Genomic DNA, 72,089 nt, shown 5'->3' on the forward strand with positions numbered 1-72,089 from the left:
GAAAATAAAACAAATTTGTTTGATATTACTATGTACAAATATATGTAGGGGTTTTTTTTCAAAAGGAATGCCATATAGCTTTCTTTTTTTTTTTTTTTTTTTTGGCTGCGTTGGGTCTTCATTGCTGCGTGCTGGCTTTCTATAGTTGCGGCGAGCAGGGGCTACTCTTTTTTGTGGTGTGTGGGCTTCTCATTGCGGTGGCTTCTCTTGTTGTGGAGCACGGGCTCTAGGCGCACAGGCTTCAGTAGTTGCAGCACATGGGCCCTAGAGCACAGGCTCAGTAGTTGTGGCGCATGGGCTTAGTTGCTCCGCGGCACGTGGGATCTTCCCAGACCAGGGATTGAACCCGTGTCCCCTGTATTGGCAGGCGGATTCTTAACCACTGTGCCACCAGGGAAGTCCCCATATAGCTCTCAAATTCATGGATAACTGCCCCCAAGTGATACTTATCATGAACATAAATAAAATGGAAAAGACCAATTTGGTATGTAAATAACCCAAGGGCAGGTAAATGAAAAGTGAACAATTTATCTCACATCCAAATGTGTTGTCTGGACAATGCCAAACATATGCACATTTAAAATATTCAACATATGTAGAAAGTTGGGGTTATCCAGTTAAAATATCAGGATTGACTGATTTCCTTTTCTTGTGAGTAATCAACTGGCCCTAGACATAATCAATGAACAATTTACAGAGAAACAAAAATCATTCTTTTCAACCATATTCAAACTCCTGAGAGCTATCTCTGGGTGAACAGTGTTGGAAAAAGCATCAGACAGGCTAGGAAGCCCAAGTTCTGGTCCCACATTTCCCGAGTATTAATGTGAACTTTAAGTAAAATACTTTCTTCTCTATGTATCAGCTTCTCCACGTGTACATGCTTTTCATGAATGTGATCTTGCTGAAACCTCAATCGAATATGTCACTACTCTGCTCAAAACCCTCCAGTGGATTTCAGTCTTTGCAGTAACTTTTGAGGCTGTGAATCTGGATTTCTGTCTCTTCTCTGACCTCCACCCTGATGGATTCTCACTCGCTCACCTTGTACCAGCCACACTGGCCTCCGACAGACCAAGCCCACTCCCTCCTTCTTTCGCCCAGTTATCTGTGTGGTTCGTTTCCTTCTTTCCTTAAGTCTTTACTTAAATGTGACATTCTCAATGAGGCAATACTGTCTCAATACTCCTTATACCCTTCTCTGCTCGATTTTTCTCCATGGCACTTAAAATCATCAAACATACTGTACACTTTCCTGGTTTGTTCTCTTGATTGTCTGTCTCTCCTCATAGTGCCACAAGAGCAGGGATTTTTGTCTGTTTTGTTCACTGTTGTATCTCTAGCACCTAGAATCATAGCTGAAACATAAAAGGCATTTAACAGATATTTGTTGAATGAATAAGTGAATTGATCATTTATTTCCTGAGCACGTGTAAATTGATATATATCATGCTGGCTGCAATCCTAACCCTTAGGAAGGTCAGAGTCTGCAGATGTGAGCCAACTCTTGCCAAAGAGCTTGCTTAGTTTAATGAGATACAAGGAGTATTGGTCACATGGAGGTTGCAGCATCAGACTTTTATAAAACTGGGGATGGTTTCACGGAGGAAGGGAATTTCAAGCTGAGATGTGTAGCATTCCATCAATTGAATGAAGCCAGAAATACTAAGGGGAGAAGGAAGTATAGGGGCACTTCTGACATTACAAAATCTTAAAAATGAAAAGAAATAGTGTATACGGAAGTGCTTTGCAAACTAATGCAATAATAGAGTGTATGTATTATCATTATCTACCTGTGTTAAGTGTTCTTTTCCCATTGGCATCATCTCACAGAACATTCCATGATAAAGCTTTATGGCAAAAGACAATCATATACATTTGAGTTTTACTGGAATAGATGATCAAAATTGAGATATTCAAATTGGTCAAAGAATATATGTCAAAGAATGTATGAAATGATTAGCATGCCTAAGCATTTTTAGACCTGTTTTTCAGTAATTAAAAGCTGTTATCTCTAATTTCTCAGGCTGAGTACAAATTAAGTAGGACACTCTGAAAAAAATTAGTCTTAAGCCAGGCTATATTTCTCAAGTGTACAAATTGTTAATTAGAATTGGGAAGTGAACAGAAGGGGCTTAAAATAAAGACATTCCATTTCAAATTAAAGCTGAATATGGACCATATTTGGCACTGGCATTAAAAAAAACTAAGAATTATTGGGCTGAAGTGGAAGTTGAGAATTTCTAAATATTTAAATAATTTTGATTTAAAATTATATTTAGTGATGGAAATGTGTATTTTGCCTTTTTATTTTAGCAGTCAATTTTTTAATATTTTAGAATAAAAATAACTTTTTAGAAAACATGAGAAATGGTTTATTTTTGTATTTTTACATTTATTTTAAATTACATTTTCTATACTAGACTCAAACTTTGCACACTTGAAATCAACTGCATTTCGTTTTTCAATCATTTATATCAGGGGTCGGCAGACTATGCCCTACAGACCAAATCTGCACCTATTTTTGTAGTCTGCATGCTAAGAATGTATTTACATTTTTAAATAGTTGGAAAAAATCAAAAGAACAGTAGTATTTGTGGCATATAATAATTATATGAAATTCTGACTTTAATGTCGATACATGAAGTTTTATTGGAACACAGTCACATTCATTTGCTAATGTGTTGCTTATGGCTGCTTTCACATAACAGCAGCAGAGCTGAGTAGTGGCAACAGAGACTATATGACCCACAATGCTGAAAATATTATTTGTCTTGTATGGAAAAAGTTTGCTGACTCCTGCTTTCAATCATTCCTTTCAGTAGAACACAAATTATGGGAAAACCTTGATTATAATAACATAGTATATCTTCAAGAAAAATAACTTATTTATATTTTAAATAAACAATTATCAATCATCTATTTTTATTTTCATTACTCTTCTAAATATCACTGGCCCATTAATAGAACTTATAAAAACCATAGCTTTTACATGTATATTTTGAATTTTTTTTTTTCAGTGTATGTTTGTCAGTGGTGGAGGAATGAACACATTTTATTTAACAGTTCATTTCCTTGGCTTCTAATTTTAAGTATTTATATATGTAGTAGGTGAGGCTCCATTTGTACTCTTGCCTCCTGCTCTACAATGTTAGGGAAGGTGAAAAACAGAGCAACCACTGAGAAACAGAAGGGGTACAGGTAGTGAGCAGGGTGATGGCCGAAAAACTTATTTGACAGAAAACACTTTTAAAAAATTGAACATATTAGAGTCAAAGAAGCATGCATATCTCTGAGCCCAGTGGGAATCTGTGGGCCCTAGGAAGAAGATTAACTCTAGGAAAAGCTTTTTCGTCCTAAGTAACTCCACACATCATGAAGGGGCAAACTGAAACACAGTAAGATTACTGGTCATACTGTTATTTATGATGAGACATGACTAACTGAATTAATCCACGCACCAAGGAATTATTAAGAATCCAGAGGTTATAGGAAGATTTAACTTCAAAATTTTTTATCATAATGACTTTATATGGAACTTTCAACCTTATGATATTAAAGATGCAATAATTAACGTTGCTTGTGCCTGAGACTCATTTGTCAGCAACATTTCTTGAGTATCTTTTGGGTTCCAGACACTGCACCAGGAGCAATGGCATAGAGCTATGTAGTCCGACATGGTGACCACTGGCCACATATTGGCTACTGAGCACTTCAGTAGTGGCTGGTCCAAACACAGTTGTGATGTTTGTTCTTTTTTAAAAAATTTTTTATTGGAATATAGTTGCTTTGCAATGTTGTGTTAGTTTCTGCTGTGCAGCAAAGTGAATCAGTTATAAGTATACATATAACCACTCTTTTTCAGATTTCCTGCCCATTTAGGTCATCACAGAGCACTGAGCAGAGTTCCCTGTGCTATACGGTAGGTTCTCATTAGTTATCTGTTTTATACATAGTAGTGTATATATGTCAAACCCAATCTCCCGGTTCATCCCATCCCCCTTCCCCACTTGGCAACCATAGGTTTGTTCTCTACATCTGTGACTCTATTTCTGCTTGCAACTAAGTTAATCTGTTCCATTTTCAAAAAATCTGCAAACAATAAATGCTGGAGAGGGTGTGGAGAAAAGGGAATCCTCCTACACTCTTGGTGGGAATGTAAATTTGTGCAGCCACTGTGGAGAACAGTATGGAGGTTCCTTAAAAAACTAAAAATAGAGCTACCATATGACCCAGCAATTGCACTCCTAGGCATATATCCAGAGAAAACCAGAATTCAAAAGGATGCATACATCCCGAGTTCATTGCAGCACTATTTACAATAGCCAGGACATGAAAGCAACCTAAATGTCCATCGACAGAGGAATAGATAAAGAAGATGTGGTACATATATACAATGGAATATTACTCAGCCATAAAAAGGAACAAAATAGTGCCATTTGCAGAGACATAGATGGACTTAGAGATTGTCATACAGAGTGAGGTAAGGCAGAAAGAGAAAAATATATCGTATAATATTGCTTATTTGTGATGTGTGTTCTAAGTGTAAAATACACACTGGATTTTGAAGATTTACAATGAAAAAAAAACAATGTAGAAGTTTTCATTCATAGTTCTTTATATTGGTTACATGTTGAAAAAATATTTTAGATCTATTGGGTTATATAAAATATTATTAAAATTACTTTTATTTTATTTTTCCCTTTTATAATGTGGCTACTAGAAAATTTTAAATTACATATGTGGCTCCCATGATATTTCCATTGGGCAGCACTGGAATGGAAGATAGAAGGAGTGCCCTCAGGAAGCTCACGTTTTAGGCAGACTAAGTAAACAAACAATGGCAGGTGACAGTTATAAACATGAGCTGCTCTGGTAGCATCCAGGCAAGTCACAGGGGTCTGCAGCAGGAGATAATTGCTGCACTGAATCTTCAAGTATAAGCAGGAGAGAAACTTCAGTCAGGAGAGAATATTCCAGGTAAAGAATATAGCATGTGCAAAGGCACATTCATTTGAAATAGTGTATCATGTTTGGGAAACTATTAATAATTTGGTATATTTAAAACTAGGGTGGGTTTGTGGGAGTGAGAGAAGAAAAGCTAGAGAGATAGACAGAGGCCATTGATGAAGAGTTTTGAAAGTAGCATTAAGGAATGTTTGGAGGAAATTTGGACCTGGCCTCACATCTAAAAATGTGCCATCTTCCAATAATGTTGAAAAAGCACTCGTAAACTTTGGAGTGAACCTTCTTCAAAATAGCCTAATGTGAATTCTAGAAATGAGATTGATTACTCCTTTGCTGTTGATCCGTGAATCAGCGAATGGATGGCTAGACAACCAGAAGAGCTGTGCCCATAGTATTGCTGTGGAGTATAAAATATAAACAATGCGTAGAAAGGTGCTGAAAAGTCAAAAGGCCCTATTAACTAACAGAGAAAATGGTTTTTTGGAGGACGCAAAAATTACTTGGACAAAGGCTACTTCCTTCAGTTGTAATTCACTAATTATTTATGCAAAAAGCAGGTAATATTTCACTGTCTAAGAGACATTGCAACTTTAGGTGATTTGTGTAGTCTTCATGAGAAAAACACAAATGACCATAACATCAAGGGCTTTGTAAGAAAATCACGTTTCAAAGCCAGTTCTGTACTGAGAGCCGATCATCCTGGCATAACTATGCTTGACTCCTAATGGAAGAGCCTTCTACCAACAGCTATGACCACCTGACTCCCCAAGAAAAGCTTCAGCTATACCCCTCATCCTGGAGCCAATTGATTCCTAAGTAGAAAACACTTTAAAGACCCGTAATTTAGCACATTATTTGACTAAATATCACGTCATACATGTTCTGAGCTTGGACACCAGGTCTGGTAAATAAGCTTTGGAAAAGCACTTACTTTGAACCTCAGCATCTCCTAAATGGGCACCTGCCATTTTCTTTCATCTTATCCGGGTGTTGTGCTTCATATTCTTGTCTGGACCTTCTTTCTCTCCATGCCTGTTCTACTCCAGTTACCTGTCCTACCTGTCTCCCTTGCTATGCTTGTCTATGTCTATGCCAGTGAACATGTCACAGTTCTTGGTCTTGTTCTACCCATGGGCCAGTGCCCAGCAGTAGATGGACCTGTACACCCTCTAGCTCTGCATCAATAGCCCCAATTTAGGCTCCATGTTGAAAATGCTCACTGAGAAGAGTACACTGTTTGAGAAGTCAGGAAAACACAGGCTTTTGAAAAGGCTGTTTTTGAGCCTTACTATTATAGTTTTTAGATGTGGTATCCGATTACTTTTATGAGCTTAGACTTATTCTTCCCTTAAACTTATTCTTCATGGCAAACTACTCCATTGTAATGCTAAAGTTGAATTTTCAAAGGTGGTTGAACTTTTCAATTTTCACTTTGTTCTTTTTCAATTCCTTAACTCTTTTGAACCAGAAACTAGACTCGATTGCTGGGGGTTGGATGCAAATTAATTGTTTAGCTAGATTGTGGAAAGTAGCATAAATAGTTCTGAAAGCCAAGCACTTTCATTGATACAAACAGCCCATTTTCTCTATACTCCTGCTTACTGGCCTGGTTTCCAACCAAGACAATCTGGACAATTTTAGCCTATCACCAAAGAGCCAAGTGTCTGATCCTGGTCCTCATTCACCAAAGAACAGTGTGGCTGAAGTACTTTCTTCCAAGTGCTTTCTTCATGGGCAGACCCTGGGTTTCACAGGTTTACCTTGGTCAAGGAGTGGGCGTGCTTACCGTTTTCTTTTGCAGATGATTTGTTGTATCTTATAGACCTATGCCCTATAAGCATGGGGAAAATAAAGTTAAATAGGAAGAATAGGCAATCATGAATCCATTGCTTTGTTCAGGCTTGGGCTGTCAGCTGCTGTCTCAGTCATCTATTTTTTGGTAGTCATTTGAGATGCTGAGTAACTCCAGGAAGTGACTGGTTTTTAAGTAATTGAAGGACAATACCTCTCCAGGGGATAAGGAGTCATTTACATTGGAGCGATTTTTATTTTTTCATCTGGAACTATGTAATGCAAAATTAATTTTGTGTTTTTAGCCTCTCATCATCCTGTGGTATTTAGACACTTTTGAAAAGTGTATTATTAACAAGTCTGCCTCCTACGAGAAATCTCACTGATTTAGAATTTATAAACCCAAGGAAGGGCCATATGAACCCGTAGACAGTGGAGGAGAGGAATGATAGGAGTAACCATGGCCGTCCAGACTCAAGGAAGATGAACATGCACTGCATCTTCTGTCCTCTTAATTGTCACTGTCTTCGGTCAGTTGGCTTCTGTCAGTTTGGTCAATTTTGCTCTGTCGGATGGGGTGGCCTGTGGAGCCAGAGTAGGGTTGGGTTTTAGGAATGATTAAGAGACTGGGAAAGCAGAATCAATGACTGTGACATTTTCCCTTTGAAAACAGGATCCATCCCTAACAATGAAAACTCTTCAAAGGCACAAGTATTTTCTTGGGTGATTTGAAGCTGAAAAAACTGCCTTTAGCAGTCCCACACAACTGCATTCTTATCGCCTAATTTATAGTATTTAGGGGAGCAGCACAGGCAGTATTTAAGATTAATCTCAGTGTTTGCGTGTCGTCAGTAATTCACTCTGTAGGGCTGGGGCTTGCTGAGTTTTGCCACACCAGGCAATCAGTTCCAGCCACAATAAGGTGGCAAGTAGGGGTATCTGGATAAAAACAATAATTCTTCCTGAAGGGAGGTTGTTGATTTTCAGGAAACCTTTCCTGGAGGTATAATATCAAACAGATCATTGACTCCTATGTTGGTTGTTTTTAACTTTCAGAATACTTAGGAATTGTTAGATCTTTTGACCAGTCTCACAGACAAACATTCTCTAAGGAGGAAGAGGTAGTGAATTTGCATCTTTCTGTTGTGTGATTGCCCTGATTGGTGTCAGGTCACGGGGGCTGGTGAGCGCAACCTTGTTTTTATGTCAGGCTTACGCTGTACTCTTTGAACTCCTGGTACAGCCCTCCCAGGAAACCTCTGAGCTCTCTCAGGGGGGAAAGCAGGTAATTGAAAGCAGCTCTGGAAGCTGGATCTGTTCACCATCTTCTGTTATTATCACCTAGACACAGCCTCTTATGAAGGTTTTGTATCTGAGAAGTCTGCCTCTAAATTCGCAGTGGCAATTAATAATGTCCACACCTAAATCAAAATTCCTACCGCAGCTCTTGCTAGTAATATGAGTCTTCCTGTTTCTTTCATAAATTAGTTGATAACTGTCTCTGCTTCTCTATTGAGTGAAAGGATTTTAATTACCCAAATGCACAGGAGCACAGAGCTTCATCTCACGGGTAGCAGACAATGGAGGCTTGTGATAAAAGCACATTAAACCTTCAATGAGGTTGTTTACACATTTGCAATGGTGGCTGTGGTCATCTCTGATAGCAGGGACAATAAACCAAAACCTTAGGATGTTTTTTTCATTAGCCAATGATTTTATAGCCTGTGGCGGCTTTTTAACTATGCATGCATAAAATGGAGTGATATAATTTGTAATTACTAGAAATAACTAGTTTTAATTCCCCCAACGGATATTTAGGGCTTTCATATGATTTGGAAGACTCAAGTTGACTTCAAAGTAGTGCATTGATAGTCCCCTATTAGTGCGTACAACCCACTGTGTACTTGGGGAACTTCTGTAAGCTTCTTTCTCGACCTTTACTGGGGGTTACATTAGTCCTGTTACTCAGAGTATGGCCACCATAGTGACAGTGCCTGGTATTCTGGGGAAAAGATGGGATGGGAAGAAGAAATGAAATATGAGAAGAAATGTGGGGAGAGAGTTCTTTTTGGGAAAGCAGGAGAGATCTGTTCTCATCCTAGCTGTACCGAGTACCAGGTGTGTGGACTTTGGCTGGTTTCCTAATCTCTCCCAGCACCAGTTTCCTCATCTGTAAAATGGGAGTTTTACAGATCTACCTTGTTCTGAGGACCAATGAGATGATGTCTATGACAGTGTTGTACACAGTTACTGGTTCAGTAAAAGGTGCTTAGTATATCTAGACACCTTTTGTTCACTCACCTGCAACCTGTGCCAGAGAGTGGTCTGATTTGTCCTTAACTCTTCCAAGAGAATGGTATGAAAAATCAGGAGTGCTTTGGCCCATTTGAAGTCCTCAAATGTCATCTTTTTATTTTCTAGCAGGGAATCACAAATGAAAATTTGCATTTCAGAACCCTAGTTTGATGTTTAAGATGTGGCTTTAATTTATAATTTGAATTCAAATCCCAATCTAATCAATCAATGTTAGAGAAAATATGGCAGAAAGGCAAAATTTAAAAACCATGCATATCTAGTTTGAAATGCTAAGTCAAGTTTCTTTGAGTGTCAGAAGGTTTCTGGAAATATTTGCAAAGTTCTTTCATTGAAAAAATGCTGTGACAGTTAGAGATAGGCAGTCCTAAAATCCCAAGAGGGTGGTTGACAGCACAAATCCCATTTGCAAGTGGGCCTTGGATAGAATAATCTTTCTCCCAGCTCTTGCGGTCTCATCATTATATCAGGAAACAGCTTCTGGTTGCTTTGTTTACCATCAGTTGTTGATGTGTTTAAGGCTGACACATTTTCATTTTGTGTATCTCTTTTCTCCAAGCAGCCAGAGATATATAGGCTGCCAAAACTCTAGATATGAGATGTCAGATACAACTTTCCTATGTCTTCTAATAAAATATAGAGAATCGATTCTGCTTTGAACCTGCCTTAGATGTCATTGTCATACTATTACTATTATTATTATATTAATATGTGGAACTTATTAATATAGTACTGACAAATTAAAATATAATAACTTTATATAACAATATATGATAACATACATTAATAATTTTATATTATATATTATGATAATACCTCTATTTGCTTAGCACCTGCCATGTGCCAGACTTTATATACATTGTTTTAAATCCTCACAATATCCAAGCAAGATGGAAATTATCCCCAGGTTACAGATAAGGAAAGTGAGTGAGGTTCAGAGAGGTTTAGCAACTTTTTCAGTGCCACATAGCTAGTAATTATCAAATCTAGGATTCAAATACAGTCTGGTCTGACTCCAAAACTCAGGCAGTTTTCACCAGATTCTGCTGCATCCCTCTCCTGGAAAGTGGACCACACACTAGTAAAAGATGTGTTATATATGGAACAGCACAGTCTACAGCAGTTCATAACTGCTCATAACTGCTCATAAGTGTTCGTAAGTGTCACTTTCACGTGGGCAAATTTTAGCAACCTCATGAACTACATTTACAAGGAGATGCTTAATTTACTATGGGTTGTTTATGAGTGCTCTTGAGCGAGGTGAATCATTTAGGGCAGTTTATTTTCACTGTTACACAAGGGGTGGATTAATAAAATACAAAAAGAAAAATTTCAAGCAAACAGCCAGCACAAGGTGAATACAGAGGATTATGAGTGCTAGAGAGCTTATCTCTGAACTTAGCCCTGATTCCTGTCTGTAACCCTGATACAGATATCAGGGGTCAACTTTTTAGTAAATATAAAGATTTTTGTTTTAGAAACTCTGAATTGAACTTTTTTACCATAGGTTTGCTTTTTTCCTAATTTTTTTAATCATATTTAATTTAGGCCTCCAAATTTAGAGTCATCCTTGACAGTTTTTCCATCCAGAAACCCTGCTGGCTCACCTTGAAGATATATTGAGAGCATGAACGTTTCTTACCGCTTTTGCAGTTATACCCATCATTTCTTGCCTAAATTTCTGTAATAACCTTCTAACTAGCCTTCTTGCTTCAACCCTATCCCCAGGGTCTGTTCTCAACATGAAAACCAGAATTATTCTTTTAAAACTTTAGTCAGCAAGCCATTCTTCTTCTCTAACCCTCCATGCTCCCCATCTCTCTCAGGGCAAAAGCCTACAGCGCTACAGGATTTTCCTCCTCTCATTGCCTCTCTGCCCTCATTTCCTATGATACTTCTTACTCCTCTACTTCAGTCACCTGGCCACCTTGCTGTTGTCTGGGGACCCAGGCATACTCCATCCTTGGGCCTTCACATTGATTGGTTGCTCCAACTGCCTGGATGGAAGACTCTTTCCTCAATATCTGCTTAGCCAATGGCCTTACCTCTTTAAAGTTTTTGATCAGATGTCACCTTCCCAGTGAGGCTAAACTTCCATTGTCTTTAACATTGAAACCTGCCAATTTACTCTGTTCTACTACTTTTTTTTACATAACAGTGTTATCAACTTATTTATTATGCCCATTGTCTGACTCCACCTGCTAGAATGCAGGCCACATGACAGCCATGAACTTCGTTTCCCTAACTGACCTATTTCAAGGAACTAAAAAAGTGGATGGGACATAATAGGTGTTCAATAAATGTTTGCATAGTGTTGAATAAATAAAAGTGGGTGCCAGCGTAATGAAAGAAAATAATAGTTCTACCTTATATTTCAATATTTGATAGATATTTTGTAAATGTAATGTATGTTCATGCATGTGGATAATTTCATATTAGACAAAGGTGGCATTTGACTAACATTTTGGACCAAAGTAGCACTAGAATCATTGCCTGGTCTCTGACACAAATGGCCATTCAAGGAATATAATAGACCTTTGGCTCTTTCTAGAATGCAGAGGACTGACCTGGCTCTACATCTGGAGGGCTTCCTGCTCTCCAAAGGTTAAATGATGTTCAAGAGCAACAGTGACTTTTGTGTTTGCTCCCAGTTCTACTTTTTGATGCCAGTGGTAAGAGTAACTCTTCAAAGCAACAGTAGCGTGAAATGACCAATACCAATATCAGTAGATATGATAAACACTCCTTAACAAAGAAATAGTCACACAGGCACACAGAAGAGGTACAGAAGTAGCAACAAAAGATTTAGTCACTGATCTATACTAGGATACCATCAATAAAAACAGTAATAAGAGGGTCACCATTTGTAGCTAACCAATTATAAAAGATAAAAGCAAGCAGCAGCAACAACAAACCCTAGTATGGACTTAACATATAATGCCTACAATCAGATTTGTTTTTATCTTTTTATATTATTAAGTTGAGCCAATCAATTTGACAAAATTGACCCAACAAACAGTCAGAAATTTGTGCCCATATTGACTATATTCTACCTGCTTCCAAAAGGGATTATAAACAAACACAAAAGGGGAGATTACTTTCAAAGATCCTGATTGATCAAACCAAAAATAATGAAAATCAAGGGAAAAAGTAAAAGATAAATAACAGAGGCTGGAAGATTATCATTTTTAAAAAGAATTAAGTGTAAGTGATTGAATTTTTAAAAAGCATAAAGTTAAATAACAAGGTGTATATAGGAATATACTTTTTAAAACAATATTGTAATAAATTTAACATAACATTTAGGTTATCAGAGTATGCTAGGCTATGTTGCAGTAAAAAATAATCTCAAAACATGAATGGCATAATACAGTATAAATGTATTTCTTGCTCATGCTATGCATCCAATATTGTTTGAGAGTTGCCTCTGCCTCTAATTGGTAAGTTTTAGGCCCAGGCTGACAGATTTCACCATAGTTTAAATCTTTTTTTTTTTTTTTTTTAACATCTTTATTGGAGTAGAATTGCTTTACAATGTTGTGTTAGTTTCTGCTGTATAACAAAGTGAATCATCTATACGTATACATATATCCCCATATTCCCTCTATCTTGCGTCTCTTATCCATAGCTTTCTTGGTTACTACAGCCTGGGAAAAAGAGCTGGAGGGTTGACCTCTAGCAATTAAATGCCTTGGCCTCGAAGTGACTCATATTACTTCTAGTCACCTCTTTTTTTTGGCAGGGGCGGGTATAATAAGTCATATAGCCACACCTACCTCCAAAGGAACAGGAAATTATAATCTGTGTATCAGAAATAGAGAAGAACTGGATATAGGTGAACATAAATAATAATATCACAACTTAGATCTAAGCTAGTTGGCAATGAAGGCAGAAAAATAAGGAAGTGTTTCAATAGCTCTGTTTGCCTAAGTAAAATTCACACCAGTTCATTAAGAGAAAAAAGCTTTAACCCACATCACTCTTTACTGTGTTAGATTTTGGCCCTTTTACCAAAAGATGCTCTGTGTTTTTTTATGGGCATCTCTTATAGCAATCTTTGACTAAAGTGCCAGGGGATTGTATCAATTTGTAGTTTTGTAAAGTCCATTTTATTGAGGAGACAGATAATTCAGATATAGAGAATTCTGGTAATCCATTCCGAAGGGTAACCAAGTAGAGAAAATCTAGAATAACTAACGTTGGGCATATCCTTCAAACTCTTTCTCTAGAACGTTAACTATCTACCTAGGATTTTGAATATTATTTAAATGTTTAAAATATTATTTCAGATTATTTAAAGTCCCTAAGCAGTATTTAATGATCAAGAAGGGATGTTCCACATTGGTAGGAAACACCTGCAATTCTACATACATGTAGCTTTGTTTTGAAAGTAAGTTTGTGCTATTCCTTTTTACATGCATATATGTACTCTTTGAGCAGAAATGGACTGAAAGCAAAGTACTAAAGTACAAAAGTGCAGTTTGACTATACCAAGTTCTCAGAGAATTGCTCTATTTTAGACTCCAGAATCCAGTATCATCGGGCATGGAAGAAGTAACTTTGACACAAAAGATCTTTGAGCATAAGAGTTAATCATCTACTTTTATCATAAAAATCCCTAAAATGATATATTTTGAGCAGGACTGGTTCTACCAGATAAATTAGTTGCAAAATGCAACCCTGAATAAAAAAAAAAAAAAAAAAAAAAAAGTTGAACAGAAATGTTCAGGATTATCTGACTAACAAGCATTTGCCAAAAATGAAAAGTCTAATTTAGCTTTTTTTAAGGAAGGGTATCTTTAGAGCATTCTTGACCAATGAATTTAGATGCTTCTTAAGGGTACTATCAAATGATCTGAATGATCCAATACATTGAGGGTTGGCAACTTTTTATGTAAACCTTCAGATAGAAAATATTTTAGGCTTTGCAAGCCATAAAGTCTTGGTTGTAACTATTCAACTCTGCCATTGTAGTGCAAAACAGTCACACACAATGTGTGAATAAATAGGCACATGTTAATATAAAACTATTTTTTTTCTTTTGGTTTCTCTTTTTTTTTTTTTTACATCTTTATTGGAGTATAATTGCTTTACAATGTCGTGTTAGTTTCTGTTGTATAACAAAGTGAATCAGCTATACATATACACACATCCCCACATCCCCTCTGTCTTGCGTCTCCCTCCCACCCTCCCTACCCCACCCCTCTAGGTGGTCACAAAGCACCAAGCTGATCTCCCTGTGCTATGCAGCTGCTTCTCACTAGCTATCTATTTTACGTTTGGTAGTGTATATATGTCAATGCTACTCTCTCACTTCGTCCCAGCTTAGCCTTCTCCCTCCCTCTGTCCTCAAGTCCATTCTCTATGTCTGTGTCTTTATTCCTGTCTTGCCTCTATGTTCCTCAAAACCTTTTTTTTTTTTTTTTTAGATTCCATATATATGTGTTAGCATATGGTATTTGTTTTTCTCTTTCTGACTTACTTCACTCTGTATGACAGACTCTAGGTCCATCCACCTCAAAACATGTGGTGAGAATGAATTGGCCCATGAGCTGAGTTGTACAGTTTGTCAATCCCTGCAATTCAGTCATTAGAGTAAGTGGTGCTTACTCTAAATAATACCAGGTGATATAAGTATAGATTTAAAGTGAGTGGACAGGAAAATCTATTATCTCAATAGTTGCCATTTCTTTTCACGAATAGAGCCATTACTGAAAAAGAAGAGCTATTAGATTCATATAAGAAATAGTTAAATTAATGGCAAAATATTAGAATCATTTCCACCAACACTGAAATAAAGAATATAAGAATGCCTTGCATCACCTCCAGTATTCAATGATGTTTTGAGAATCCTAGCCAATGGAATGAGAAAGCAAAAGAAATGTTTTATGGATATTGGAAAGAAGGAGACCAACCTATCATTATTTATAAGTAGTATGACACTTTACCTGGAATATTTAAGAGAATCAACTGAAAACTTTGTAGAATTAGATAATCAACCATAAGGTTAACGTAAAACAAACAAACAATTGCTTTGCTATATACCAGCAATAACAATTAGAAAATGTAATGGAAAAATATTTCGCTCACAAAAGATCAGAAACTAAAAATGCCAAGAAGCAAAGTTTACAGGACATGTGTAAAACCTAAATGATAAGACTGCAAAACTTTACTAAAAGGCATAAAATCATACCCAAATAAATTAAGTGGTGGTTAAGTTTCTGGATGAAAGACTCAATAACAAAATTTAAAATTTTCTCCAAGTATATTTATAAATTCAATGTAAATCCACTCCAAACCACTATAGGCCTTTTCCAGAACTGGACAAGGTGATTTTAAAATTCAGTGGGTTGGGGGATGGGGGGGCTTCCCTGGTGGCGGAGTGGTTAAAAATCCACCTGCCAATGTAGGGAACATGGGTTCGAGCCCTGGCCCAGGAAGATCCCACATGCCGCAGAGCAACTAAGCCCATGCACCACAGCTACTGAAGCCTGTGCTCTAGAGCCCGCGAGCCACAACTACTGAAGCCCATGCACCTATAGCCCATGCTCCGCAACAAGAGAAACCACCACAATGAGAAGCCCGCACACTGCAATGAAGGGTAGCCCCCACTCACCACAACTAGAGAAAGCCCGCACGTAGCAACAAAGACCCAACACAACCAAAAAAAAAAAAAAAAAAAAAATTCAGTGGGAAGATTAAATGCGAAAGAAGAATTAAGCAAAATGTGAAGAAAAAAAAGAACATTGAGGGGGACTTGCCTTTCCAAATATTAGACTCCTATGAAGCTACAGTAATTAAAACACTGTTGTATAGTTGCAAAAAATAAACAAATAGATCAGTGATACATATTATAGACTTCAAAGGTATACTCAAATAAAAAGATGTTTGTAATAAAAGTAGTATTTCAAATTGGTGAGGAACAGATAAACTATTTGATAAATTATCTTGATATTTGTTTATCCATCTGAAAACAAATAAATGCATATTCTTTCCTCACACCATATATAAAAGAAATTCCAGATGGACTAAAAATCTAAATATAAAAAAATTATAAAAGCATTAGAAAAATATTTTCGTAAGCTTTGGCTGAGAAATACATTTCATAGGAAATCATAAAACCCTGAGCCCAAGAAAGAAAATACTGAAATATTTGGCCTAAATGAATGTGTGCGCACACACACACACATTCACTTAGGTCGAATATCTCAGTATTTATATTGGACAAAGGTTTAATATCCCCAGTATAGAAAAAGGTCCTAAAATTAATTAGAATTTTAAACAATATTTTTAGAAGAAAATGAACAAAGTCTACATATGTATTGAGTGTTTTATTAAATGGCAAAGACTGTTTTAAGTTCTTTATTTGTTTAATCATCACAGCAGTTCTGATATATTTTCCCCCTCATTACTAATTATCATGGAAAAGGATGTTAAAACAAAAATTTTCCTCTACCAAATTGGAAAAAAATTCAAAGATATATAGTATTAAGTGTTAGCAATGTTTGGGAATGTGGTGACCCACCCCCATATACTTTTTATTGGAAATAATATTAGCACAACATTTTTGGAGGATAATTTGGCTATTTGATCACTCTTTAATGGTCATATCTTTTGACTTAGTAATTCAACTTATAGGGAACTCTCCACCATAAATACTAGTAAATATGTATTAAAATATATGCATAAGGATAATCAGTGAAGTATTGCTTCTTACAGGAAAAAAAGTTGGAACAATCTAAATGTTGCATTACTCAGGCAAACCAAGAGTAAGGCAGGGAAATATGATGACTCTCTCATCTTAAATTGCTTGGGAAAATTGTCCAAGAATTGGAAATGGGCAAAAGAGATTATTAGGTGTTCTTTCAATGGAGTGTAGATATCCAGTGAACTCTCCATGGGTTATCTGATTTCATAAGGTGTGTGCACCTTTATATTTCTATTGACTAGGCTATTCTGTAGCTCTGAAAGAGTAGAAGTTAAGTTGTAGAAGATAGATATTACTGCAAATGATTCTTGTCCATAAGAATGTAAATGAGTTATGTCCCATAGAAAAGCAATTGATTTCCACCCAATGGAAAAAAGATAACCTCAAACATTACATTTAATTGTCCCATGGAATATTAACCAGTTTTGCATCTATTAGCACATTCATTTCACCATTCCTGACTGCCTATTTATATAGTGTTTGTTCTTCAAGTTTGAACTGGTCTTAACACATTACTGTGATTTCCTTATTAATTTATGAGTTGAAAACAATCTTTGATGTGTGGTCATTTTATATTTGCATGAGAGTCAGGATTGTACCTTTTGAAAATTATGTGTCAGCATAATATTAAAGTTATTGCTTTTTATGAGGCAGGAAGTTTTTTATTTCATGATCTTTCCTATGGCTTTAACCATCTGTTCTTATTCAAAATCAAAATAAATTATATTATGCCCTGGATAAGAATAAGTTTTTATTTGGTGATACTGTTAAACTCTACATTGGGACAATGATGAGGCTTATCTGTTGTACACAAAAACAAGTTGGACCAGAGAACATTTCCTGGAGGTTCTGTTCTGTCTTATCCAAAAGTCCTTCAACACAGGCTTCACATGAAATTTAAGCTAAAGGAGAAGAGGACTGTGGACACCAAAAAATTGAGTTGGCGTGAACTCATTAAAAAAAATAATAAATCCAGCTCCCATGATAATTAAAAATATTTGGAATAGCTCTTGAAAGATTTTGTAAAAACTTTTATCCTTAGCCTTTTTTTCCTTTCGCCAATGTAAAATGCATTGTGGGTATTCAATTTCAGCAAAATAGAGCTGTGCCTTGTTCTAATCCATGTTGCCACATGTGGGCTGCCAAAACTGGCATTTGTTGAGGCAGAAGTGAAGGCCCAATAGTATGGACTTTGTCATGTAGCCAACTCACTCTTCTTGCCATGTATGCAGTGCCTCAGGGAGGGGGAAAATCAAGGTGCTTAAGGAAGGAAAAATATAAAGCAGAAGAGAGAACTCAATCTGTAGAGCTCTGTGAAGAACCACTTGCTTCCCTTCATACAATCAGTTAATCACCTTATAAAATGCCATAATCATCAGAGCCTGAGCTAAAACAGAAAATTCAATTTTTTCCTCTCCTTTAAATGTCTCCTTTTCAGTTATACAGTATTTTATGAAAAATTGATGTTTTGCTAGTCAACATGATGAATGTTGGGACATGCAGGGAATAGTTTAAAGAGTTTGTTTTAACAGTTATGCATTTAAATTGTCCCATTATAGTGGACATGTTTCCTCTGCCAACAAAAAAATCAGTTCTTAAAGGTCCAGTTCTCCTGGAAGTTTTTTGCTTCCTTCAATCATTTTGATAGCAATCCTGATGAATTCATGAATTAAAATTATTTCATCCAAATGTTAGATTTCAAGGTGGCAGTTCAGGGCCTCTTTTTCATTTATTGCAGGGCTTTAATACAGAATACTGAAGCCATTTAGAGTTTTAAAATATGATACATTCTCTAAGGAAAACCTTTAGATATCTAGGCTCAGTAGGGCATTTGTCTGAAAGCAATTAAGTTGTGCAATGCATATCTGTATAAAAGCCATTTCTGCACTCAGTGTACTTTTCTTTAAGTCTGGTTCTTAGGTCAAGGTCCTAGCCTCTGATCTTGCTCGTAGTACATACCTTAACAAATATTTATTGAACAAATGAGTACATAGAAAACATCATCCATTCATCCATTACTCTATTCCATCAGTGGAAAAGCAAAGGTAAATTGTTCTTTTCTTTCCCCTTGTCCTTTTTCCACTTACCCCAGAATCATGGATTTATAGAACAACATAGCTGGATCTTAACAGCCATTAAAGCCAATTTCTGCATTTTACAGATGAAGCAACTGAGGCCTAGAATTTGAAGTGGCTGGTGCACTGCTGCACAGCAAGTTAATGGCATGACAGTCAGATGGCAAATCTGGGTCTTCCATCTGTAAATCCAGTGGCCTTCTCATTGTGCCAGAGTGCCTCTCAGGTGTGTTCCTATAATACTGGTAAGGGGTAACCTGGCCAGACCCATTGGCTTTTCTTCTTCCGGAGGCAAAAGAGAGAAGTCCCAAAAGACCTTTTCATTTTTTTCCTTAAATGCCATACTCTTGGAAGCACCTCAGCGGAGATATACATCTCCTTGGCTGCCTGTCATGAACTCATCCATTTTAGCTCCTAGCAGGCAGTGTCATTTCTGAGCCCTCAACAAAGCAAGATTAGTAGCAATACAGTCAGGCCAGTGTCTGGAGCACTATTCTAATAAAGACAGGTAAATATGACTGAAATTTAAGAAAATGCCCTTCAGAACTCTTCTCAAGGAGTTCTATGATTAGAGCAAGTTAGCAAAGGCTTCACTGTGGTGAAGGTTCTGGTAGGTCAGGGGTAGTCATGGAGGAGTTTTAAGTTGGATAATAAAATGTCTGATTGGCTGTTTTGAAAAAGTAACTTTGGAAGAATAAGTGGTAATCAAATGTTAGCCTTGGTGAATGCAAGACTGGATGCTGCGAGAATAGTTAGGAGGCAGCAGCTGTGATCCTGGTGGTCTCTGTAGGTGACCCAAGCTCAGAGATAGTAGAAATGCAGAGAAGGGAAAGGATTTGGAAGGCATTGTGGGTAGGATAGTCAGGATTTAATGATTGATTGAATTTGGTGACGGGGGGAGTGTGGGATCAGAAGACTCAAAGATGATTTCCTGGTTTCTGGTTTGGTTGACTGAGTAGAAGAATAGAAATAGAGAAATAGAAATGGAGAAATCTGGAGAATGGAAGGTTTAGAGGGGAATATGTTGAGTTTTTCTTCCTGTTGAACTTGCGTACCTTAGGGCACCTAGGTGGAAATGTCCCATAGACAGTCAGATACACTATCTGGAACTTAGACATGTAGCAGATCATCAAACAGGCATGGACAGTATGTTCAGGCTACAGCACAGATCAGAGAACCTGTTTCTGCTCTAACCTCATTTCCTAGTGCCCACTCCACCCCAGCTACACTGGCTTCACTGTTGGGGCTGCCCAACATGCCAGGCACATTCCAGCCTGAAGACCTTGGCAGTGGCTATTCTCCCTGCTTGTAATGTTCTTCTCCCCAAATCTGCATGGCCAACTCCTTCAAGGTTTTGCTCAAATTTTTCCTTCTCAGTGTGGCCTTACCAAGAGCTCACTGTTTAAAATTATGATCCCAATTCTCTCCTGCACACATTACTGCTCTTCCTTTTCTTGCTTTACTTATTCTTTATTCCGTAAATCTTATCACTTTGTTTTGTGTTGTATCATATATTTATTCATTATATCTACTGTTTATTGTCTCCCTCCCTCTGCAGGAATGGAGGTTCTATACGAGTAAGAATCTTGGTCTGTTCACTGTTCACTATTCCAAATGCCCAGAATAGTGTTTGGTACACAGTGGGCACCAAATAAATATTTGTTGTAGCACAATAAATATTTTCTGTAGCACTTATGTGCCCCATCTATTGACTTTCTGAAGCATCAGAATCTCTATATGGGAGCCCTGATCCTCACCACTCTGTGAGTCAAAGAAAGAAAAAGGTCAATAAAAAATAGGACCAGAAGAGGTGATTGGGATGGGCCTTGAATAGATGAGAAGATTTGGATTGGTACAGAGAGGATGGGAAGCACATTTGGTAGAGGAGAGTACTATGCCTGTGATAATTGGTTGGGAGGCACTTAGTTAAGAAATGTTTGGTTTGGTTCCTATTAGAGAGCAGAGTGGTGTATTGAGCAGTTAGACTATTCATTAAATAGTGTCTGAAATAAATTCAGTATCTATTACATGCCAAGTACTTCATGTGTATTATCCTAATCTTCTCATCAACCTGTAAAATGGTATTGTTCTCTCCTTTTGACAAAGTAGAAAACTGTGGCTCAAAAGAGATGACTGGGCTCTGAGTACACAGCTAGTAACTGTTTGATATTCAATGTGGGTCTGTCTGGCTCCAAACTCCTGCTCTTTCTACTCCAGTATGATGCCTTTCCAAAGTGACTGAGTCTGACTGTGGGGTCCTCTGCCCACCAGAAATCCCCAGGTTCCTTCAGCCTCCAAGTAAGTTGGTGTCAGCCTAACACGGATTCTGGAAGGAGTAAGCAATTGATGGAATGCCACTTTATCCTTCCCTCTTTACCCTACCTCTTGAAAGGGAAAAAGTCTATTCCTTTACTCTCCACTACTACCACACTCACCAAGTGTGATGGAGGCTTTTCTTACATCAAACAATTCTCCAGTACTCAGTGGACACCAACTGGGTCTCCTACAACTTAACTCATTTTTGACACCAACTACCCATAGTGAGCACCAACCCCAGAGGTTAAGGGCTCAGTCCTACAAGACTGCCTGCCCCCCAACTTCAGACTCCAATCATAAGTCCACGTTGTCAGCTGTGCTTCTGACCGACTGAGTATAAATTGGAGGTTCCCGTGATCCCTCTCAGTTTCAGTAATTTACTAGAATGGCTTACAGAACCCAAGAAAATGGTTTACCTACTCGATTACTGGTTTATAATAAATGGATGCAAACCAGGAACAGCAGATGGAAAAGATGTATAGGGCAAGGTATATGGGAAGGTGTGCGGCACTTCGATGCTCACTCTAGGCACACTGCCCTCCCAGCACCTCCATGTGTTCACCATCCTGCAAGCCCTCACCCCCAACCCCATGCTTTAGGGATTTTTATAGATACTTCATTACACAGGCATGATTTATTAAAGTATGGTCATAATTGATTAACTCAACCTCCACCCCCCCATCTCCTCCCTAGAGGTTGGGAGGTAGGGCTGTAAGTTCCAAACCTCTAATCATATGATTGGTTCCTTTTGGCAGCCAGCCCCCATTGGTCATCTAGGGTTTTCCCAAAAATCACCTCATAAACAGAAACTCAGGTGTGGTTGAAACTGGCTACTGATGAATACCAAAAGATACTCCTTTCACCTTTCTAAAACTATTTCAGGAACAAAATACCTAAATAACAAAAGAATTTCCCATTACTCTTTTTTTTTAACATCTTTATTGGAGTATAATTGCTTTACATTGTTGTGTTAGTTGCTGCTGTATAACAAAGTGAATCAGCTATACGTATACATATATCCCCATATTTCATCCCTCTTGCGTCTCCCTCCCTCCCACCCTCCCTATCCCACCCCTCTAGGTGGTCACAAAGCACTGAGCTGATCTCCCCGTGCTATGCGACTGCTTCCCACTAGCTATCTATTTTACATTTGGTAGTGTATATAAGTCCATTGCACTCTCTCACTTCGTCCCAGCTTACCCTTCTCCCTCCCCGTGTCCTCAAGTCCATTCTCTACCTCTGCGTCTTTATTCGTCCTGCCCCTAGGTTCTTCAGAACCATTTTGTTTTTTTAGATTCCATATATATGTGTTAGCATACGGTATTGGTTTTTCTTCTTTCTGACTTCACTCTGTATAACAGACCCATTACTCTTTATTATCTAGAAAATTCCAAGATTTTTTAGGAGCTCTGTGCCAGGAACTGGGACAAAGGCCAAATATATATTTCTCCTTATAAATCACAATATCACACCTCTGCTCCTCTCTTAACTCCCTTTCATTTGGAATTCCCGCGTTTGAGACATAAGCATGTAATACCCATCTCTTGGGCATGGATGAGAGCAGACTCTGGACTTTTAGGTCTTCCCTATCTTTTGTTAGCTCTGTGACTCTGAGCCAGTTGCTTAACCTCTCCAAAGTTTGGAGACCTCATTTATTAAATGAACATAATAATAGTATTTGCCTAATAGAGGCAAATTTGTTGTGAGAATCAGAAAGGATTATGCCTGCAAACCTCCTATCCTTATACCTGACACGTTGTAAGGGCTCAATGAATGCTGGTGATCACAGCTCTTGTCCTACAGTATTTAATGTGCCCTTTGTCTAGTGTGCCCTTTGTTTAATGTGCCCCACTAACAGTGCGATATCTTACACTTTAAGCAACCTGAAAGCTTAAAGCGTTAAGACATACCTTCTTGTATTTCCATACTTAATAATTTTATACAAATAAGTAAGTGAACGAACTGTAATTCCACTTTCAGTAAATATCCAGAGTTCTCGTATATGCTGACCTCTGCATTTGGTGGTGAGAAGTTTTGCAGAATTCAAAATACATGAGCCCTGCCTTTGAGTGATCTAGCCTAAGTGTGATGGTAGTTCAATGTAACCAGTGTTTTATGACATCTATTGGTTGAATGAAATAATTTACATAATACTTATAAAAACAGCTACCATTTGTTACCTTCTTGTTATACACCTGGTACATGCATAGTTTGATTTAATCCTTATGCCAACCATAGATGATAGGTACTATCAGGTACTAAAACCAGGGCTCAAATCCAGGGCTATGTGACTCTAAAACTTATACTCTTTTAATCCTCCTCTCCACACAGATTGTGAGTTACTTATAGAAACATCCCTTGAATATCCAAACATTTATGAGTGTGAGTCCCACGCACACGTGGATAATATTGTACCTAACCGAGGAGTCATGAAAGACCAGGGGCCAGTGACTCTCAAACTGACCGAAGCCCAGTGACAAGGAGTAAAGATCCCATGGCTTACCTGCTCTATCCATTCCTTAATGAACAAAGAGGGCGTAGGGATAACCATGAAATGTCTCTGTAGAGACAAAAATTACAATAATTTTGTATTAGTTAATTAATTATAATTTAACTATACATTAAATTTATATTTAACATAAGTATACAACTACTGTACCAATAAGAGTACGGATGATTCCTACTTGCACTGAAGCACGTAACTGTCAAAGAGTATTGATTGGAAAATAACAGGTCAAAAATTATGTTGATGCACCAATATACACTGAAGGATTAATTAAATAATCCAGGACAAAATAAATAATAGCCTTTAAAAACTGCTAATAAGAAACCCTTAATTCTTTATTAAACTGAAGTCTATGAAGTCACATGTCATTTATCCATAACAATAAAATGAAACACCTGCACGTTTGACCTGGTTCTCAGGCCATTATGGACTCTTGGCACTGGGCCACAGATCATACACTGAGAATCGCTCTCATATAACCCTGTGACAGCAATTAAAATTGAGGTCTGTGTTCATCAGACCCAAAAGTCACTTTGTAAAGCTCAAGCTCTTGAACCAGACACCATTCATGAGGCGTGAAGACCAAGACTGTGACACCTTTTATTATAGGGAAAATGAAGTACAGTCATAGAGGAAAGTCCAGAGTTGAAATGAAAGAGAAGAGCAAAATGAGGGCAAGAAATGAGACCACTTATCACTTCATACAACTATCAAAATCAACTCTCAATTATCAAGTGCTTATTAAATACCGGGGATTGTGCTAACTGCTTTGCATATATTATCTTGTTTAAACCTCGAAACAAACCAATAAGGCAGTTACATTATCAGTCCCAATTTACAGCTGAGGAACTGAGGTGTAAAAGGATAAGCAATTTCACTCAAGATCATTTAACTAGTGAGTGCTAAAGCCAGATTTTGAACCCGGAGCTGATGTTCTTAACCACTAACCAATTCCATGACTGCATTGCATATTTAATATCCTATCAGCTAGTGTCCTATCAGAGTTCAGACTACATCTCTTAACCTAAAGGTTATTGCTCAAACTGAGATACTTTTTACGGTAAAAGAGGGCACTCTTTTTTATTGTGCATTTATCAGGATTGTCCCAGGCAAACAGAGGCATATGATCAGTTCATATCCTGACATGATACATATTTAGCAAAAATTTACATACCAGTATGTATTGTAGCTGGGAGTACAAGCTTAGATGGCATACCACAAACACCTGCAGGGTAACCATTATGATATATAGTGATGTGTTAACAGACCTCTAGCGCACTTGGAGAAAATCTATTTTTCTGCTTTGAAAAGGACCAATCTATTGCATGGGTCCAAAATGGTGCTTTGGGGCTATGTGGAGCAAGGTTGCACTATGAAATTCCACAGAGGCAAGAACTTTTGTGTCAGTGATGAAAGGCTAGGAGCTAGTTACAAAGCCAACTCCCAATGCCCCGGGCCCAGTAGGAAGGCAGTTCTGCTAAACAGGGGACAGGCACAGCTGTAGCATCTGCATGGATAGCCTGGATCCAGGCTGGACAAAGATGTCAGAGCAGAACCACAGGCAAGAGAGGTGGAGGCATAGACGTTGGGATGGGAGCAGATAGAGCCAAATGAGGCTGCAGAGCTAAGCTGGGACATCCTTCATGTAAGTTGTGCAGATTCCTTTCAGATAGTGATCTTTTATGGTAATTATATTTATGGACTAAAAAGGAACTTTCTAAGCTCTTTTGCTTGGATATTCTTTTAAATCATCATAAAGCATATGGCACTTATCTCCAGGAGCTGAAGGTTTCTACATTCATTTAACAGATATTTATTGAGAGCCCATCAAGTGTTCCAGGAGGTCTTCTAGGTGCTGGGGATGTAGCAGAGAACACGACACATTCCCTGACCTCATTCTTGAGTATGTCTACATGCTTTTATGGAAAAAGGCACTTTAAAAAGGTATTTGTATAAACAATCTTTTTCCAAGTCATGAAAATTATATTCTCTCTAGCCATCAGGTCCCTCAAGTACAAAATGAGGGCACTGACCTGGGTGCCTCCCCAGATCTCTTCTGGCTCTAAACTTCCATGACCCCATTGTCATATTCATCAGGTTGGTGTGAAGGACAATTTCTTCAACCTTTCCTTTCTTTCTTCAACTTTTCCATTCTTAATACTAAAAATCTAAATCCATCTCAAAGCAATACATTTGACATTTTTCCGTACACTGAATACGAATCAGAAGGTTAAACACATAAATCAACTGAGGAGTTAATCAGGAAGCGTGGCTATACATCCAACATGAAACAAACGTTTCCTCTGGCCTCTGGAAGGTGCATCAGAAAAGACTTTTGCCTGCTGTTCTTGGGCCTTATGTAAACCAACACCCCAGAGAAACCATGCCGTGGCATGACACCATGGTTAAAGGAGAAATTTTATTTTCCTTTTTATTATTCTTGGTTCAGAAATGAAGTAGACACCAAAGATGACTGCCCTTTTCCAGCATAAGATGAAAATCTCACCATTTCAAGGTCAGGACTGGCAGCAATTGGCAAGCTAATGTAGGGAGATGAGAGAGAAAATGTGCATTAATGCCCCCATTCTGCATGTCAGCACTATGCAATGACTTAACATGACCTCTAAACCTCACAAGAAGTATATGTGGCAAGCCCTGTTAGCTTCCATTTAAGGATGAGGAAACAAGGGATGAAAGAGGCAAAGTAAACTTCATGATGAAGTGGCTAAGAAGTGGCAGAGTTGAGATGCTGTTTGAGTATAGAGCCGCACTCTTTCTGGGCTACCTCTATGTATTTAATCCAGTTTAAAGACTCCAAATTAACTATAAATCCAGAATTTTAACTGTTGGTTCCTCATAGTATAATTATATTTAAAGTAACATACAGAAGTGCTCCTGATTAAAGAAAATTTCTTTAAAGTCTTTGTCAGATAATTTTGACTTCTGTGTTGTGTTGTCATTGGCATCTACTGATTGTCTTTTCCCAGGTGAGCTGTGATTTTCCTGATTTTGCATGTATGTGTATGTTTTTGTGTGTGTTGAGTAATTTTAGATTATGTTCTCGATATTTTGAACATTTGAGGCTCTGAGTCTTATTTAAATCCTTTGGAGAATGTTGATATTTTCACATTAGCAGGTAACTGACCCAGTTGGGTTCAGGTCACAAGTTCTTCCAGCCTTCTGTGCATTATGGTTTCAATGTCAGTCTATTGTTCCCAGCCCTAATGCATGTGTGCCACCCAGTTGTGAAGGTATAGGTAAATACACAGTGACCCAAATATTGCTAGCTGTTCTTAAATGGTCATAGCCCATGTCTACCTAACTTGGCTAAATTGTGTGATTGAGGACTGATTGGTTTTGAGACCAGAACAGGAATTAGCCCAAATGAATGAGGAAACCATTGATTTGGCATCAGCATGGTGAAGAAGAATGAACAGAGTCTGTAGATTCAAAGACTTAACTTGAATACCAGTTTGGACACTTAATAGCAATGTGACTTTGGGTGCATTACTCCATCATCCTCTGTAATACCAGATAAATATACATTGCAGGATATTTTTGAGGGTTAAATAAAAATATACAAATTAAATATTGAAATTAAAATATGTAAAACCCCTAGAACAATATTTGGCACATAGTGAGTACTCAATAAATATTTTTATTATTAATTCAAGAAAACATGTACTTCAATAATAAACTTATTAAAAAGAAAGAACAACAATATTTTCAGTGCACATGCCAAGGTCTACTTTTGTTTTGTTTTGTTTTGCTTTACAGGTATATTCTCAGTAGTGAAAGATGTTGATGGGGTTATAATGGGCTAAAACCCTTCCAGTGGCAAATAGAGTCAAACTGATATTTCAGTTTGACTGAAACTGATCCAGCCCCTCCTATCTCTCTGACCTTATTTCACATGATCTAGCCCCTCCTATCTCTCTGACCTTATTTCATACCACTCTCCCTTTATTTACTATTCCTGGACCTTCATAATAGCTCCCCAAATTCTCTGACCCCCAGGACCTTTGCATCAGCTGTTCCTTCTTTCCCAAAATTTTCACATGGCCGGTGCTTTCTCATTAGTTGGGTCTCAGAGCAAATGTGATCTCTCCAGAGAGGCCTCCTCTGACTACCCCATCTCAGATCATGATCCCACCCTTACCCATCACTGCCCATCCTATTACCCTGACTCATTTTATTTATAGCATTTGTCACTATCTGAAATTATTTTAGCTATCTATTTATTTAGTTTCTTGTTTATTGTCTGTTTTCACTCAGAAAAATATCAGGTCTAAGAGGCAGGCATCTTTTTTATTACTACTGTGATATTCCCAGAGCTTACAACAGTGTCTGGAACATTACAGGCTTTTAAATACATGCTGAATGAATAAGCAAACTTGCCTTTTGTTGTCTATAATATCTTGACTTTTTTTACTCTATTAGAAGAAAATCTATAAATATTATTTTCTCATTTAATTGGACTTTTTTCAATTTCTGGTACCCCCCAAATATTCAATGATTCATCAACATACCTGAGTAAGTTTTACATTTGTATCGATTTCCAAATTTAAAACCTTGATTTAGTGTTTCTATTGTAGAAAAATCCACTGAAAACAGGAAGCTATTAATGGTGCAATCTCGGCGTCTGACACATACATATAGTGTGGAAATGTAGGGTTCCTTGGCAGGGCATTAAATTAGATAACAATCACAGAACACCAGTAACACACCTGAGGTTGCGTCAGACAACATGATCTGTTCACATGTGGTTAGTGCCGTTGTTTCTACATGGGAAAGCAGTCTTTAGTTTTACATAAGGCCAGTATGGATCCCTGACAGAAAATTGCAGCCAGACACAGTCATATTTAAGAAATAGAAACTCTACAGTGATTCTGGCCAACTTCAAGCTGTATGTGGCTGAAAATGAAGACAGGCTCGGTGTTGGATTTCAGGCCAAGACAGTAGCCGGGTGCTGGCTGTTAACGTGTCATATTTCAGTCTCCTTGGTCTACTCATCTGGCAGGATTTCTTCAAGACAAGTCTTGGGGGTCATTTATCCTGCTCAGTAATGTGCTCTTCCTCCTCCAGAGAAGCTCCTCCCAAGCTGGGGCCTGAAGAATCTGGAGGGTCATTCAGAGCTTGGGAGACTGAATTGACAGAGGGAACTTGGGGTTCAAAGTCACCAAATGTGAAGAGTCACACAATCAATCTGAATCTCATATGCTTTGATGCCTCAGTAAAGTATTTTTTAAATTTTAAAATTAAGATTTGTTTATGATAAGCATGCAAATTCCCAGTCCTGAAGGCTGGGAATTGGGTTTTAAAATCTATCCCACTTACTTCTACAAACCTACATTCCCAAGAGATAACCACTATTCTAAGTTTTCTTGGCATCCTTATAGAAATTTTCTAAGAATGCACCAATATATATCTATCTATGTTAATGCATAGGTAAATAGATAGATACTTGGATAGTAATAAGATCAATCAATGAGTATGATTCCTCAAATTATATAGTGTGGCAGATTGCAATGACGGCCCCAATTCTTCACTCCTTCCTGTAAATTTGCAGTGCTCTCCTGCTATGGGTAGTTGACCTGCTCCATCTTTTGACACTGGGTTCAGCTACACACCACTTGCTCTGGCTAATGGGATGATAGCAGATTTCAAAGAGCAGTGGCTTCAAACAGGGTTGTGCATTGGGGGTTGCTCTTTTGAACCTATGACACCATTTTTTTTTTTCTCTTCCAGTTTTATTGAGATATAAATGACATACAGCACTGTATAAGTTTAAGGTGTACAGCATAATGATTTGACTTACATACGTCATGAAATGATTATCATAATAAGTTTAGTGAATATTCATCATCTCACATACATACAAAATTAAAGGAATATAACAAAATTTTCCTTGTGGTGAGAACTCTTAGGATTTATTCTCTGAACAACTTTCATACACAACATACAGCAGTGTTAATTATATGTATCATGTTGTACATTACATCTCTAGTACTTGTTTATCTTATAACTGGAAGTTTGTACGTTTTGACTCCCTTCATCCAATTCCCTCTCCCTCTTCTCCCCCACCCGCCATAATCACAAATCTGATCTCTTTTTCTATGATTTTGTTTATTTGTTTGGGTTTCTTTTGAGTATAATTGACCTACAACATTGTGTTAGTTCCTGTTACACAACATAGTGATTTGATATTTCTATACACTTCAAAATGTTCATCACAATAAGTTGTTAGAATGTGTCATTATGCAAAGATATTACGTAGCTATTGACTATATTCCCCACACTGTACATTTCATACTCATGACTAATTTATTTTGCAACTGGATGTTTGTACCTCTTAATCTCCCTCACTTATTTCTTTCCTCCCCCCAACACCCTCCCCTCTGGCAACAAGCTATTTGTTTTCAGTATCTGTAACTCTGTTTCTGTTTTGTTATGTTTGTTCATTTGATATCATACAGTATGTGTCTTTCTCTGTCTGATTTATTTCACTTAGCAAAATACCCTCTAGGCCCATCCATGCTGTCACAGATGGCAAGATTTCATCTTTTTTATGGCTGAGTAATATTGCACTGTATATATATATATACATATATATATACATATATATATATATATATATATATATATCATATCATTGATTCATCTATTGGTGGGCACTTAGGTTGCTTTCATATATGAGCTGTTGTAATTAATGCTGCAATGAACATAGGTTTGCATGTATCTCTTCTAATTAGTGTTTTTGTTTTCTTCAGATAAATACCCAAGAGTGAAATTGCTGGACCATATGGTAGTTCTATTTTTAATTTTTTGAGGAATCTCCATACTGTGTTCCGTAGTGGATGAACCAGTTTACATTCCTGACAACAAGGCATGAGGGTTCTCTTTTCTCCACATCCTCACTGACACTTGTTATTTGTTGTCTTTTTGATAATAGTCATTCTGATGGGTATGAGGTGATATCTCATTGTGGTTTTGATTTACATTTCCCTGATGATTAGCGATGTGAATCTTTCCATGTCTGTTGGCCCTCTATATGTATTCTTTGGAAGAATGTCTATTCAGATTCTCTGCCCATTTTTAAATTGAATTATTTGGGGGTTTTGTTGTTGTTGTTGTTGTTTTTATTGAGTTATATGAATTCTTTGTATATTTTGGGTATTAACCCCTTATCAGATGTATCACTTGCAAATATCTTCTCCCATTCGGTTGGTGACCTTTTCATCTTGTTGGTAGTTGCCTTCACTGTGCAATAGCTTTTTGGTTTCATGTAGTCCTATTTGTTTATTTTTGCTTTTGTTTCCCTTGCCTGATGAGACATATCAAAAAATATATATTATTAAGGCTTATGTCAAAGAACTTACTGCCTGTTTTCTTCTAGAAGTTTTGTGGCTTCAGGTCTTACATTTAAATGTTTAATCCATTTTGAGTTGATTTTTGTGATTCTTTTGCATGTACCTGTCCAGTTTTCCCAGCACTATTTATTGGATAGGCTTTCTTTTCCTTATTGTGTATTTTTTGCTGTAGATTATTTTCCTATGTAAGTGTGGTTTCATTTCTGGGTTCTCTATTCTTTCCCATTGTTCTATGTGTCTGTTTTTATGCTAGTGCCATACAGTTTTGATTACTGTGGCTTTGTAGTATAGTTTGAAATAAAAGTGTGATTCCTCCAGCTTTGTTCTTTCTCAGATTGTATTGGTTATTTGGGGTCTTCTGTGTTTCCATACAAATTTTAGAATTATTTGTTCTAGTTCTGTGAAAAATGCCTTTGAAGTTTTGATAGGAATTGCATTGAATCTGTAGATTGCCTTGGATATTATAGTCATTTTGACAGTATTAATTCTTCTAGTCCATGAACACAGTATATCTTTCCATCTGTTTGTGCATTCTGCTATTTCTTTCATCAGTGTCATACTTTTCTGAGTAGAGGTCTTTTACCTCCTTAGTTAGATTTATTCCCACATATTTCATCCTTTTGGATACAATTGTAAGTGGGATTATTTTCTTTTTTTTTTTTTAATTAATTTATTTATTTATATTTTATTTTTGGCTGTGTTGGGTCTTTGTTTCTGTGCGAGGGCTTTCTCCAGTTGCGGCAAGTGGGGGCCACTCTTCATCACGGTGCACGGGCCTCTCACTATCGCGGCCTCTTCCATTGCGGAGCACAGGCTCCAGATGCGCAGGCTCAGTAATTGTGGTTCACGGGCTTAGTCGCTCCGCGGCATGTGGGATCTTCCTAGACCAGGGCTCGAACCTGTGTCCCCTGCATTGGCAGGCAGATTCTTAACCACTGCACCACCAGGGAAGCCCGGGATTATTTTCTTTTTTTTTTTTTTTTTTTTAATTTTTAATTTTAGTTATTTATTTATTTATGGCTGTGTTGGGTCTTCGTTTCTGTGTGAGGGCTTTCTCTAATTGCGGCAAGTGGGGGCCACTCTTCATTGTGGTGCGCGGGCCTCTCACTATCGCGGCCTCTCTTGTTGCGGAGCACAGGCTCCAGACGCGCAGGCTCAGCAATTGTGGCTCACGGGCCTATTTGCTCCGCGGCATGTGGGATCTTCCCATACCCGGGCTCGAACCTGTGTCCCCTGCATTGGCAGGCAGACTCTCAACCACTGCGCCACCAGGGAAGCCCCGGGATTATTTTCTTAATTTCTCTTCCTGATAGTTCATTGTTAGTGTATAGAAACACAACAAATTTCTGTAGATTATTTTGTATTCTGCAACTTTACCAAATGCATTGATAAGTTCTAGTAGCTTTTTGGTGGCGCCTTTAGGATTTTCTATGTATAGTATCATGTCATATGCAAACAGTGACAGTTTTACTTTTTCCGTTCCAATTTGGATTCCTTTTATTTCTTTTTCTCGTCTGGTGGCTGTGGTTAGCACTTCCAATATCATGTTGAATAAAAGCAATGAGAGTGGGCATCCTTGTCTTGTTCCCTATCTTACAGGAAGCAGATTTTCACTGTTGAGTATGATGTTAGCTGTGGGCTTGTTGTATATGGCCTTTATTAAGTGGAGAGAGCATCACAAACCTGAGATGAAAATCTCAACATGCCTCCTACTGGCTGCATGATCTTGAGGGTAGTCAGTTCACCTCTCTGCACTTGTTTTCCTCTCTTATAAATGGAAATATGGCTCCTACCTTGCAGGGCTGTTTGTGAGGGTTAGAAGTACTGTGTGTGAAGCATCTAGCACACAGCCTGACACACAGTCTGCACTCAGTAGTGGTACTTAGTACTTTTATTTATGTGACTTTCATGACCATAAATGAGTGGGTGTTACTTTCCCTCATTTTTCTCTCCTACAGTACTTTATCTGACTTAGGGAGCCCATTCCTCTCATTTTCACATCTCTGATAATGCTCTGTGGCTTAATATCAATGATATTTTGTAAGTGCTGTCAGCCAGGCTGCAGTCATAGTGTAATTGTCATTGCCTGTGCATGGGAAATTTGGTGACATGAGTGGACAACTAGAATCTCTCAGTGTCTCAGTTCAGAGACCATTTAAGGACCAGGATTAGGATTCCTACTTATCATCTGAAAACTGGTTATTTCCACTAGTGCCATTATCATGATCCTCAGTTACACCCAGCATTTATTAAGCACCTAACAGCTGAAGGAATCTGGGCTAAGACCCAGAAATGCAAAGTCCTTGAGTATCTTACAATATCACCAGGGAAATAGGACACAGATATAAAACGTAATTAACTGTACAAGGCAGTCTGTGTCTGGTGTCAAGAAATAGTACAGACACTATATAAATGCTTCATTCCTTGATGAGGTCCAGGAGTGTAAAATAAATACTTTGATGCCTGGGGCTTTTGTGAAATAAAATTACCACATACTTTAAGCCTGCAGATCTAAAGAGATGACTGGGAGGGTGAGGGTTCAGAGACAGCCTCACAAAGAGGAAAATCATCATGAAGCTTTAAAATGAGGATAGAACTTAGGAAAGAAGGGGGATCTCTCTGGCATGTGGGATGGCTGGAACAAAGGAACAGTGGGAAAACTCCGAAGGGTATGAAAATATGTAAGTAGTCTCTTTAGATTGAAGTATCAGGTAAAAGGATGCACAAAGTAGTGTGGTCAGTAAGTTAGGGACAGGGTAGATTGTGACCTTAAAGTCTCATTGTATATCCCTCCTAATTTTTAATTCATAAGTTAATGATGTGAATATTTGTGGATGATTGCCATTTAGGCCATCGAAAATAGGAGGGAAATTTCTTCTTCATGGATGATTTGACCTGATTGTTCAGAACTAGAAGAGTTCTCAAGAGACAATTTGTCCTGCTATCTGACTACTACTGGAAACAATGGCATAATTATCAACCACTCAAAAATGGAGATCATTATTTTTTGGCAGATGTCCTTTAAATGTAATTGGTTCAATTTGATAACCCCAGGAAGCAAGTCAGTTCACTTGGTTACCAAGAAGTTTCGATGAGACATTTTTATGGTCATGGTAGGCAATTGGCAATACCTGCTTTGAAGATCACATAACTCCATGTCATCCTGGCCTTATGGTGTACAACTTTTAAGATAGAAGCAATTACTTGTTCAGTAGTAGATCATGCCATTTCTTAAGACAAACCTACCTTATGCTGAAAAAGGGACCCCATCAATCTAAGTGAAATTCTCACCTCAATAAGGTCCATTAAGGATGAAACTTAATGGACCAATCTATTAGATCTGGACCAATCTATTAAAAATTGCCCCCCTTCCCACCATAACCCTATACTCTAGACCCCTTTCCCTGCTGTGTCATCTCCTAACAGCTATATACTTGTTTACTAAGTTTATTGTTGATTGTGTGTCTTATCGGACTGGAATATATGCTTCTAAAGGGCAGGGTCTGCTCTATTACTGCATCACGAAAGTCTAGAACAGTGCCTAAAGTCTGAAAATCCCAAGTATTTGAATAACTATTTCTTGGATAAGTGATCTCAACAACAAAATCTGGGGTATTGTGGAGAGGACTGTCACACTCTGGGGATCAGTTCCACATCTTATTCTGTGGCTTCACTGTTTCTTTGTTTTTGGAATCTATGACATTATACTACAAAAAAGGAGAACCACTAAAGTTTAAAATTTTTTTACATATTGGTTGATATGTGACACATGCATAACAATGTGTCATTGGATGTGTCTAATGATACCAGGGCAGGTCTCTTCACTTGATAAATATCCAGGATAGAGTTTTGATTTGGAAAAGGTGACAGAAGAACACCTAAATATATTCTTTTATCTCTCATTTACAAAAACTGACTTGCCTATTTTTCTTAATTGCTGGAGTTTGGGATTGAGATTATATATACTAGCAAAACAACCAAATTAGATACACCAGTTCAGTTACTGAACTGCAGCTTTTATAAGGAATTCCTAACCAGCCACCACCCACCCCCTTAAATTAAGTTCACATTGAAGTCCACTGCATGTTTCTCTAAAGCCCTTCAAGGGTACTAGTAAGTCATGTTGGAATTTTATCAGCATATGACACTTCAAAGAGAGGCTTGTGACAGAAAGAGTGTTACATGGAGACAAGTTTTTCCAATGCTAGTTGTCTTCTGAGAATGCATGCCATATATTTAGGTGAGAGTTGCATTATGTTTTGTTATTCAGTTGCCAAATTTAAACTCTCAGGGTCATTCTCAGCATCTTCTTGGGAAAAACATTCTGTAGACCTTTTATCTGGCATGGCTCTCTATCTACCATGTGTGGACAGTAATTTGCCAAGCAGAAATCGGAGTATGGCTTGTTCAATTTCATCATTGGATTACTACCTAGGGGATGAAAAGAGTGGGAGCGTGTTACCTGCTTATCCTTTGACTTAGATTTTTCAGAAAACTCCTCTAACTTCACAAAAAGTCTCCCAGTTTACATCACTTTTGCCAGGTACTTCTAGCAAATTATAGGCCAGAAATAAAGGGCACATGCTGCTTTGAAATCCAACTAATCTAATACTGGTGGATTAATTATTATTATTCTTTAAAAAATCTTTCATTGAAATTTGTTCTTGAAAAGTGCTTAAGCTTACATGAGCTAACAGCTCAATGAGTTTTCATGACATGAACATGCCTGTGCAACAACACCCAGATCCAGAAACAGAACATTGTCAGAAGCTCAGAAGCACCCCTCTGTGACTCCTTCCAACCACTACCTACCCAGCAAGGGTAATCACTATGTTGGCTAGTAAGTACCAGCATACATTGGTTCTCCATATTTTTTTGCTCTTTATATAAATGGAATCATATGGTTTGTATTCTTTTGTGTTGACTTTCCATTTTTTTATGTTGATGGCATTTTTTTTTCACTAAATTTAGTTACCGATCATTCATTCTCATTGATGTGTAGGAATCCACTGTGTGAATATACTACAGTTTATGTATCATTCCAATGCTTGATGGGAATTTGGACAGTTTCTAGAGAAAGACTATTGCAAATAATGCTGCCATGCACATTCTAGTGTATGGAATTATGGTGGAAATATGTAGGTAATTCTGGTAGTTATATACCTAAGAGTGGAATTTCAGGTTCTGATGCTTTTCTGTAAGTAGACTGTTTGTTCTCTGAAAAGGAAAACATACCAATGTATCAAGGAGAAAAGAACATGTGAAGGCAATAGAATCCAGTGATAGCCATAAACTTGAGGATTTCATAAGAGAGCTACAAAACAGTGCCCTCCACTTCTGCTGCCATGAAGAATTCAATTACATGTCCTCAACACCTTTCCTTGTCTCTTCCATAGAGGAATAGGGTGAGGTATAGATACTTCTATCACCTCAAAACCCACAAAGAATTTCACTCTCCAGAACCAAAGCATCTATGTGATAAGTTAGACCATTGCTTCTTGTTCCAAGAAATTATCCTATTTGTATCTGCCAAGGAGGGCAGGGAACAGTAATTAAAATTCACACTTGCATGTCACTCTCCATCTGCAAAATACTTCATAGATATTAACTAATTAATCCTCCACCTTTCTCCTCCTGCTCTCCCACCATTCCTCCCCACCATGAAGCAGGTGGCATCTCCATCTTATGTCGCTCATTTGCAAAAAGATAAACACAAGAGCAGGTTATGCCATTTCCTTGATGAGGTCCAGGAGTGTAAACTAAATACTTTGATGCCTGGGGCTTTTGTGAAATAAAATTACCACATACTTTAAGCCTGCAGATCTAAATTGCATAAATAAAGCCTCTGAAGAATTTTTGTCACATATGACAGGAAAGATGGATTTATCATCGGGTTTGTTTGCTAAACTGTCACAGTGGTTGCTCATGAATATCAATGATGCCATAGCTCCTGGGAAAGCTGTGTAAGAACCCTGAGAAGAAAAAAATCACTAAATGTTTTCTAACATGGGACCAAGAAAGGCTATTAAGGTGGTTATTCTGTTTTTTTTTTTTCCCCTCCCAATCCAAAGAGAAAATAATTTAAATTGGTTAGAAAAGAGAGCATGGGTGAAATAACATTTAAATTTGTAAATATATAGAAACAAAGTGATGTCTATTTCTTTACATGTTTGTGATTAGAAATGAGCCTTTTGTTATGAATTTTTTCTGTCTTTAAAAACAAAAAAACGTATCCCATGTAAGTTCTAGTTGTCTATATCCAGGTATTAACCATGAATCAAGTTTGGTTTAAGTTATTGTTTCCTAATAGGAAAAAGCCTAGGCCTGTAGAAATTTTCTGTCATTTTATGTTTGTGATTTATAAATATGGAGTAATCTACTTTAATTTTAGATACAACCTACATTTGTAAAACCAGGAGCCAGGAAAGTCATCAAAACTAGTAATTATATCAGACAAAAAAGAATTCTTCCTGAGGCTACATCCTGCTCTGGTTCTATGCATGCAGCTTGCTCTGGTTTCCTGGGACTTTCTTGTGCATATTAAGGGCACTGTAGGCTCCTTAGGGCATTGAATAGAAAAAAAAAAATTAAGGAAGGGAAATAAACGGCTATCAGGTTTGATAAGTTTGTTCAAAAGAGAAATTAAAATGCTTAATATTTGATTTTTTTTCTATCCATCCGAGCACTGCTGGGGTGAAAGCCCCATAACAGAAGCTACCTAAGAAGAATAAAACAGAGCACTGCCCTAGGGGAATATCCATAGAGTAGAAGAGATTAGTCAGTAGGCTTATGTCTAAATTATGAGATAGACCAAGAGAATAGTCTGCAATAGAGTAGACTGAACTGCTCAGGAGGGGCTCCACCCCAGTGCTCCCACAATACATAGAAATGTCCCCAAATAATAACACATTTAACAGAAATACAGAGCAGTGCTCCAAGCAAACAGAGGATATGTTAAGATTCTGGAAATGAAGAGGGAACTCAAAGCTGGGATGGTAAGTGGAATTCGAAGCCAAGGTAGAGAGAATCTACCTTGGGACTGGGAATTTTAAGACTAATTTGAGGTCTGTGTTGAGTGACTCCTATAGAGAGGCTTAATGAGAGGTCAAGGAGAAAAGCATTTGATTCAAGGAGGAAAACAAAACAGCATTTAGAAGAACCACTAAAGGAGGTAGGAGAAGATGGGTAGTGAGGTGGCAGAGCGGACAGGGCTGAGCTGTGAGCATGGCAGGTGTGGGGGGCCAGGCACCCCCAGAACAAGGGGCTGTTTTCCAATTTTGGTTGCCATTGAAGGTTGTGGATGGTGAAGTCTGAGAGGCCATGGGGTTTGACAGTTAGGAAGTGTTGGGTGACGCTTGGGAGAGTGGTTTCAGTGTATGTGTGAGGGCCTTGAGGTAGACCTCAAAAGGGAGTGGCTTGCGAAGGAGCAGAGGTCGCTGAGGGGGAGGAAGAGGAGAAGGTGGAAAAATGAGGGGAAGCCAGATGGATAGCGAGTGTCATTTGTTGGTGGTTGTTTTGCTGTGTTAAGATAAAGAGATTTTTATATGTTTGTAGGTAAGAAGTCACAGAGAGAAGGAAAGAGACACTGAAACTCAAATGGCAGTTACAGATGCAGCAAAAACCAGGAAGAGGCAGGAAAGATTGCATTCAAATGTAGGTGGAGGAGTTAATGTTGGGAGGGGTAGGTAAAAGCAATGACTTTTTATTGAGTGTCTCAAGATATTTTATTATCTTCAGTCATTACTATTGCTGATGAGAAGTCTGCTGTCAGTCTGATGTCATTCCTTTTTAGGTCATCTACCTTTTTGTTCTGGCAGTATATTAATTTTCTATTTTTACATAACAAGTTATTCTAACAGGTAGTAGCTTAAAACAATGAACCTTTGCCATCTCACATGATTTCTGAGGATCAGGAACCTAGGAGTAACTTGGCTAAGTGGTTCTGATTCAGGGTCTCCATATGTTGGACTGAAGGCTTACCTGGGGCTGAGGACCCATCTCCAAGTGGCTCACTGTCACACCTGGTAAGTTAGCGCTGGTTGTTGGCAGGAGGCTTAGGAACTCCACGTGGACCTCTTCAGAGGGCAGCATGGCAGCTGGCTTCCCCAGAGCAGGTGATCTGGGAGGGAGGGAGGGAGGGGGGGGGGGGAGAGAGAGAGAGAGAGAGAAAGGGAACCAGGAGGAAGTTACAAATCCTTTAATGACCTAGACTTGGAAGTCACACACTCTCGTGTCTACCACATTCTCTTTGCTAGAAGTAAGTCCCTAAGTAGAGCCCACACTCACGGAGAAGGAAATTGGGCTCTACTTTTTAAAGAAAGGGGTGTCAAAGAATTTGTGGTCATCTTTTTAAACTACAACTGGCGGTTAGGACCTGAGGTGGATGCAGTTCAGAAGTTTGGGGAATCTCACGTTGGAAATGTTTAACTTACTTAGATGAGCTGAGATTCATTAGGTGTGAAAAATAATGAAATGTCTACATACCGTGTCATGTTATTCTGCTCTACGTGCCTGAGAAGATCTGTGTAATTCTGAGCATAATATCACTAAGTGGTATCTGCTGTGATATCTCAGATAGTACAGGCGAGGGCTTGCATTGATAACGGAATGGATAGATGACAGGGGAGGGAGTGGACACATCCATGGCTCCGTTTGTTACTTCATTTCTTTGCAGATCTCCTCAGGGAGTGCTCTTCTGTGTTGTATTTCACAGGAGAAACAATACTGTTAGTCACAGAGTTTCTGTAACTCCTGACCTTGTCTGTCCAGCTGGTCAGAGCAGGGCAGCCTTGTAAGAGTGGAAAGAACCAGGTTTGAGGTGAAGTTTCTAACACAGATACATTAAAAAGAGAAGAATTTGCCCCCAGTTTTGTTTCCATGTTCCTTCAGTGAGCTTGGAAGAAAGAAGGAATTAATGAGACTCATTGTGTATGCAAGGGTAAGCACAGTTTGTGTTGAGCTAAGTCTAGCAGAAGCTGAAAAAGCATATCTGGCACAGCTAAGTAATTAGACTTCACATTTCTCGAATTTTGTAAGGAAAAATGTCTTTAGTGGAATGTATCTTTAAACTCATTTTCCACAGACAGAGAAGACTTTCTCAGCCCAACCCCACGCTTGGTCCTTTGTTGACCACATTTAAAATAAAGGTGGAAATCAGTGTCGTCATGATTTAGGTTATTTGTATGCTTTGCAAGAAAGGGGTAACTGCCTGAGGAAGAAAGAGCATGGCTGATGCTGTGTTCTTGGCTAGAATTGAAATCCAGCAAAATGTGTGTCCAGATCAAATGCAGGAACCAGGGCAGGGATGAAAGCGTCCATTTCTAGTCTTCTCCAATGATTGGAAATATCTAGAAAACAGTGAACATGTCTTACATATACTGGCTAATACCTGGTTTCTAGAGCCAGACAGCCTGGATTCAGTTCTGGCTCTGCCGCTTAGTCTCTGTGTAAGTTAACTTCATCTTTCCCTCAGTTTCTCCATCTGTAAAATGAAGAAAATAACAGTACCTACCTCATTGGGCTGTTGTGAAGAAGAAATACATAAATATATGTAAGTCACAAAAAAACAGTGCCTGGTGCCCCATAAGCACTATAAAGCTGTATTTCTATGATGACTATTAATTATTGCAAAGAATAATGTCATGCACAGAGTGGCTGTTGAATGAATATTTGATATTTGAACTGAACACCAAGACTGAAAATTAGAGCGGGGACTGCGAGGAGAGGTTACTCCTTCATCCTCACCCCGCCCCCCACTGCAGCATTAGTTACTCCATTCTCGGGTAACAGTTACAGCACTCCTCTGTTATGGCACTGTTCACACTACATCCCAATTGTGGCCCATATCTGCCTCCCCCGCTTGAACTGCTGGCATATTAAGGATAGAGGGCATGTCTTATTTACCTCTTTATCACCAGTATCTATCTTAGTGCCTGGCATATAATAGGGGTGCATAATAAATATTTGTGGAGAGAGTAATTGATTAATTTCAATTAATCAGAAAATACTTGTCAAGCATGTACTATGTACCAGGAATGCTGCTAGGTACAGGAATACAGCAGTGACCAAAACAGACACTGCCCTTGCCCTAATGGAGTTCACCATCCAGTGGAGCCATTTCCAGAATCCTGGATCCCTCCAAGATACTGAAAGAGAAGAAGGAAAGGCAAGGAACAATGTCTGCTGATTCCTTCTCCACATCAGTCAGCCTGTATTAGACTGTATATTGAGAAATCCAAAGTGGCTTAAGCCTTAAGGACACATACTGTCCAAGTAATAGAAAGTCTGGCATTAGATAGTTCTGAAGATGGTTCACTAGTTTCCCAAGGCCAGGGTGATAGGTTAGTTTAGCAGCAATTCTATTGGCCTTCCCCGCAAGGTAGCATGATGGCTACCAAAGCTCCAGGCATCATATCCTCACACCATAATCTCCAAAACAGGACACAGAGGGGCTTCCATGTGCCTCTCTCCTTTTAACAGGGAGAAGTTATCTTTCCCCAAACTTCCCCATCAGATTTTCCCTTACATATCATTGTCCAAGGTGAGGCCACACAGCATCCCTACCTTCAAGGGAGGCTGGCAAATTGCATGTCTAGTTTGTGCACCTTCTGTAAAGAGAAGTGGCAGAGTTAAAGGAGGCTGGAAATGGATTTTCAGTGGTCAATGAACAGTGTCTGACGCTCTTGGACTACCCCTGCTCTTCTCCTTTCCCTTGACCTTGAGAAGAAGGTGTGAGCAGGTATTCTTTGGTACTCTGTCCCCTAACCCCATCCTGTCCTCCATCTGTAAAATGTGGCGATAGAGTGGATGGTCCTAAAGAGTTCATCCTACTTTGCTTTTCTAGAATCAGTTAATTCAAGACCATGAACAGCAAGGCCTGATCACCATCAGCTTGCACTTCTGTGTGTAATTACTATGCACCCCTGTACTCTGCACACTTTGCTCCATTAGAACAGAATCTTTGGAGTCCAAAGGTCTGGGTTTTAGTTGTAGCCTTGGATTTTGGCAAGTCACATGTCTTCTCCAAGTTTCAGAGTTCTCATCATTTAAATAAGAGATCATTACACCCAGCAAGTTTGCTTTGAGGGTTAAATGAAATATTCAATATTATTTTCATTTTACTTGTTTATAGTCTGCTAAGTTTCAGGAAGAATTTGAGGTAGATGTTTTTTGTAAGCTGTTATTATTACCTCTTTTTAAATAAAAACAGATTTATTGAGGAATAATTGATATACAAAAACTGCACATATATAATGTGTATAATTTGACACTCATGATACCATCACCACGATCAAGATACCATACAAATCCAACACCTCCCAGAGTTTCCTTCTGTCTCTTTTTTCCCCCTGTGGTAAGAACACTAAACATGAGACCTACTCTCTCAACCAGTTTTGAAGTGTACAATGCTGTATTGTTACTATAGGCACTATGTTGTACAGCATACCTCTAGAATTTATTCATCCAGCATAATAACTAAAACTTTATACCGAATGAATAACAACTCCCCATTTCCCCTAACCCCAGCCCCTGTCAACTACCAGTCTACTCTCTATTTCTATGAGTTTGACTATTTTAGATACCTCATATAGGTAGAATCATGCAGTATTTTTCCTTCTGTGATAGACATTTCTCTTATCCATGTCCTTGGAGTTCATCCACATTGTCACAAATGGCAAGATTTCCTTTTTTGAAGGAAATAATATTTCCTTGTATGTATCTACCATATTTTTCATTCATCTGATGATAGAATTCCTACAACTCAATAGCAAAAAAAGTAATAATAACCTGATTAAAAATTGGGCAAAAGACTTGAACACACATTTCTCCAAAGAAGACATACAAATGGCCAACAAGTATATGAAAAGACGCTCAACATCATTATCAAGGAAATACAAACCAAAACTATGAGATATCACTTCAAACCTACAAATTGGTTCAGCCACTATGGAAAACAGTGTGAAGATTCCTCAGAAAATTAAAAATAGAACTACCGTATGATCCAGTAATCCCACTTCTGGGTATATATCCAAAAGAATTGAAATCAGGATCTCAAAGAGACATCGTCACTCCATGTCCATTGCAGCACTATCTACAATAGCCAAGATATAGAAATAACCTGTGTCCGTTGACAGAAGAATAGATATTATCACCACTTTACACAGCTCTGCTATCAAGACAATCATATCTTGATGTGATTGGTTTAAAACACTCAAAACAAGCCCCAAATACTTCCCCCTGCACCTACAGTGACAAATACTAGCCCCCTTGGGGAACCTTGAGATCGTTGCCATCATAGTTGTCAGTTTTCTGACTACAGGTGCTGGCACGCAAGCTCTTGTTTTAGAGTGTTCCCTTGCACTTCTGGGATCTTCAGAAAGATTAAATGCGAAGCGAGAAAGGCAGGTGAAAAACTTTGCCTTAGGGCAGCTCAGAATTTCAAGGTTCATTCATAACAGAAGGTACATTATTTCAGACATTATGCATGTAAATGTAGTCTTGATCTTGTTATATATTTGAAACATGCTAGTAAGAAGGCCGTGTTTGTGTTCAGTTATGCTCTCAGAAATGTCACACATTAGGTGATGTCGTCTCCCCAGACTGAATGTGTGCCTCTCCTCACACCAAGCAGGTGCGAGTTTCTCTCATATCAGCCTCAAAAATCCTTGGAGATATTCGAGGGGAGGTGAGGGTGTAATAATTTCCTAAATCTAACTCAATTTCTTTAAGAGCCAAGTTTATTGAGTCATATCACCCCGCAGGAGATACAGACAGCCAGGCCAAAAGGAAGAAGAACATATTAGTCCTGTTTGCATGATAAAAGCCGCCTAAGCTTGTGTCTTAACTGATGGAATCTGACAGCCCTGCCTGAAAGCTTCAGCTGGAAAATGATAGAGAAGCGAAAGCTGCTAGAAATCCTCTACAAGTGTAGTCATCTTAAGTAACCCCTCAATATTATAAGTGATTCAATCAGCACTGGTATCCAAATAATAGTGCTGGAATTTTCCACACACCCATGCACATTCTTGCACAGAATTTCTTTAACCTTTTCCAAACTTTTAAGATGAACTGTGTGTGGAGAGTAGCAGCACAGACATTGCAGTCAAGCAGAACTGGGCTCGGATCCCTTCAGCACCGACTTGAGTGACAATTACTTCTTTGCACTGGAGTTTTTCTCATCTGTAAAATGAGAAGAATGGCTACCTCACCAGGTTGCCTTGAGGATTAAGCGAAATAACCCCTAGAGAGAATCTAGCAGACAATCTGCCTCCATCGTAAGTGATCAATAACAGTTCCCTACCTTTCCCTTATCAACGGGACTAGAGGAGCTTTGTACTTTTTCTTGCCTGAGCTTTCTTTTTCCACATATTAATGGCTAAAATAATTAATTTTTGGCAAAGCTAATGAACACTCCAGTTATTTTATTGGACCTTAAATTTGGAGGGTAGAGTCTATTTCAACCACATTATAGAACATGAAGAATGGTTGGGACCCAAGGTTACCTGAAAGGTATTTGCAAAGGGAATTAAATGCTGAGAGGGCAAGTGAGCAGTAGGGTTTATGAGCCAGATAAAGTGGAAGGAGATTTTCTCTGCCTGTGTGTCATTTTACCTTCCAGTCAGTACATATGGCATGTGCCAAGAGTCTCATGGGGCCATCCATCTCTAGGGTTCTTTATCTGTTTTCTAAGCATTTCTAAGGAACTATGATGTAAAATGATCCATGGTGAGAATGACCAACTCCCACCAGATCTTAGCCTTGAATTCCATATATCCAATTACTGTTGATTGATTGGTAATAGAAATACTGTTCATCATTTTCCACCCTTATCTCCTGTGGCCCTTTGCCAAGTTCATACTATAATTTATGAGACTCCAAAATACAAGCTCCTTAGTATATAACGTCTTCCCTTACCAGGTCCTTGCTCTTCTCTTGAGTCATCTTCATTGATAGCCCAGATATCCAATAGCTTCCAGTCACATTAACTATTTGAAGAGCCCTAAGAATACTGTGTTATCTCTCATCTGCATGCCTTTGAATGTGTTCTACCTTTAGCCAGAGTTAGCCTTTCCTACTTTGTCTATCTGGCTAAATCCTCCTGTGATCATCCTCAATTATATAAAGGTTCTTCCTGTAGGATTCTTTCCTATCTTCTTCTTTATTGACATGTCATCCTGGCCTATGGCTGCCTCAGGACTTAATCTGTGAATTATAGATTTTTATTTCACTCTAAACTCTGAGGTCCTTAGTGTCAGGAACTGTGAGTTCAATTCCCTTATCTCCACTGCTTCGTTTGGTTCCTGGTCTGTGGCACATCGTCAGTAAATGTGAGAAAAAGGAAGGAAAGAGTGAAAGAGGAAAATTAATCCCTATTTGTCTTTCAAAAGTCTACTTCCTGTGAAGGGAATCCAAAGTCATTCTCTTGCCCATCCTTAATGAAAGGGCCATAAGCCTGAATTCTTGATCCAAGAAAGCCCCTAGTGGGGAGTATTTTGGGTACCAAAATTAGTTTTATAAGAGAAGATTTATATTTAAAAATGAGACCAAGTTTCTGACACTGGAATCATGGAATCTTTGAGATAGAAAGATGTTGGGGAGAAGTAATATAACATAGGCATTATGAACACCAAATGTGGAGCCAAACTGCCTTAGTTCATATGTTCAGCTCTGCCACTTATGATCTTTATGAACTTGGGTGAATTGCTTAATAGCTCAATGTCTCAAACTATAAAATGGGGATAATAATAGTACTTAATAGGGGTTGTTGTGAGGATCAAATGCTCTGATGTATGTAAAGTGCTTAGAAAAGAGCCTGGCACGTGGTAAGCAATATATAAGCGTTTGTTCTCATTCACAATTGTCTAGACCAGGATTTTCCTAAATATTTAGCTGCAGTTTTGTTCTGCACAGTCTTACATGGAAGCCCATATATGTAACTTATACATGCAGACCTGTGTTATTGAGATGGGGGGAGGAGGCTGGGGCAAAGTCCATAGCTCCTCCCTCCCTACTCGTGAGGGGTTCTTTGGAACCCTAGGGCTGTAGAAGCCTAGTTGAGAAACTCTGAGCACACCCCAAAGCCCCTCATTTTCTGGAAGGAAGATTAGGGCCCAGCCTTGGCTTGAATAGCTCCCTACAGTTGAGCAGCAGAGTCCCTCTTAGGACCCACGTCACCTGTTCCTCAATCCAGAGCTCCCTCCATCCACCTCCCCCCCCACACACAAAGGACTCACAATTAGGACAGAAGGAGCTGGGTTCCACTCCTCTTCCGCCAGTCATTTCTGAGTGGCCCCTCAAAAATTTTGCTCCATGACGCAATTGTACTTCCTTGTCTTCTGCCCAGTGGAAGAGTATGTTTCTGCAGACTCCAAGATTTATATCCTAGAGTCTGAAGAAAGAGGGACAACAAGTGAAGATGTGACTTTATTGTGCAATTTGCCATGCCCATCTTGGTAAATTTGGAACTGGAATTCACTCTTTCTTTTACCAATATCTCAAGAATCTCCTCACCCTTAATTCATCACATTGTCCTGAAACAGATAGGCTATGGCTATACTGTATTCAACTACACTGAGTAATTAAGCTAGAAATTTTATCTTATTATATATGTAGACACACACGTAAACCAACCCAGCCTTTCCTGGAATCCCCATTGCTCACTTGGTTGACTCAGCAGAGATGTTTGAAGCGGGTTAGCTTCCTCATTCAACTTAATGGCTCCTTTACTAGGAACTAAAGTTCACTTTGATGGAGAAAGTAATATATCTCTGTTTTTTAGAGAACAGCTTTCTGACCGAGTAGCACACTGTAGAGCTCTATAGGTTATTTTCTCAAGAGACCAGAGAGTTATCTTTGTATGACTGGGTCCAGAGAACCGTAATCACCCCGGTTGTAGGGTAGGAACTTTTAGATTTTTTGTTACACGTGAGATCATGTGGACTGGTTCCAGAAAACCAGTCTTTCCCATAATTTTTTTTTCTAGACTTTGACTGAAAGAGGGGTCTTGAAACAACACACACACAAACGCACACACACACACACATACAAACACGCACATGCATATTTATAATTCCTTGGAATATGTGTGCTACTAATTACCGTTAAATGACTCTACATGTTTCATTTTTGGATTATTTATTCTTATCAGGATGCTAGAGGTAACTTGAACCTGTTTGGTTATTCTTTTAACAAACATTTATTGAGTACCTAGGCTTTATTGTACCTTCTCAGACATCCTGTAAAGTAGGCACTGTTATTTCCATTTTATAGGTGAGTCAACTTAGAAAGCTCAAGTAACTTGCACAAAGCCAAGCAACTTTTGGGGTTCGGAGTTGGGATCTGAACCCAGGTATGTGAGACTTCAATGAATGGTCGGTAAGGATTCTCAAGAGGGAGACGGATGGTCCAGTAAGAAATAGCATGGACAATTGTGTGGCTATGTGTTGTGTCCAGGGAGTGATAATTAGGCTCGTGTGGCCACAGCGTGGTGTGAAAATAGGAGAACAGGCAAGAACTGAGATTATGAGTCTTTATCCTTAAGGCAGTAGTGAGCTGCATCAGCCAGAATTCCTTGCTTGTAAGCAACAGAAACATACTCTATGTTAAGCTCAAGTAAACTCACAGATGTACACTGGGAGCTTGCAAAGTCTATGGGAAGGCTGGAGAACCAACCTTGGAGACTGGTAAGAATTGCTTTTAGAATAGTAGCTCCAGAGGGCCAGGAGAGAGAAATATCAAGAATGGTTCCCTAGCAGGAAAGGTCTGGTCAGGTTACGGGAGCTCCAACCATTGTTTCTGTCCTCCATCTCATGTTGAAGATCCAGGGTCTAGAAGGATAGATGCACTGGTGAGCTTAAGCACCCCATCGTCCCTGGGTCTGAGAGAAAATGGCTGTGGGAAGAGCATCAGAGGACTTTTCAGCTTTTCACACAAAAAGGAAGAGTACTGGCCCAGCAAGAAAAGAGAGGGGCTCTGCTGGGAGGGGGAAATGAATGCAGGGTAGAGTTTTTTTTTTAATTCCTCCATATATCAATACTGTCAGTGATTTCAGAGCAGGGCAGTTACATGAGCTGGATGCCATGACAACATGGAGGGTGGTTCACAGAAGATTGGGGGAGGGCCACTGGTCTGCCTAAGAGGCAGTTGCTTTGCTCCAGGTGAGAACTGCTGCCTTCAGAGCGAGTGTGGGGATGGATGGAGGTGAGGAGACAAACTCACAAGGTGAGAGGAATAACACTCCACCACCACGGTTATCTATAATATTCCTCACTTGGGCAGTATTACATTCATTTGATGAGAATATTATTGATCTAATGAGGGATTATCCCAAGGCTTATGATTTTATAAATGAGAAAATAACACACACTCCAGGGAGACTTTGTGGTGACCTAGAGACATGGGATAGGGACGGTGGGAGGGAGGCTCAAGAGGGAGGGGATATGGGGATATATGTATGCATATGACTGATTCACTTTGTTGTACAACAGAAACTAACACAGTATTGTGAAGCAATTATACTCCAATAAAGATCTATTCAAAAAAAAAAAAAACAATTAATAGGAAAATCTGACAAAGCCAAGCCTTGGAAGTCATGCTTATCATGAATAATATAGAGCTGGGAGAGTTTGTCTGAGCCCAAATACATTCAGAGTAATTTTCCATAAACCTGCCACCTCTGGTTTGAAAATATTTCATGTGTGAGACTGTGATTTTCTCTGACAGGCTAGGATGTGAAAAAGAGGAAGTTGGAAAAGTAAATTGCTCTTTTTGTAATGGTAAAAATGTCATTACTGTGAAGAACATTAATCTTTCTGATCAGGTATTCGATTTTGAGCTAAGATAAGATTCTGACTCTGGAATCCTCAGGGTTACAAGCAAGCATGTTTGAGAACTCCTAAAACTATGATAACTGGTTTTATTGTATTTTCCAAACAGTAATAGGTGTATTTTTTAAGACATTCAGTGCAGCCAATCACTTTTCCAACACTGAAAACAGCAGTAATTTCAAGGAGAAGTCCCTTTGGCCACAGCCCAACCAGCTCTGACAGTTCCAGTGAACTTAGATTCTAACAGCCCTGCTGTGTCTCTTGTATATTCTGGACACGTCCTACCTTGCAGGATTTGCAGGAGATAATGAGGCCGGTTTCTTTGTTGGTCAGTTAGGTTCACTGTGGTCCATAGACTAATCCCAGATCTGATTACCAGAGGACTGTGGGGAGAGGATAGAAATTGTCTTAGTTTGTGTCCTCCACTGCAGACTCTGAGACAAGAACTTGGGAGCAATGAGTTTATTTGGGAAGACTGAGAGGGATTGGTGAAGTGAGCAGGAGGGGAGGAAGGGCAATGCCAGGAGCCTTAGCGAGCAGTACAGCTGTGCCCTAGGGGAGTTCAGTCCTGCTGAGCATGCTCTGGGAGGCTGTGGGACACACTTGAGCACTGTCCCACCAAGGGGGAAGGAAGCCAGGGCATTTATCCACCTACTCCTAACGTGCTGAAGGTCACCCCTGTGTGCTAAAGCCCCGGGACTTTGAGTCTGCGCCCCATGCCATCACAGGCCAAGCATGCCCTTGCAGTCAGAGAATGTTCTCAAGAAGCCATTTGCACGCACAGGAACCATTGTCAGGCAACCTCCACAGAAGATACAAACAACAGCTGATACAAAATGAACGAGGAAAAATTCATTGCTCTGCCTGAACAAAAACCCAAAAAACACAAAACAAGGAACAATGAGTATCCTTAAAGAACTTCCCATTATTTTAAATGAGGTGGATTGATTTCTTCTCTGAGTGAGGCAGAATAGATAGTCAGCCATGGATCACACTTGAAAGCACTTACAATTTAATAAAGGAGTTAGGATATATTTACAAGTAAGTCTAATGCAAGAGACAAAGTGATGGGAAATCTAACAAGTTACATACAGAGAGTGAGAGGTGGGAGGGATAATCTCTAGGAAGGAGGGGAAAGACTCAAGAATGACTTCTTGGAGAAGGCAGCACTTGGCTTTTATATTCAGAGATGAGGAGGCTGGACATTCCATGCAGAGGAAACAGAATCATCACAGACACAGAGGGTGAAAAGTGAAGAACAAGGTTAGGCTCAATCTAACCTGACCTTGGGGAAGTGAAGGTGAGAAGTTGGAGGAAGATGAGAAAGTTCTGTTGGTCCCAAATTGTGAAGAGTTTTAAATACCAGACTCAGGATGTTGACCTTTGCCCTTGCAACTGGTGTGCCGGGCACATCAGGGTGCCACCAACCCTCATGGGTATGCTATCACATCTTTTATTAAAATTTAAAATTTATTTTTGCTGAAGCAGACACACACACACACACACACACAGACACACACATAATACATACATACTGTTATCATGGTGTCTTTCAGGTAAGCTTAGTGGGTCGTGTGTCACATTGTGGGGCAGTGTACAGCTTTCAAGGAACAAGTAGAGAGAGGTGGAACAGAATGACAAGATAATGTTTCCCGTAACGTGAGAGAATGCTGCCTTTTGTGCATATAAACAAGCACAGACAGTGCAATGGGAAGGTCTCAACCACCATCTCAAATGCGAAAGGCAATCAAGTGAATAGTTCAGTGACAGTGGATACAATCCACTCAATACTTTCAACTGGCCACATGCCTCTTTCTTAATTTTAATATTTAAAAGTGTGTCAAGAAATCCCCCCAAAAAGGGTTGTTAATCATCTTAAGGCAATTGAAAATCATTTCAAGGTTTTTCCAAGAAGAGTAACATGTCAGCCCTTGACTCTGTCATTAAGAGCAGGAGCAGTGAGTTGGGTCCTCCATGGGTCTTCATGGGTGAGGGACTTTCTGTTCACACAACTGTGTGTTGAGGCCATCTGCCAGACTACTTATGCATGTGGCAAAGAAGGAAACTGAATTGGATATTCTGAGACTAGAGACAGAACTCTCTTTGATATAGATATAGAAGAAAGAATCTAGACTCTTCACATCAGCATTCATCAATATGCATTTGACAACTATGTCTTAGACTTCATCTGTACACAAAGGCCCCATTTGTGTGTTGGGTCAGAAAGACACATAATACTCTGTGGCCTTAGTAAGTTACTCATCTTGGTCTCAGTTTACTTACCTACAAAACTGGAGATAAAAAGAGCTATCTTGCAGAGTTGTGAGGATTAAATGATACAATTTTTTAAAAATTCTTAGCCCTTAGTTGAGTTTAATAAATGAGAAATCTTAGATATTTTATCACTCAGGTGCCCTCAGGAGCATATTTTGAAAGTCACTCAAGGCAAATCTCCTAGGAATTCTAGGTGAAATCAGACCATTTCTTCAGTAAGCTATGGTCTTCTATATAAAGAAAGTTCCTGGCACACTGGAGTTTATATCTGTTAACTTTGGGTGTAGTTCTTATGGAAAATGTGATATACATCTATAATATATATATTCTTAATTGGCACGTAAGACTGAAATTTATGAGAATTAGTATATTGTATAGTGCTTCAATCCCTCTTTCTAGAGGATGGTATGTTATCTTACATACTTACCCTTTTGTTTTTTTAATCATTCATTCTACAACCATTTTTTGAGTATATACTATAAATGCAAGGTATAGAGCAGACACAGAAAAGTGTAAAATTTCTTTAAGTATCTTACAGTCTGTATGTAAAGACAAATTATGTATGTGTGTATATAAATATATATATATATATATATATAAAATGTTACTTAAACAATGCACATATAAATTATGGCAAACATTTAAGTAATGCTACAAGATAGTATAGATTAAGAACAAAGACAAACTGTAATAGTGAATATTGTAATTGTTTATAAGAGGAAATGGTTAAGAATGTTTCATGGAAGACATAGGGCTTAACCTGGCCTTCAAGAGTGGCTGAGAGATCATCATTTAGAGAGGAACAGGAGTCTGGCTTCTGTATGAATAAATAGGACAGTGAAGAAGTCAAGCCAGAGAAGAGGGTTGTGTTAGGGATTAATGGGAAATAAGGCAGTAAACGCAGCAGGATTCAGGCTGCAGAAGGGTTTCAATGCCAGACCAAGTAATCTAGCCTACAGCTCAAGATCATAAACCAAAATGTCTTCAGGAGCCGGTAAAAGTTTCAGGAGGTCAAGGATAAGAAATAGGGAGTGGTGCAGACTGTGGGAGATCTGGAGAATATAAAGGTCTTCAAATTTAAAAATATTTGAACCACGGAGCTCCCCAAACAAAAACATGTCTCCAGGCCAAATTCTGTCAGCTGGACCATGGTTTTTAGCCACTGTTCTAGAACATTATCCGGGCTACCCATTGCCATGCCACACGATTGGCAGACATTATCAAACCAACAAATCACTATTTCTTACCGAGCCTAGATGAGCTCTCAGAATCCTTCTCAACATAATGTCATGAACATTATTTCTATATTGATTTTTCTCCCACCCTGTTCTCCAGTCTCAATAAGACCATCACAACATTTGCCTTGCACATATTTGCAAAAACACATTAATTTATAGGTGAAGGGGTTGGCATTTATCATATAAATGTGTAGTGTCATGGTACCCCTCTCTCTAACCTCCAACTGCCCATATTCAAACTTTTCTCCTTTGCATTCATTTTCAACTATGTGTCAATTTTGTACTACTGGGGCCTTGGGACTATAAGTTTACCCTTCCTTAAGGGAATCAAGGTCTCATGGTGTCCTGTTGGAGTAAGGAGATTAGGGATCCAGGCAGGGGTAGACTGGGAAAGAGACAGGGTGATGTGGGGCATTGGAAACCAATTCCTGGCCCACTGATGATTGCCATGAGTAACTTAACCTCTGAGTATCAGTTTCCTCAGCTCCCAATGAAGGTAATCATCTCCCCTTTGGCCACCTAATGATGTTATTGTGAGAATCAGATAAGCTCATGAGTGTGGAAAGGTGTGTAAGGGCAAACTAAAAGAATTTTAACATTATTCTTTAATCAATTCCTCTTACAAATTAATCACAAGGGAATTGTGGGAAGTCGATGGATAGGGTGGGCATACATGTCTGATGAGACCGTATGCTATGTTCTGATTAAGTTGTATAATTTTAAGATTTACCATTGAATATCCTGTTTTAAAGGTTGTCCAGGAAACCAGGAGAGCATTCTTTGCAGGGAACCATGTTTGGTGATAACAAACACAAAAACTGAGGTCAAACAAAGAAACGAAACCATTTTGCAGATTGAGTGTGTCATCCTATGTTACAATGAAACTTTCTCCTCTCCAGCCTCTGCCATCCTAACAAACCCTTACACACTCATGAATTCATGTGGTCCTCATAGTAGTATCATGAGGTGGTCTAGGAGGGGATGATTGCCCTCATTTGGAGCTGAGAAATCCAAGATTCAGAGAGGTGAAATTACTCATACCTGGTCATCAATAGAGCCAGAAATGGGATGTGGGTTTTCTGATTCCCTGTATGACCCTGTCAATTTCCTTGTCTGTCTCTATCTAAAACTATTTTTCAGCTCAGATTCTGAAAGGGTGGCTGGAATGGGAAAGAAAAAAGAAATCAGAACATGGCCATTCCTTCCCATGTCTTCAGCTGAGGTTGCACTCCCAGATTTCCACTGCCCTTAGCTTGCAAAGTCGTGCCCTGCTTTAATCATCTGTGTAATGGTGGCCTTACCTGCAGCTAACCTGATGCCCTTCTGCTTTGCCCAAATGCAAGAAAGGATGGATTTACACTTAAATCAATATTTAATCTAATGTACCTCTCTTGATTCCGTTTGTGAAATCGTGTGTAGATCTTGGATAAGAATGTAAGCCCATGACCTGAATCAAAGCCATTTGAAAGACAGCTAAAGAAGGAGACATGGTAATACATGCAGAAGAGAGGAAGTTTCCTTGATGAGAACCAGTGTATTTCCTTACCCTCCCCCCTTTTTATTAAAGATATGAAAAAGGAAGTCAGTAATGATTTAATTGGGCCCTGTTGCAAATGAGGCTCAGGATTCCAATAAGACCAAAGACATTAGCAATAATGAAGAAAAATACCCTAATAACATGAGTAGGAATCCTTGTCAGTCATATATCATAATACTTCACAGGATATTTTCATTATTTGGAGGAGAAAAGGCCCATGTATGTCATTTTTCCAGATCATAAAATAAGAACTAAATACATGATACCAGATGAAACTTAAACCCAAACATTTCATTTTTTATGTAGAACCTGAAGTCTATGGGTATCTTTCAAAGTGTCCCCGTTTTGGGCTTCCCTGGTGGCGCAGTGGTTGAGAGTCTGCCTGCCAATGCAGGGAACACGGGTTCAAGCCCTGGTCTGGGAAGATCCCACGTGCCGCGGAGCAACTAGGCCCGTGAGCCACAATTACTGAGCCTGCGCGTCTGGAGCCTGTGCTCCGCAACAGGAGAGGCCGCGACAGTGAGAGGCCCGCGCACCGCGATGAAGAGTGCCCCCTGCTTGCCACAACTAGAGAAAGCCCTCACATAGAAACGAAGACCCAACACAGCCATAAATAAATAAAAAATAAAATAAATAAATTCAAAGTGTTCCCGTTTCAAAATGATTTGTCCAATGCCATTTAGAGTGTGAATTTCAAACTAGAAATGGAATTCTCAGCCTGATCTTTAAGAAACAGGTTGAACTTCAGTCTCCCAGTCTGGGAAATAAATTGTCTGTGGAGTGGAGATGGTGAAGTAAGTGAGCTTGAAGCATGAAGCAAGAATGAAAGGAGAAAAGAAGAGAAGAAAAAGGAAGAAAAGAGAAAGAAAAGAAGGGAATAGAAGAGGAGGGAAGGAAAGGGGAAAGAAGAGAGGGAAGAGCATACCTCTAGTGACCTGCAGGAATCAAAGCCTCTTCATAGTAAGCTTTTACATCTTTCTTATCAGCAAGATCAGACTCATTTTTTTTTATTTATTTATTTAATTTATTTATTATTTTTTTGGCTGCGTTGGGTTTTCGCTGCTGTGCGTGGACTTTCTCTGGTTGCGGCGAGCAGGGGCTACTCTTCATTGCGGTGCGCGGGCTTCTCATTGTGGTGGCTTCTTTTGTTGCGGAGCACGGTCTCTAGGCACGTGGACCCCAGAAGCTGTGGCTCACAGGCTCAGTAGTTGTGTCTGACGGGTTCTAGAGCGCAGGCTCAGTAGTTGTGGTGCACAGGCTTAGTTGCTCCGCGACATGTGGGATCTTCCCGGACTAGGGCTCTAACCCGTGTCCCCTGTGTTGGCAGGCGGATTCTTAACCACTGCACCCCCAGGGAAGTCCCAGACTCATTTTTTAATTAACAGATTGCAAGGTTTCAAGTTCAGTAAATCAGTCTACTTATTTAAAAGTGTTTTCACCCTCCCCATGCTAAAATATGATGTCCCACATTCAGTAATGTTCTAACTGACCATGTGTTTGATTGACAGTAAAATCACAGTAAGGGGTTCATACCATAAATTCACAATTATGTGGGTCTATGAGGCATATGAAATGAGCAGCATTTCATCAGTGAATTCTATTGCCCGCATCTAAGGATCAACAAAGTACCTCTAACTCCAGGATGCCTTTGGAAGCACTTATTATGTCAATAGGAAACTTTAGTTATATGCTTCTAAATGCATAGTTCTAAGAAGCAATGACATCATTCGTAGCTAGTGTTTTCAGTATTCCTCATGGTAACTAGGGCTTTTGGAAGTCAAGTCAGATTTGGGACAAGAAGCACATTTTGATAACACATCTGTTACAAAGCATGAACTTTGGATTTCTATAGTGTTAAAGTGCCCCCTCATAATCTCCTTCATCTTCTGTCTCCAAAACCTCCTCAAATAGACATACAGTCAAAGCAGAAGCATGGTGCTTGCTTTGCAAATGCAGCTTCGAGCCAGCTGGCTTTCTCCCCTTCAATCCGATGGTCTCCTGTAAGACCATCTATAACAAAATTTTAGAGCCTTTACTGAAACAAAATCATTACATTTGAAAACTTATGAAATGCCTAACTTTGCACATTTAATACTTTTATAATGGCTATGAGATTTTTGAACTACTTTATTAAATCATTGTCATAAGCTGAGATTTTGCTATAAGCATACGATGAGGAACACTATCTTCTATCTGGAGGGTAACTGTTATAGTACACATGGGTGGTCATTTGTTTGTAAGTTTAGTGCTTACACACCACCACCCCTCTTAACCCTGATGACACTTGTCTGATTGTGTTAACGGGCAGGAGAGTGTTAGACAAAGCCACTATGGTCAAAATAACAGGGAGAGAAGATGGATAAACCACATGAAAACCATAGTCCTTCATCCACATCCTCTTTAAGAACACACATTTCCACTGTGAATGTCTGATAATGATACTTTGTCATTTTAGGTTTAACTAAGTAGACAGTCAATTAGAAAGGCATGTTTCAATTGATCTTCACTGTAAGTTAGATTATACCACTTCTTTTGTATTTATCTGACAATATTAAATCAATATTTTCTTTAAAATTCACATCCAAGAGTGTTTAGCTGACATCTGAATCCCTTCACAACAGTTCAAGCACCTAGTCAACACATGTTTATTGACCGAATAATCTGGTGCTATGGAAGCTGCAAAGATAACACTGTCTGCCCTGAGAGAGTTCATAATCTAGAAGAGAAAATAAGATGTACATGGAGACCCATGTGATAAAGCAGAATGTACTACAAGGAAGACATAAGTAAAGTGCCATAAGAGCTGAGGAGAGGGTTTGACTGGAACCTGTCAGGAGGTGGATATCAGAGAAGGTCTGAGGAGCAGGTGAGAGTAGGGTGGGTACCGAAAAGAGGGTTAGATTTTGACCTCCAAATAAATTTACTTTTTTCTCCTTCCAGAAAAGAGAATCCCAGCTTTCATAATCTTACTGTGAAGATGATTATACAAAAAAGTGTTCAAGAAAGTGAATCACATGGGCCAAATGGTCTGCATTGTGTGCAATTATTTCACCTAAATGCTCTAACTTCATTTTAGCCATGACAATAAAGCCAAAAAAACAACCCTTGAAATATCTCTTATAACAGATTTTGGTCCATTGCCAATGCAAGAGAAAATACAAAAATGCAGAAAGAAAGTTAGAACAATATTAGATGCCAGAAGTTAAATTGCTAGAATTTAGCTCAGGGTTCTTATAAAACCAAGGTTTTCTCTATTTAACTTTGTAAACCTTGCCACACGGAGCTGGCCTCTGAATCAAACTGGGGACAAAAATTATAACTGAGTTGCATCAGTGTAGGACCTACGAGTCAGTAGCTGCTTTTCTTTGTCTTTTGCTGCTCATTCCAGTTAGAGACTCCCAACCAATTCTAAATACTTGCAGACCTCAAGACAGCCATGAGTGGAGCCAGCATGGGACCAAGATGGGAGCATTCACCTAGACAGGGAGTCAGGGCTCTGATTTTCCACCAGCCAGGTGACCCTGGACAAATAGGGTCTCATCTGTGAGCCTCAGTTTTCTCACCTGCATAATGCCATGCCCACCTTAGAGGGTTGTTGTGAATTTCCAGTGACATAAGCCACAATGTGAAAGTGCTCTGTAAACTGTAAAGTGCTGCCTAAATATCAGTGAGTATCTGTGTCAGCACCATCATCTGTGGTAGTTTGTTCCTGCCCTAAACAAGAAACCTCCCTCACTGAAGCAAAGCTCTTTTATTTTGTCATCAAATCCATTCTTTTTGCTGCTTCTTCTTTGCTGTGTGACCTCAAAGATGCTATTAGACCTTCTTGAGCCTCATTTTTCTCATCTAGAAAGTGGGCATTATAGTTGTGTCTGCCCTATGTTAAAGGTTCACTATAGTAATTAAAGATGATAAAAGGTTGTGAAAGCAAATTGCAAACATAAATCATCCCATAAATATTCATTGCTATGCCCATATGGAGGCTCCAAGCCCGCATTCCTAACCCAGACCCCTTGACGGAGGGCCTGATCCTTGCTCCTCTGGCCAGCTCCCTAGGTATAGCTCGTCACCTACTCTGACCTTCGAGCCTTCATGGCTTCTGCTCACCCTTCTAGCCTTGCTCGTCTCTCTGGTTCTAGCCCACTGAGTGCTGGTCCAGCATATGCCCCTACTCTGGAGTGTCCTGCTCTACCCTGCCCATCATTTCAGGAATCCTACTTCAGAATCAAACTACTTCTACTCCATGGCCCTGAACTTGAACTCAGCCAGGTCGCAATATTTTCAGGTCTTGACAATTCCAGGCTTCTTTGCCCTGGGCTGGCAACTGTGTGTTGCTTAGACTTTCAAAATTCTCAGCCATTTTCATCTGACTTCATGCATGGAAGGTTCATAGAGCTCAGTGGTTCCCAACATTGGCTGCACACCAGAGCCATGTGGGTAACATGAAAAAAAAATAACAATGCCTGGGTCCCACCTCCAAAGATTCTGATACAATAGGTCTGGAGTATAGTTTGAGCATTAGGGTCTTTCGAAGTTACACATGTAATTTTAATAGGTAGCCAAGGTTGAGAATCACTGATTTGGAGGTTGTTCTAGCCAAGTTGTAATCTGGGTTGGGAGTGAGGGCTGGCAACAAGCCACGTTTTACCTGCACTGGGGGTGGAGGCCAAAATCTACAACAGAGGTGAGTCCTAAGAATGGCATGGACATATATACACTACCAAATGTAAAATAGATAGCTAGTGGGAAGCAGCCACATAGCACAGGGAGATCAGCTCCGTGCTTTGTGACCACTTAGAGGGGTGGGATAGGGAGGGTGGGAGGGAGATGCAAGAGGGAAGAGATATGGGGATATGTGTATACGTATAGTTGATTCACTTTGTTATAAAGCAGAAACTAACACACCATTGTAAAGCAATTATACTCCAATAAAGATGTTAAAAAAAAAAAAAAAAGAAGCAACATGTTCAACACTCACAATACCTGTCCTGAAGCCAAATCCCAGGGAGATTGATTCAAATGGCAACCTAGTCCGACAGGATCACTAGGGCTCAGGTAGCAGAACTCAGTAAAGAGGAGGATGGTGGTGGCAGGGCTAAATCTGGGTCTCCAGCTAGACATTGTTTATATTCCATCCTGGGTTTGAGAAGAGGGTGGGGCCGTCATAGTTAAAGATAGTGAACGTGGTGTTTCCTATGGTAGACTAGAATAAAAATTTTATGGTTCTAAACGTAAGGTTTTAGCTTATTTTTATTGTGCATATCTATAAGTTTGGACCCACTTTGGGCCCAGGAAGTCTTGGTCTTCCCCGTGTTCAAAGTCTTTAATAAAGAATCAGAGATGAAGGCAGCAAGAGCTTCAAATGCCAACTTTTTCATTTTCCACTTGTGAAAACTGAGGCCCAGAGAGGACAACGGTTTGTCCAAGGTCATACAGCATACAGTTGGAGGTAGAGTCCGGTGAAGAGTGGAGCTCACCATCCAGCAATGGGCATGGGATCATGGGCTTTGCGTGTCACGTGTTTAAATTGTGAAGGCACGAACTATGTAGAAAATTCTCTTAAAATAGATTATGCTGTTCATAAAATTTCTGACTGGTGCAGATGTATTTTAAATTATTCCTTCACTTTGAGACTGTAAAGCAAGATACTTTAGTAAGAGAGGGGGCCCAGCAGGTGAAAGCCAGGTGCTTTCCACTTATTTTAGGGGAAACAGAAGATAAAATGAATCTGAGTTTTTCCTTGGAATTTTTTTTTTCAGTTAGCAAAAGAGAAATTAGTAAGAGCTTCTGATATCTTTGTTCTGTGATTTCTGGGGGAGTGTAATTAGCAGGGTGGGATGCATTTTTCACCTAAAGCTAGGGTATTGGTCTAAGGACTCATTGTAGTTGGATGCTGACTGCAGCAGATGTTTTATATTTCCACGTAGGTAAGTGTCAAGGCCATGCGTGAGCCACGAGAAGATGGCCTCCTGGAGGAGCTTGGCTCAACAGGAAGACAGACAAGGCAATAATAATAATGCCTGGCATTTCACTTTACAGTTTATAAAACACTTTAAGGCATTGTTGTAGCCATGTCTTAGGAAAGTATACAAATCAAGCAAGGGTCACAAAATAGGTAGAAAAAACTCAAGCTATTTTAAGAGAAAAAAGAAAAAGACACTCTGTGAGTGCCCTGTGATTTGGAGATACCCATTTCTTAGGTGCCCAAACTAAAGTTCAGCAAGATCATGTGACTTGTCAAGGTGGCACAGAGTAACGATAATGAAAATGACCAACGTTCATATTTCCTATCCAGAGCCTATTTTTCTATCACAGCCCAGATGCCTCATGGCAAAGAAAGGTAGGCAGGGTTGAGAGTCCAGGAGGCCAGAGGTGGCAAGAATAGCACTAAGAAGTGGGTTTGGCACTTCCTGGCGGCAGGACTGGCTGTGAGACACCCGGGCTCATAGGTAGTGAGGGAGGTAGAGGTAGGGCAGACATCCAGGACTGCAGTCAGCCTGGAGGCAGAGGTACCATTAGAGTGAGCATTTCTGGCTTGTCTATTTGCCCAGGTTGTACCAGCTGAGCTGAGCCTGTCTCTGAAATGACCACTCGGATATAGCTTCGACCTAATAAAATAACTTAATGGAATTTTTCACTCTGATCAGATGGTTTCAGGACCAGCTGAGGATGACTGATCCCATTCCTCCGCTGCTCCCTCATCCTCTCTCCACTAGAGCTTGTTGGATTGGCTGGTGGCAGGATTTGAATGATGTTGCCTTACGGTTTGCGTCTCTAACTTGGATGAATATCATGGGACTTAACATAAATTGTTTAACATAAAAAGTAAAAGTTTTTCTGTGCCTTTTCTCTATGTTGAGAGAATAGTAAAATAGAATGATGGACTTCATTTTAAGAAAATCAGATAAATTGATCATTTCACTTGTGTGGATACTGGGAGCTTTCATACTCTGAATTGGAAAGATGAGCCCAAACTCATAACCAACTAAATGCTTTATTCCCCTGAAAAATCTCTGCACAAAAGTGATCTTATAGGAAATCTAAATTGTGCTCTCTCCAACCTGTGAAGATTGTAATCTTTATTCACAATTAAAATGATATGTTTATACATCAATTAATACAAAGCCTCTAACAGAGAAAAATAAACCCTGTGTTCATGAAAACAGGATAATTCTTTAGTGCAGACTCTGGTGTCCGACTCCCTGGGTTGGAATTCGACTCTGCCACTTGCCATCTGTGTGCCTGTAGTCAAGTTACTTAACCTCACTTTGCCTCCGTTTCCTTGTCTATAAAATATTAAATATTAAATTAGTCAATTTATGTAAAGTGTTAGGGGGGCCTAGCACATGGTAAATACTCAACAAATTTAACTTTATTATTATTGTTACATTATAATTTCCTCATTCTAGATTATTTTAGTGGTCTCCTCACTCTCGTTTCTGTTTAGTCTCCCTTTTCCAGTTCCTTGCTTGAAAAACCCATTCTATATCTGGTTACTAAAATAGTCTTTCCAATGAATAGACTACATCATTCCCCTATCTAAAAATTCACATTGAGAAGATCCTGTTACAAAAGAAAGTGGAAAACACTTTCACATCTTGTATTTTTCACATATAGTACATTACTAAATCAATATGCCTATGCATGTATAAACTTTCTGGATCACTGGGGCCAGGGCGGGGGAGGGGGAGAGGGCAGAAGAGCACATGAAATTTTAGGAAAATTATTAATATGTATTCAGAATGAGATTATAGATTAAGAGGATAACAGACTTCCACTTCATAAAATGATTCATTAAATTCTTGATGGGCACTTTTCTACCCAAAACCTGTTGGTCATTCTGACCTGGCCTTGGAAGTATCAAAGTATCAAAGAGTGAGAAGGCCATATTAGCCATTTTGAATGTGAGTGTATACTCATAAAAATAAGTAGAAAATTTTTCAAGATCATAATGCCTAATAAAAGGTTTTATAGAAGCACACAACCATACCAGGAAGGGTTGTTAAAAACAAAATAATGTTGTCTTTGCACAGTATATATTTATCGACCTAAATTTATATAATTAAAGTGGCAAAATAAAACCCTCAATATAATTATGATTTGGGATATTTTTGAAATAAGAATTTCTGCCAAAAGTTAAATAAGCTTGTAGACACCACTGTTTCCTTTGTCTCTATAAGAAATAAATATATCACTTACACATGATATTTTTAGAATAAGAGATGATGAGAAATTCTGGACGTGGGTACTGACAACCATGCCTGTAATTAGCTCAACTTTCTCATTAGGGGATGCTGCTTTTTAAAAGTAGGAAATTGCCAAGAATAATAGCTTATCTAATTGAAGATCATTGTAAACAAATTAGAAATTATTTGTGAGTTGTGCTAATAATGAATGTTAAATGTATGAAGTCATATCCTGGTGTAGAAATATGATGAATATCTGTCTTTCACATTCGTAGTAATTGTTGTTTTCTATTACGTATGTGTTGTTTACATTTTTTTTATATGTATATTATTTTGGGGATAGGGAAGTTGCAAAATTGGTGTTGTGCTTTGGGAGAATTAATCTAGTAAGCAAGTATGAGTTGGTTGGATAAGCAAAGGAAGGTCTTGATGGAAGATCCTTTGATGAAGGGGAGGGAAGAGGCTGTAAAGAGAATGTTAAGTTTTATTAATATCAAACTTAAAATATCATGTATCAGCTGTTGGTTCAGCAGAATTGTATCATTAAGAAAAATATGAAATGTCAAAGGGAAAAAATACATTGTTAAAGAATGCTAGCAAATATATACTAAACCTCAAAATTGGCTTAACAATTAATAAAACTTTTGAGGATGTCTTCTATGTAGGGAATTTAAAGCACTTTATCATGATACAGCGTTCTAAAGAAATAATCCAGAAGAAACATAAAAGGAAAAAATAATATTAAATCATCACAAGTTGTTATCATGGAAATGTGTCCATCCGTGTGACTCTGTGGCACTGATCCAGCGACACCCCTCTTTTCCTCCCCAGTGGTGGTCCTTTCTCAGGAACAGATGGCCAAACCTACCTCACATGCATCCTTCTCCTGAAAAAGACTCACTTTCTTCCCAGGCCTCCCTCTGGCCCCCAAGTACACTCCCATGAGTATGAGTTCAGCTACATCCTCCCCAAGCCAAAAGAGGAGTACAGCCCAGGAGGGCAATCTCATGAAGTGGGCTAGGTATCAGAAGGTGTCACAAGAATGACACCTGGGATTTTTTTCTTCTCTGGCTCCTGGAAGCGAAGAATAAATCAGTAACTGGACTCAGCATAGGTGATTGTCAAAAGTTATACATTTAGTTCAGCCTCATAACAGATGAACTGACTTAAAAAAAAAAAAAAAGAGTTAATGGTTTGGGATGGTTGTAATAGCTCCTTGTAATAGATAGTAAAAGAGCTTTGTGGATTGAAGCCAAACTTACCTTCAGTGGAAAAGCACAGGAAGGTAATTGCTCAGAGAATTTATACACCAAAGAAGAAGAGGTCACGACATTTTATCATGATAAATGATGGTGAAAAGCCATTCGGGAATTAATCTTTAATCCATAAGGGCTAGAAAGTTGAGGGAGAGAAAAGTAAAACTATTCTTTTATCTGGCTTTGGAATGAAGAACCAAAATCCTGGGGGAGCTAAATTTTCCCTGGAAAATGCAAGCATTTCCCTGAAATTGTGCTCTGATGAAAAAAAAGAGGTTTTAAAAAAATACACGTTAGCATACATCTTAATGTGTACTTCTGTATTGTTATTGAATCCCTTTATGCTATTTCTGTTATCATTGTTCTAACCTTTGGCATCTAAAATTACACATATATTTGACAATTCAAAGAGGATAATTGTAAGTTTCTCTTCTCTCCTTTTTTTATTATGCAAAATGTAGTGAAGGCACATTTTCTATTGCTGCAAACATGGCATCAATCATTTTTGCTGTTCCTACATATTCTACCACCTTACTAGTCCCGTGCTTCTGATTGGTGCTGTCCCAGGTGCTTTGTCTCCAGGGCCCAGTGATGGTTTTATAATGCTGGGATCAAAGCTCAGTGATTTAACTGCAGCCATTTTAAGGTTATGGCCCAGAAAATACTAATCAAAAAAGTTAATAAAATGAATAAAATGGAAGTTGAGTGGAGCATTTCTTAGTCTTGCTCTTCCAGGCTACCTGCTCAAAATGCTATCAGTGTTTATTCATTTGACAAATATTACCAAGTACCTACTGTGGGGCTGGAGATAAGAGATGTGAATAACATAGTCTTTTCCTGAAAAAGTTTACACACAACTAAGTACAGTAAGTTGACCTCTGAACAAGTTATAATACTATGTAAAAAGTGCTATATAACAAAAAAGTGACAAAGCTGTATCACATGAGAATATTTCAATGCAAATGACACAAAGTAAAACTAAAACTCAGGGTACCCCAAAGAGCAAAGCTAATTTATCATCTCACATAACTAAAACAGATATTTCTGATCCAAGGTGAGAATGGATCCAGCAGCTCCAAGTATAGCAAAAGTCATGGCTTCCCTTTATCTTTCTGCTCTGCCTTCCACAATACAGGTATGTTATGAGCTGAATTATGTCTCCCCAAAATTCTATGTTGCAGTCCTAACCCCCAATACCTAGAATGTTTTTGGAGATGGGGTCTTTAAAGAGGGGATTAAGTTAAAATAAGGTCATGTGGGTGAGTCCTATCCAATCAACCTGGTGTCCTTTTAAGAAGAGGAGATTAGGACACAGACATATAGAGAGGGAAGGCCATGGGAAGATGCAGGGAGAAGACAGCCATATACAAGTCAAAGAGAGAGGCCGCAGAAGAAATCAGCTCTGCTGACACCTTGATCTCATATTTCTAGTCCAAATTGTGATAAAGTAAACTTCTGTTGATAAGCCACCAGTCAACTGTACTTTGTTACGGCAACCGTAGCAAACTAGTACAAGATATCTTTGCAAGCTCCATGGTGGTTCCCCATCAACTCTTGGCACCATTCTTGGGCCTACAGTATACCATCAGCAATGCCAGACTTTACAACTTCTCACTACATCTTCCAAGTGTAGCAAGAGGAAGCTTGTAGTAGCCCTCCACAATTTTTAGGATTCTTACTCTCTCCTATGCCTTTGTCTGAACAGCTGGTATGCCTGGGGATGGGATCCATGGATTGGCCTAAGCCAACCAGGACCCATCCCCGAGGATGAATGGGGTCATATCCATCCAAACCACATAAGGTAAAGTCCCCAAAGGAAAATTTAGATATGTTAGTGAGGGACAGATATGGAGATAACCAACAAAGATTCAAAGAAAGGGATCAAATAAGTCCACCTAGGAAAGCTAAGCAAAAGGGACCCCAAGGGGGATTAGGATGGATCTTGAAGAATTAATAGATATTCACTTGGTAGAGAAGGGCTCAAAGGACAGTCCAGACAAAGGACACAGCCTCTGTGAGGGGACAGAAGGCACAAAAGGGCCTGTTGTATTTGGTAGGGTGATCAACTTGTCCCAGTTTGCCTTAGTCCCAGGCAAACAGGTACAGTTTGCCCAAGATTATATCTATTTCAAAACAGAAGTCCTACATCCCAGGACCCACTCAGTCCTGGAAAAACTGGGATGGTTGGTCACTATATGTTTGGGGAGTTATGAGCAAGGTTTATGGGACAAAGTGTCTGGAGATAATATTGGACTGTTTGGCTGAGACTAAATGGGAAGGGGTTTTCATGCACACTAGTTTGAACTAGAGAGAAAATCTGTAGTTTTCCTTTGCCATGTTGAAAAAGTAAGTTGTAGGACATTATTCCACAGAGGGTAAAGGGACTCTATGTTCATAGTATGAATTTCATGGACATTTTGCAATTTGACCGATTTTGGGAAGTTCATGGGACTTGAGGGCTGTATAGCATTTGGGAACAGCAGAAAGTTCCAGGCCAACACTTCTGACTCAGAAGCACTGATCCCTGGGGTCAAAGGTCAGCACTCTGCTGGGCATATCATGAGGCTCCATAAATACTACTTGATTCTTGGTTAAGAAGCTTACCTTTGTAACCGGGATTCTCTCTTTGCCTTCAACTACCCATTCTGTGTCCTTGTCTCTTAAAACTGTCTCTCTCTCTTTTTTTAAACTTCTTAATACCTTCATTTTCCAACTGCCCACCTGGGGATTCAAACTCATTATATCAACCACTAACTGCTCATCTTCCCTCCAATATTACTTCTTTGTCCATTGCTTTACCTCTGCTGAGAATGTTACCATTCTCCCAGTCACCCAGTCCCACGCTATGGAATACACTGCAGCCACTGAAAAGAAAGGGCTGGAATAAACAAAGTGGCAAACAATGGATATTTGGAAGGATCCCATATTTGTAAAAATAATATATATGTATTTTTACATATATGAAAATATATAGGAAAAGTGTCCAGGAATTAATACACCAAACTTAACGGTTATTAACTGGAGGATGTCTGGTGGGAAACTGGGAGGGGGGATTCTTTTACTTTTTATTTTATATACATCTCTATTGTTTAAATGTTTATGGAATTAGCTTATGTAACTATTTTCCAAATAAAGATAATACACATTCATTGTAGAAAATTTCAATTGCAGATAAACATAAAGGGCAGTAAGAAAACCATCTGAAATTTCACCACCAGAGGTACCACTGTTAGCAGTCTGGGTAGCAGCCTACCAGCCCTCCCCTGGGCCCCTGTGCTCATGTAGATACTGAAACCGCAGAATTGGGTCTTTCCTCCTGCCAGAGACCAACAGTATGTTTCAAAACCCTCCTATCACTTGCGCATCTGCAGGGTCTCTGGAACCTGTCACCCTCCATTTCCACTGCCATCACCCTTGTTGAGCTCTCATTAACTCACCCCTGCTCTGTAGCTATAGCCTCCTAAGGGGTTCCCACTCCTTTCCTCTCTCCCTCCTTGCATCCAATCTCCCCACAGCCTCCAGATCAACCATCCTAAAACCTGGCTCTGATCTGGTTCAAAAACCTTCAGTGACTCCCCATAGCCTATAAAAGAAATGCCAAACTCCATGATGTGAATTGAAACTAAACTTTTCATTGTTCCCTTAGGCACTTTTCTTCCTCTCATTTCTAGTTCACATTGTTTCCTCTAACAGGAATACCGTGTCACTCAAGCATTTTCAGCCATTATAATTCCCCTCCTCCAGATACTTGCACAAATGTGAGAAAATGATTCCACGAGGATGTTCATTGTAGTCAAGTCTATGATAGGGAAAATTTAAAGCCAACTCTAATGTCCACCAATAAGGGGCTGATTAAATAAATTATAGTACACACAGTTTTCCAGTTCTGCTGTTAAAATGATATAGGTATAGCTTATTATACAGACGTGGGGAAAAGTCTACAGAATATTATCAATCAAAAAAGTAGGTCATACAGCAGTTTATAAATAATGTTTTTTTAAAGCACACATCAAACAATAACAGAGGTGGTAGAATTTTGATTTGTCTTGTCGTCTTGGTACTTTTCTGTTTAATTTGAATGTTTATAAACACAACCACAATTATAGAAGTTACCATTTGTTGAGGGTTATTTGCCAAGTACTATGCCTGGTGTTTTACATAAAATAATTCATTTAGTTCTTACAACCAAACTTTGAGAAAGTTATCATCACCCTCCTATTATAGAAGAGTAAACTGAGGGTCAGGGGGCCAAAGAGATGTTCCCAGGGTTACACCGTTAGTGAGAAACAGAGTTAGGATTCAAACTTCTGCTTTTCTGACTCCAAAGACCATACTTATAGACATTATGTTACATAATAATGAAGTACCATTTTTACAAAAAGAATAAAGTTACTAAAATATGTTCTCCCAGTCTTATATAGTCACATTCAATTGCTCTGCTCCTCAAAACCTTCCCTTGTCCCCATATCCAGAAGTGTGACACGGTAGGAAGATGAGAATAGAGTGAGAAACATATCAGAAATACATATAATGGTTTTCATTTTTCAGTATAAATAGCAACATTCTGTATATTATATTATTTTATGAATATATCTGGTTGTTTATACCTAAAAGTGCATCCTGGGCATCTTCCCATGACTGTACGTATCAATCATCCTTGACACATTTGCTAACAGTTTCATAGTAATCACTTGTATGGAGGTGCTATAATCATTTACCTGCCCCCACCCCATGGACAGTCATTTATGCTTATAAATTTTACTATTATAAACAATACCAGAATGAGCACCCTCCTTTAAATCTATGTCTGTACACATGTGAGATTGCTTTTGCAAGATGGCTTCCCAGAAAAAGACTTATGCGATCAAAAACTATGGGGTTTTTTTCTTTTCTTTTCCTGTATCAGAATTCCAAAAAGTTTCAGCTGTGTTAAGTGAATCTGATCTAGGAACCAGCTGGTTGGACTCTTGTTGCCTCGATTCCCCACTCACAGCCTCCCCAGGTGTTGGCAACTGTTTGCACACTGCTAATTCCACCATCTCCAAACTGACTTGTAGAGAAAAAGCGCACTGCACTGTGAATTGCCCGACTTCTGGTGAATTGTTGGTCACCAAGTTGCTGTGTGACCCTGAGCGATAAATGATGCTTCTGGTGACTTCCATTTCTTTTTCTGTAAATAAGATCCTTCCAGCTCTAGCAGTCAGTGCTTCTTAACTCTAAAGACAAGAATAACAGTTTGTTATTCTGCCTTCTTAGATTTTGAAAAATAACATACACACCATAAAGAGTTATCTTGCCTCATTGAAAGTTCAAACGATATGGTGATAAGACCATATTAAAAGCATTTATAAAGGTCCATGGTAAAGAGTTCATTATGGTTCATTAAATCCCCTCATGCTTTTATCCACTTTAGTTACTGTATTTCCTGTAAATGGGATTTATGCCAGGGCCACGTTAACACCATTTCACATTCTGCTGTGCTATTACCCACTGGGCTTGAATCAATTGAATGAAAGAGACCTTTTCGAGTGTATTGATTTTCATTTATCCAAACTCATCTGTTTGCTTTGCTGCATGCTCGTACATAGAAGAGGGCACAGCTAACCTCCTCTATGGTGTTGCTTTTTCCTCCTAAGCATTTAATGCTAGAATATACATATGATAAACACTGGTATAAGAACTGCAGAATATTCACTGGAAATACGGTTTTCCGGGGATGATATAAGGGCTTGGCTCTCTTTCTCGTGTCAAAAAGAACACTGCCTAAAGCAAGACACTACAGCCTTTCTTCCTGCATGAAAGCAGCTACCTTCACTCTCTCAGCCCCTAGCGACTCAGTCCAAGGATCCTGCCCTCCTCTCCCCAGAAATAAGGAGTGTTGTCAGGACAGTGATTCTTCTAAATGTAAAATTTTGTTCACTGTCAGGAAGCAGAGTATTCTACTGCTGCCCTGAAAAGAAACACTCTTTGGTCAGAGATCAAACCGAAATCTGAACAAAAAGAAGCGTGCAGTAGAGAAACACTTTAAATGTACGTTTTAAGGTCCTTTTCCTACACTCCTAGCTTGATGGGTTTGTGTTTTGTGTGTTTCATGTGTTGTGATTTCGTGTGACAGAGAGAGACACACAAAGAGGGAGAAAACATTCATTTTGACCCACAGTTAGGATTTTGGAAGTGGAAAGCATTTTAATAATTTTGATTGAATTGTTGTGTTGTTATTCACTGGATAATGTGTGTCTATCTGGTGTGGGATTAACTGAGATGTCCTAGACTTATAGTAAATAGATTTTGACTTCTGCTCAGGTAAATGATAAAATTTATCTAGCTGGGGGAATAAATATTGGCTAAGGCAAAGCCAAGGTCCATATTTCATCTGAGTTGCAATAAATATTTCTATACATCGAAATAAGATTTTATGTTAGAGCTAATGATTAAACATTATCCAAGGCCACAGCAGACACTAAAGTTATCAGGCTAATTCTAAGGCATCTTGCTTTTATATTTAATGCTATAAAGAACAATCACTGTTGGTTTAAGCAAGATCTGATGATAGATGTTGGCATAAATCAGGTTGATTAAGCCTGAGTCCTTATTGTGAAATAGAAGGTGAAAGAAATTCATTTATGAAAAGCTTGAGTTACTTAAATATATCACTGAGCAGGCATTACTGACATAAAATGAACAGTTAACTTTAACAAAAGTTTAAATATGACACTAATTAGTAATTGAGCTAATTTTTTCCCTCATTTTCGTATCATGTGCAGTGTCATAAAATTTTTGAGAGATTATTTAAAGAAACAGTTTTTTAGAAAAAAATTTTTGCTTTCAAAAATAACTATACCTAATAAGTAAAAACTATCTGACTGTCACTTGGTTAGGAACTAGGAACAGTATAGAGATATAGCTTCAAGGAGATTACAATCTAAATGAGGAAAACAATAGATACATGCAAATACAGTATTGTGGAGCTGTTAAAAACACGAGCTTTGGAATCTTAATGAGTTTGATTTCCAGCTCTGTCACTGTGACCTCAACAAGATTTTCGGAACCTTAGTTTCCTACTGTATAAAAATGGGATAATAAATCTGACCTCATAGGATCATAGTAAGAATGAAGAGTCTGTGAAGCACTGAAAAGGTGCCTAGCAAAAGGAGAGCCCTCCAGACGTGGTAGCTTAATGATGTATTGTTTCAGTGACAGATGAAAACACACATGGAGGCGAGTCAAGGAGGTACCCAATTACTGAATTTTAATGAAACAGAATATTTTTGCCTTAATTTCAAAGAAGAAAGCTCTTATAGGTGGGTTGCATGGTCAGTCAACTCTTCAAGGAAGAGGTAGGATTTGAACTTGAGGTTGTCAAAGAAATAGGGTTTTTTTTTTAGTTGATATATAAAACTAAAAGTAATGAACACTACAACTGCCAATAAAATAACAGTCAGCTATTCAGCCATGGCCCCAACCACATCCCCCTTAATTTTCTCTTCTTGATTAATTGTCATATTAACATTTCCTCCAGGTTTTTCTAATATTTTTCAACCATTTCCTCTCGGTCTCTTTTGTTAGCACTTCTTCTGCCTGTTTTATTTCCCTCAATGAAAAATAACTTTAAATAATAAGTAAACAAAATAAAATAAGAAAAGGGAAAATCACCAGAAGTCTCATCTTCCAGTTAATATATAACCTTCTGTCAATATTTTGGTGAAGGCCCTTCTAAACCTTTATGTTTCTCTCTGTCTTTCTGTCTCCCTATTCTTGCACACATGTGTGCACGTGCACACACACACACACATATGCTTATCTAATATGTAAATAAGATCATACTGTACATGCTTTTTGTAATTTCATTTCTTCTTTGAAAAAATATGCAATATGCCATAAATATCTTCCCATGTCGAAGAACAACTTCTTTATATTTAAATGGGTTTAGCACATTTTATTGTATACATGTTTATTAACACAATTTAATAAACTCCTTAATGACATTTTAGTTGTTTGCAGTTTTTCTCTATTAAAAGAAAAAGTGCCACGGTGCTACAGTGACCACCCTTGTACATTCATTTTGGCCCACATAGGATGATCTCTTTAAGAAAAATTCCTAGAAGTGGAATAGAGGGATCAAATAATACATGCACATTTACAATTTTGGTATTTAGAACCAGAAATGACACATAAAATTACCACATTTTGTCTTAGAAGACTTTTTTAAATTTATTTTTTAATTGAAGTATAGTTTATTTTCAATGTTGTGTTAGTTCCAGGTGTACAGCAAAGTGATTCAGATATAGATATATAGATATATAGATATATATTCTTTTTCAGATTCTTTTCCCATACAGTTATTATAAAATATTGAGTATAGTTCCCTGTGCTATACAGTAGGTCCTTGTTGTTTGTCTATTTTATGTATAGTAGTGTGTTTATGTTACTCCCAAATGTAGAAAACAAACTTATGATTACCAAAGGGGAAAGGTGGGGTGGAGGGATAAATTAGGAATTTGGGAGTAACAGAAAACTTTTTTGAAAGAACTTTCCCCAATCTTAACTTTCATGAATAAATAACCCAAGTATCCTTTTAAAATTAATGTTCAAAACTAAAATTTTAAAAGTAGGAATACATAATTAGAAATAGTTATGTGTAAGTCTACATAGAGCAATGTCTTAACAATAGAAAAAATTATAGAGAGGGAAAAAATTATCAGATTGGTTTTGTTGTAAGAAGTGTG

The sequence above is a fragment of the Balaenoptera ricei genome, chromosome 4 (assembly GCF_028023285.1).
Source record: "Balaenoptera ricei isolate mBalRic1 chromosome 4, mBalRic1.hap2, whole genome shotgun sequence".
Classification (NCBI taxonomy): Eukaryota; Metazoa; Chordata; class Mammalia; order Artiodactyla; family Balaenopteridae; genus Balaenoptera; species Balaenoptera ricei.